This window comes from Etheostoma spectabile, chromosome 16, assembly GCF_008692095.1.
Source record: "Etheostoma spectabile isolate EspeVRDwgs_2016 chromosome 16, UIUC_Espe_1.0, whole genome shotgun sequence".
In the NCBI taxonomy this organism is placed as follows: domain Eukaryota; kingdom Metazoa; phylum Chordata; class Actinopteri; order Perciformes; family Percidae; genus Etheostoma; species Etheostoma spectabile.
Window position 1 is genome coordinate 25,663,616 of NC_045748.1, and position 62,688 is coordinate 25,726,303.

At 43.2% G+C, this 62,688-nt stretch overlaps 3 protein-coding genes across 4 annotated transcripts in view; all 3 read left to right on the forward strand.

The window, feature by feature from the left end:
- The window catches only part of LOC116704610 (protein PRRC1), a 7,118-nt gene extending 1,211 nt beyond the window's left edge, over positions 1-5,907 (forward strand). Inside the window, exons 2-9 of one of the 2 annotated variants that reach the window (XM_032540209.1) lie at positions 273-408; positions 892-1,284; positions 1,872-2,017; positions 2,144-2,246; positions 2,327-2,487; positions 3,360-3,463; positions 4,028-4,130; positions 4,418-5,907. In XM_032540209.1, the coding sequence (XP_032396100.1) occupies positions 312-408; positions 892-1,284; positions 1,872-2,017; positions 2,144-2,246; positions 2,327-2,487; positions 3,360-3,463; positions 4,028-4,130; positions 4,418-4,627 (1,317 nt within the window). In that variant the 5' untranslated portion in view covers positions 273-311 and the 3' untranslated portion in view covers positions 4,628-5,907. Of the gene's footprint in view, positions 1-272; positions 447-891; positions 1,285-1,871; positions 2,018-2,143; positions 2,247-2,326; positions 2,488-3,359; positions 3,464-4,027; positions 4,131-4,417 lie in introns of those variants that run through there. The other variant, XM_032540210.1, reaches the window with a different exon arrangement.
- A 3,390-nt stretch (positions 5,908-9,297) lies between these two features.
- On the forward strand, positions 9,298-24,897 carry LOC116704604 (lamin-B1-like). Its single transcript, XM_032540200.1, is given in 12 exon segments — positions 9,298-9,842; positions 16,195-16,274; positions 16,277-16,350; positions 16,631-16,756; positions 17,254-17,424; positions 18,977-19,102; positions 20,936-21,156; positions 21,611-21,839; positions 21,940-22,044; positions 22,647-22,766; positions 23,173-23,277; positions 23,955-24,897. Coding segments are annotated over 12 exon segments (1,755 nt in total). The 5' UTR covers positions 9,298-9,486; the 3' UTR covers positions 23,997-24,897.
- Positions 24,898-33,105: 8,208 nt separating this feature from the next.
- Positions 33,106-53,750, forward strand: LOC116704615 (interferon-induced protein 44). Its single transcript, XM_032540226.1, has 9 exons — positions 33,106-33,169; positions 33,781-33,825; positions 33,926-33,959; positions 35,668-35,863; positions 36,036-36,194; positions 36,307-36,478; positions 53,110-53,210; positions 53,327-53,480; positions 53,680-53,750. Exons 2-9 carry the CDS (start codon positions 33,783-33,785, stop codon positions 53,748-53,750), a joined length of 930 nt encoding a protein of 309 aa, XP_032396117.1. The 5' UTR covers positions 33,106-33,169; positions 33,781-33,782.
- Positions 53,751-62,688: the final 8,938 nt, after the last annotated feature.

The following is a 62,688-nucleotide window of genomic DNA, read 5'->3' on the forward strand; positions in this document are numbered from 1 at the left end:
CTCCAATTTATAATCTGTAGCTCACTGTATGGAACTAATTGCAATCAAGGTAACATGATAGCAGGGATTACATATAAACACATTTATGCTGAATGAGTCATATCAACACATTTAATCTAAATGAGTCCTTGTTTGCCATCTGTGTTCAATACCTAATATCTGTTCACTCGGTCAAATAGAATGGGGCATCCTCAGTGTTTGGATGCAGACGTTAGGATTGATTGGCTTAACAGGATGAACACATGCTGATCAGTCACAACATCTTCCTACAGCTATATTCTGGGCTGAAGTGAAGGTTTAAGGTCAAGAAGATGATGGAAGAGAGTGGAATCGAGACTACGCCTCCTGCCAGCCCTACACCTCCTCTGACTGTGGCTGCCACAGTCAGCGCCCCGCCGATCACCATAGGTAAGACATGATCTGTCATAGCCCGCCGATCACCATAGGTAAGACATGATCTGTCATAGCACGCCAATCACCATGGGTAAGACATGATCTGTCATAGCACGCCAATCACCATAGGTAGACATGATCTGTCATAGCCGCCAATCACCATAGGTAAGACATGATCTGTCATAGCACGCCAATCACCATAGGTAAGACATGATCTGTCATAGCCCGCCAATCACCATAGGTAAGACATGATCTGTCATAGCACGCCAATCACCATAGGTAAGACATGATCTGTCATAGCCCGCCAATCACCATAGGTAAGACATGATCTGTCATAGCCCGCCAATCACCATAGGTAAGACATGATCTGTCATAGCCCGCCGATTATCATAGGTAAGACATGATCTGTCATTTGTGCAGCTGGTTGAAGCTAACAGTCTGCATAAGTTACGCGCTCAATGAAGCCAAAGCATAAGATGTAATATTCTTGTGTTTCAGGTCTGTCCAGCCCTCTGTCCCTCCCTGGCACCAGCTCCATCGGTTCACCCGCAGTCTCCACCGCTTTCTCCCCTGTTCCCTCCATCCCTGCTTTCAGCAGCCCTCTGGCCACACACCCCTCCCTGTCCTCCCCGTTCCCCCCTCCCTCCACGCTCGCCTCCCCGTTCAGCAGCGGCTCTCCGTTTCCGCCTCCCACCTCAGGCTCTTTTCCCCCTCTGGCCTCTCCCATGGGGCCACCTCCCCTTTCAGCTCCCGGCATGTCGGCCCCTCCCACAGGCCCGCCCGTATCCAGCTTCTCCATGAGTGCAGGATATGACATCACACGGGGTCATGCCGGTCGTACTCCGCAGACACCTCTGATGCCGACGTTCTCCAGTCCTGCCGCCGTGCCAGGTAAGAGCCACGCTGGTCTTCTCCTGTACACACACACGGGCAGATTCCCAGGTGTGTGTATTTCTCAGTATGGCTCTGTTCATAAGAATGTGTCAACCGCAGACTTTCTACTCACTCTTCTGAAGGGTCTGTTGTGTTTCTTTTAATCCTCCTTGTCTACTGTGTGGAGGAGGGGGTGGTGTATGATCACCGAAGGCTTGAATCATGTGGACGCTCCGACAGTGTTGTTGTCATTCATTAGAATTCCTCATGGGGGAGACAAAAACTACGTACTATAGCTTTAACATTAACCTTGTATAAGAACAAGGAGAGATGCATTGCACTGGGTTGTAGCACAATGGCTTTGTTTCGCCTGTAATCAACAAATAATCAAGATTCAAAAACTTTTTTTTCTGATATGTTGCCATGTTATTCAATGCAAGTGTAGTACAAAAAATCAAAATATACAGTTATACAATATATATAATGAGGTTGAGATAGATCTATAAATCAACCTCATCTTTATTCATCATGCAATTAATTGATTTATTGACTGTCACGCCAAGCTTTGTCACGTGGCTTTAAAAATGGTCAATGATACTTTCCAGGTGTGGGACCAAACCCCATGGTTCAGCAGCCAGCCATGACAGGAGGATTAGATGCTGGATCTCCCATCACTTTCCCAGAGGAGCAGGACGATCCCAGAGGACCTGGACACACCAACGCTGGTGGAGGCATCTGGGGCTTTTTTAAGGTAACACCGCTCTAATCAAATGAGCCTTGACGACATTTTAACACCCTTTCCTGATCATGCTTTAGCAGTCGAGCCCTGCCCAGTGATCTGACCTCCATGTCGTTTGTTATGTGTGCGTGTCTTCAGGGAGTAGCAGGTAACACTGTAGTAAAGACAGTCCTGGACAGAACCAAGCACTCTGTGGAGTCCATGATCACCACTCTGGATCCTGGCATGGCTCCATACATCAGTAAGTGGCCCCGCTGCCTGTCACTACATCAGCCCATCCTGATAGCAGCTGTCCTCCATTAATGTTCTTCTGCTCTCCAGAGTCTGGCGGGGACATTGACATCGTGGTGACTTCAGATGAGATGAACGTGGAGGCTGTCAGAGACGCCTTCCAGGAGGTTTTCGGGATGGCCATGGTCACTGGAGAACCCGGTCAGTCCAACATCGCCCCGCAGCCGGTGGGCTACGCAGCCGGAGTCAAGGTCAGTCCACTGCTGTTTCTCCAAACGGTTCTGTGTCAAAGTAGTCTCTCATAGCCAGACCTGCTGAGCAATCACGGAATTAACAGCAGACTATGGTGCAGGTGGATTATTTTCTGAAATATACTGACTTCATTCTTGTAATAACCAATTATAACTTTATTTTTCACAAAATATCATGACTCTACCAAACCTCAGAGAACACAGATATATTTTAAATGTGTGAATATTTTGAAATATTACTGTCCAGGGGTTTATTAATACATTAAAATGAATTAATGATTGTTGAGGTGTATAATTGTCTTATGCACATTTAAGGAGGTTACTCCCCCGACAAAAGATGCAAAAGAGGAGGGAAGTGTAAATGATGCCAAAGCCACATGTGTGCTGACTCAGTTATAATTCAAAAATATCGATCTACAGGAGAATACCAAGATGAAAGCAATACAGAATGCCTGAAAGCATTACTGCAAAATATTCCATTATGTCTTTACAATTGTATTGTATTCTGTTTCCCTTTTACATGAAGATTTTCCAGCATAAATAGATTCCGAAAAAGTTAGAAATACAGTAGGTGCATACAAATTCATCAGTGGGTGGGTATCCAAACATCCGCGTATACCTTTATAATGATAAGACATTTCTTTAGACTGTTGTGAGTCACTTTTAATCTCGCCCTGATTAATTTGTTTTAGGCATGAGGTCAGGTACTACATTTTGTTCACTTAACCCCTCAGCCTGGATGGATCCTTCAAGATACACAACACATGAAACCAAAGGAAGCATGCAGAAAATCAGTCTTTAGTCCACTTCCCAGCAGCAGGGAAGGGTCTTCCAGTCATTGTGTCTGTGTGTGTCTGTGTGTGTGTGTGTAGGGGGCTCAGGAACGCATTGACAGCCTGCGTCGAGCCGGTGTGATCCACGAGAAGCAGCCAGTGGTCTCTCTGGAAAACTTCATCGCTGAGCTGTTCCCCGACAAGTAAGGGAAGACCTCTGACACACACACACACACACACACACACACACTGACAAACCCAAACGGTTTTTAGTTAAACTATTTGCAGGCCTTTTTTTTATACACAAACACACACACACACACACCTTTACATCTTACACACTCAGTGATGGGAAGATTATGGAACCCAGTTCAGTAGCGCGCAGAGTAGTATTTGTATCTTATTCTATTTAGCCCGTTTTATTTTCTACCTCTGTCACTGTTTGATTGTTTTATGAAGACTCTTAAATTGAACGCTGTTGTGCCAGTCTGTCTCGGTGGAGACACTTTGTTTCTCTCACTACGCCTCTAGAGTTGGTACTCTCTCTGAAGCTAAACTCTCTCACACACACACACACACACACACACACACACACACACACACACACACACACACATGCCGGCCCTGCTATTCTGTTCCAGAGATTGACGCACACACCATGGCACAGTATAAACGTCAGGCTGCTTGAATAGCTACGGAGAAAACTCATTGTGGAGCCCAGGTGTGAGGTGTGGAAGGTCATGTCAGAATCCCTGTGTTGTCTCCAGGTGGTTTGACATCGGCTGTCTGATCCTGGAGGACCCCGGTCACAGCATCCACATTGAGGTCTTCACGCAGGCAACCCCTGTGGCCCTAGATCACGTCCAACAGGTACGCATCAGCAACTGTCAACTGCATGCCGGTTTATTACAATATTACAACACCCTATAGATATATGGTACATGGAAAAACTGAGATTTCTTGACAAAATGTCGCACCCGGTGGAAAATAGGTGTTAGCGGTACTACGTCTGTAGCCACTGCACTTTTCAACCTCAGTAGTTTGTCATAGACGGGGACAAATACCAGCTTCAGTCCTTAGAAACTTTATTCATCATCACGCCAGACAGAAAGCTCCAGCCACTCATCAAGCTGTGTGTATAACCTCCCCCCGTGCAGGCTCAGTCGCTGACCCCCCCGGACTACAGCCTGCGCTGGTCCGGGCTGATCGTCTCAGTGGGCGAGGTGCTGGAGCGCAGCCTGCCAAACGTCAGCCGGACAGACTGGCACCAGGCCATGACGGGCATGGCCCGGCGCCAGATGATCCAGAGCGCCGCCAAAGCCCTGGCTGGTATCTACAAACAGCAGCTCCCCCCCAGGACTGTGTGAGGTCTAATGCTTCCACTTCCTGTCCCAGACTGGGAGGAGGCGGAGACACGTCGGAGGAAAAAGTGGCTGATGGGACAGCAAGCTTCCCTCGTATCTCCCGTCCACCCGCCAGCCGTCTGTCCTCGCGGGGTGAAGCCAAATGCACATTTCTTTAAAACAGATGTTTACTGACACCCCAAGATATCAGCAGGCTTTAACTGAGGGCCCCCCCCATACCTAATCTATGTCAGGGGATAGGGAACATATTTAACATCAGCATACAACCTCCCCAGTGGATTACTTACATTAAGACAATTAGTTTTTTTAGGTTGTCTAATATTTTTAAATTTTAATTTAAAATAATGCAAATGAGGCATTATTTTATTAAAGTGTATTTCCAGAACAGAAATGTGAACATTAATAATATGAAGCCTGGTTCAAAGTTCTAGTTTTATTTTGTCGACATTCAAGTCAGTTTTCTACTGAGGGAATTAGGTTTAATTTGGATATTTTTTTGTCAGCCGCCACAAAAAGAAAATCCCTTTCCCCCATGTCTTTCTGAATAAATTGTGTGAATGAGGCTGTGAATGATATCTAAACTACGCCCTGTGTAAAAGGTCTACCGACATTTAACTAACAGATATCAGCCAGCGTAAAACTTCCCCAAATCATCACTGACATCATCTTTGTATTACAAGTTTTCTGAAATGTTTAAAGTGCCCATATTCTGCTCATTTTCATGTTCATAATTGTATGTTGAGGTTGTTCCAGAATAGGTTTCCATGGTTTCATTTTCAAAAACACCTTTTTTGTTGTTGTACTGCACATTGCTGCAGATCCTGTTTCCACCCTGTGTGTTTAGGTCTCTGTTTTAGCTCCAGAGTGAGACATCTCGCTAGTTTTAGCTCCAGAGTGAACATCTCGCTAGTTTTAGCTCCAGGAGTGAGACATCTCACTAGTTTTAGCTCCTGTATCACTGTATCTCACTCAGAACACATAATGGTGTGTATGCGTGTGGAAGCACCAGAGACACAAAATAACCCCCCACATTTTTTTCTCAATATGGGCACTTTAAATAGGCAAATGAGCCATTATCTAACACTAACTTTTGGTGAATTTAGAGAAGACGACAGACATAAATAGGCAACGTGTTGTCAAAAAATGTTTTCTTTCCAGATGTGATTATGGAAGCAAAATGGCCCAAAACACCCCAAATTTAAAAAATGTTTTTGCGTGTAGCGTCTCCCCTTAACTACTATGGGATCATCTCATTGTCCTCCATAAAAGATTATTACACATGATGTATATTAATATCAACAACCTTAACACATATTGTGCCAATAATGAGTTTTCTTGTTTGGGTTTTTTATGAATGCTTGTGGTTATTGTGCAGACTATTACACGACCTGTGTCCCAGTGGCATTCTGTTAGAGGTCCTCAGAGTTTCCTCAAACCTTACTGATTTTACATACATGTAAAATACAGAGAGACAAAGCCACGCTCTGACCCAGCTACACTAAGTAAGGGGTGTCAAACATACGGCCCGGGGGCCAGAACCGGCCCTCCAAAGGGTCCAATCAGGCCCACTTAATGACTTGTCTCTTGAAAATTGCAGAGAAGTAATTCAGTCCAACTCCAGATTTACCGCTTTAATCCCATAGAATATCTGAGTGTTTTCTCAGAATATCCCCCCTCCCTCCCTCCCGGGACCACAACATGATTTTCCCCCTACAATGGCCTTAGAAGCCGATGATAAAGTTTCTGATCCGTCTGAAGAGTTTTACTACTACATTAACTATAATGCGTTTGACCCCCCTGGACTAAACAATGTCTAATGTGGAGCTGGGTGAGGTCTGGGGTACTAGGGACTGAGTGGACCTGTGAAGTCCACCACTGCATACTGTAACACCGTTAATTCCACCACAGTTTGGAGGCTGCTATTAGTAGTCAACAACCGGACGTGCTCTTCATTAAGTAAACCCTTAAAACCTTAAGTAGCTGGGAAACCTTTTATCTAAGCGTCTTCATTTCAGGGAATATTTGAGTTTTCTGAGCTGCTCAAGCCATCGATCCTCCGTCCGCTTTGCTCTTCTTTTTTACCTTCTTTGTTTGACAATTTTTTGGAACTGTAAATAACTTTTTTTTTTTTTTAAACTGTTCCTCAAACACGGCTGAATGAGCTTTCCTTTACTCACCCTCGCTATTAACGGTATTCCTAAACTCAATTGAATTCAAACTACTTCATTTATCTTTAAGGGCAAAATTCAATTGCCCTCTAGAGATGAATAAATGTATTGCTTGTAGGAAATTAATAATAATTTGCTGTGCGGTAATAGATTAACCAAATGAATTTGTTATGTACTGTATTTTATGAAATAAAGTTATTAGCAGTAGATTTTGACACAGGGCCTTAAGATGAGGTAACAGCTGAGAGCCTTTATAGTGTCAGCTGATCTGCTGGAGTGCGACATATTCCCTGAGTTTGAGATCAAGTTACCGGGTTTTTGAATGACCATAAATTGCAGTGAGCGTGGGGCCTTAGAGGGGCCCCTATGAAGCAAATGTGCAATAATGGTTTATTTATTAGTTATTAGTCATTGCATAGGCAATAATCAAAACTGGCCAGTGCCGACCAAATATCTTAAAATAAATTCTTTACATATTTAAAGACATTTGCACCATACATTGATGCAGGAAAAATCACCAGAATACAGAAAATGAAGCAAGAAAATTTCTCAAGATCTCAATTTTCAAATCAAATTATTGCTTCAATCACTGACATTTACCATCAACACTGATTGGTAATCCACGTAAAAGGTGGCGATGCACTAAACCCACTTAGAACCCGTATGTAGTGTGCAACTGGGACACAGCTGAAAATGTCTGATGGGCCAAGTGATGTCATGTTTTAGATATGTATTCGTTTGGAAAATCACATATTGAAATTCTTTGATTTTTGCTTGTTTTACTGCAACATCTTTGCATATTGTTGTGCTGTATGTATTTAAACCCACGAGTACGGTAACCTGCGATGGGATAAGAAGGAACTTAATTTATTTTCTGCTTCTTCAGGCAGTTGGGACACTGTTGGAAACAGAAGTTCGTCATACAGCACGCTACGCACCGTTTGGGAGGTTGTAGTGGAGCGATCCCACTGCACCGTCATGTGTCCCCCACATGTGCCTTTAAAACAAATTAATAAATCCCTTTTTCATGCAGGTCTGTATCGATGCTACATGTTTTTCCTACATTAACTTGACATTTAAGTTATCTGTTAAGTTATCATGAGGGAGAGACCCCCCCCCCCCCCCAATAGACAGGGATGGATGCATAGACAGGCCAGGCAGGCAGACATATGGACAAACGTGCTGCTGTCCACATCAGAGATCTGTTTCTGTGACCGGATGGAGGAAGTTACAAATGCTACTGACAGTAATCATACAAATATTACGTCATATTAATGTAAAGTGGGACCATTTCACATCTGGAATCACCCTCACTGTTGTGACACATGTTTTGTATCTCATGTCTGTCCCATAAATAAAAATTTGTTCATTTGTAGGTTAATTAATGTTCTGCTTGGCATAAGAAAGGCTTGTTTGCAACAATAATTACATATCGTCTAAAGCCCTCTAGATAAAAATAAGTTTGGCTCATATGAGACGAACTGTCGCTTATTTATTTAATGTAGCTCCTCTTAAAAACACTGGGGCCTTTATTTGTAGAGGACAACAGAAGACATGAAAGGGGAGGGAGAGAGGGAACAACATGCAGCAAAGGGCCAAAGGTCGGAGTCGAACCTGCGGCCGCTGCGTCGAGGACTAAACCTCCATATACAACCTAGTGTCACGCCAGAGTGTAACACACCCGGTGGTCCGTTGGGTTTGGCGTGGCAGTGGATATGGACGCCTGCTCAGGGGGCACCGGAGAGAGAAACCATAGAAAATGCAAAAAATACATTCAAGAGCATGTGAAATCCAAACATGTCCCCCCCTGGAGGGTTCTTCTTTTTAGGGTGCCCTCATGAAGGATTTGGACCCCCCTGGGTCAACCTGGGAAAAGACAACGTGTAAAGGATGTTTGTAAGGACAACCTACAAACCGGGAAAACCCTTTCCCCAGAGGATTTTTGGTATGCTCACAGTGGTTTTTAAAACTTTTACCCCCCCCCTTCTAAAGTTGTTTGCAAAAATTGATCTTAATGCCTTAATTCAAAACAATTAGGAATATCCAACATTTTTAGGACACCAATTTTCTTTGTGAATGAATAATGTAAATAAATAAATGTGTTCCTTAAAATACAGGGGCATAAGATACAACCCCCCCCCCCCCCCCCCATGTTAAAATACAGGGGGCAAAAGTATGATACAGGAATGATACAATGAAATGAAGTACTACAGGGAGAAATGATACAATGAAATACTACAGAGAGGAATGATACAATGAATTCAAGTGCTACAGGGAGAAAAATGACACAATGAAATGATTTCAGGCTCGGCGGTTTGAAGAAAATTCAGGCAGCGCTTGTTATTTACACCGGGACGCTCGGGGTCAGGTCTACGATAGAATGCACTTAGCAAAATTAGACTCCGCCTCCGCGGTACAGTCACGGCATGGGTCGGTCACCGTTACGAGTGAACCCATGTTCAAAGAACGCACTGCGTCCAGCTACGCCATTGGCTAGTAATAAACAACGTAAGATATTCAATGAGCCGCCATATTGGAAGCCAACCCCTCTTTCATTCGGGTAAGAAAAGACACTTGGAGGGTAGTTTTCGGGAGTGCTTATTGTTGATGTTGTTGAGAGTTTAACTATAAATCGTTAAACCGGCACAACTCGTATCTTGTTTCGGTTTGGTTGGGGTAATTTAGTCTTCTACCATGGCTACCGCGGCTGCGACTCCGACTGGTCAGAGAAGCACGTGCGGCGGCGGCACTCCGCTGAGCCCGACCAGGATCAGCAGGCTCCAGGAGAAGCAGCAGCTCCGGGACCTCAACGACCGCCTGGCCGTTTACATTGACAAAGTCCGTAGTCTGGAGGCTGAAAACAGCGTCCTCCACCTCCAAATTAACGAGAGGGAAGACACCCGGAGCCGGGAGGTCAGCGGACTGAAAGCCCTGTACGAGACCGAGCTAGCCGACGCCAGAAAGTGTCTGGACGAGTCGTCCAAGGAGCGGGCCTGGCTGCAGATCGAGCTGGGCAAGACCACGTCCGAGCATGAGCAGCTTCTACAGAAGTAAGTGCCTCACACACTCGAATCATGTTAAACGGTCCAATACGGACAGGGACCCCGGCCCGGGAGCTAAATGCTATTTGCTATAAGCCGACTTTGATTTTCGAGCCACTTTTGCAACATTACGCACGCGACGTTGGGACGCTGCTCTGGTCCGGGGAGCGCGGCGCTCAAACCCGGCTTAGAGAAGAAAGAGGATTTAACTGGCTCTTAGTCCGTCAGTCGCCACTCTTAGATGTGATTTAAGGCTACTTACAATCTTTGAGTTGAACTGGTAGAACTAATGAGCAGTATTTGGAAATGATTGACAGTGGGCTTTACGTCACCCGCCCACCATTGTCTGCTACTGAAAGAGAATAAATGTCAAACCGGCTTTAGAAAATGCCTCTTTTACCATGCTTAATGCTAAATTTTAGAAAAGAGATAAAGACTACAAATATTAAATACTTTATAGAAATCAATTAATAAGCCATGATAATGTTGTAGGTCTAGCTGTGGTTTAATTAGACAGAGACCAGTGGCAGTTTTTATTGTTTGAGGAAAACGTTTTTCGGTTTTTCTCTGATTGAAGTGGTACACAGACCGTGTTGAGGAAATGTGCATCAGACATGTATGACATTATTTTAATACCTCGGTTGTATTTTGTAGTCATTTGTATTGGCTACACAGCCCCCTTGTATTGATAGACAGGAAACATAAGTGTGTTGTGTGTATTCCCCTTCATCCCACAGGATTTGACAGCTGCAGCAGTTACTCACAGCTGTTGACCAAAAGTGCATGCCTGGACAATGGTGGGGGTGTCCCCTGTACTGGTTCAACTGTGTATTCAGAATTAAAGTCAACAGTCCTGCCTAATAAACACCAAGCGTTAGAAATCTCACTCCCTCACAGCTGTGTGTGATTCCATGTCCCCTTGGTTCTGTGTGAAACCGAATGAGCTGAAAACAACTTTGATTCCACCAGCGTGTGAAGTTCCACAGTCGGCTGTTACTAATCTAATGGAGCATTAGCTCTCTGTGAAAAGAGTACTGCATCCCAGCTGCACGTGGAGTCTGTGGAGTCAGGTGTGGAGCTGTTGCGTGTCCTTTAACAACAGAGGAATGGTTGTGTGTGTGTGTGGTGTTGTTTTGTGTGTGTGTGTGTGTGTGGTGTGTGTGTGGTGTGTGTGTGTGTGTGTGTGTGTGTGTGTGTGCGCTTACACACTGTGACAGCTGAACACAGCTGTCAGGGACAGCCTGTTTGAGTCTGGCCAGTTGACATTACCCATCAGTTCATTTAGTCTTTATTTAACACGTGTCTTGTGTCAGGATTGTGCATCATTTACTTTCCAGACTGTTGCGGCTGTTAGCAGGCCGGATGGATGGATGGATGGATAGATAGATAATACTTTATTCATCCCACAGTGGGGATCTTCCCTTATTACAGCTGCAGTGGTTTCCTACAGTAAAAACAAACAAGCAAACTCACAGACCATGAGCAGAAGGTATAGAATGAATGTGAAGGGCGTTAACTAAAAGGTATTGTAAAGTGCGGTTGCCATAGTACAAAAACAATATTGCAGTGTAAGTGACGTTAAAATTAAATAGAATTTGTATTTAAATAATATAGCAAAAGTAAGTAACCATAATATAAATTATATCGAGCTGTGACCATAAATAATAAGAGGTGTTGTCCATGATGGATGCTTGGCTAACATCCTCTTCTCCCCCACTTCCTCTATGGGATCCAGGACAGAGCTCGCTCTCCTGATCAGTCTATAGAGTCTACTCCTGTCCCGGTCCGAGCTGCCCCCCCTCCAGCAGACCACAGCATAAAGGATGGCAGAGGCCACCACAGATTCATAAAAACTCCTGAGGAGAGTTCTGCACACTCCAAAGGACCTGAGTCTCCTCAGCAGATGGAGGACTCTGGCCCTTCTTGTAGAGTGCTTGGGTGTTATCAGTCCAGTTCAGTTTATTGTTCAGGTGAACACCCAGGAACCTGTAGCTCTCCACTACCTCAATGTCCAATCCCTGGAGGCTCACCGGTGAGAAACGGGATGTTTTCCTCCTGAAATCAACGATTATCTCCTCCGTCTTGCTGGTGTTGAGCTGAAGCTGGTTGAGCTCACACCAGCTGACAAAGTCCCTGATACCCGACCTGGTCCAGGTCGTTCCCCTCAGAAACACAACCAACAACGGCTGTGTCATCGGAGAACTTCTGGATGTGGCAGTGGGTGGTGTTGTGTGTGAAGTCCGAGGTATAGAGGGTGAAAAGGAAGGGGGAGAGCACCGTACCTGAGGGGCACCTGTGCTGCAGTGCACCACGTCACCACTCTGAGCAGGGAAGGCTGGATGGTGTTGAAAGCACTGGAGAAGTCGAAAAACATGACTCTCACAGTGCTTTGCTGTCCTCCAGGTGGAGCAGCGATCTGTGCAGCAGGTAGATCACTGTGTTGTCCACCCCAAACCCAGGCTGGTAAGCAAACTGCAGGGGGTCCAGCTGTGTGGTTCTCTCCATGGTCTTCATCTGGTGAGAAGTCCAGGGCAACAGGCCTGAAGTGGTTTGGATTCCTGGGGCGCAGCGACTTTGGTACCGGGACTACACAGGAGGTCTTCCAGAGTGCTGGGACTTTCTCCGGGCTCAGGCTCAGGTTGAATAAGTGCCTGAACACACCAAAGAACTGGTAGAGAAAGAAAAAGAGGGTTTGGGGGGTGTGAAGAAGGTGAGGAGGCAGAGTCAAATCTGATAAACAGATTTGGCTCATCTGCCCAGTTCTGGTCTCTGCTAGCTTGGTTTCTCCCCCCACCTCTGCCGTGGCTTGAGATGTCCTGCAGCCCTCTCCAGATGTCCCTGGCGTTGTTCTGTTCCAGACTCTTTTCTAATTTCCTCCCGTAGATTATTTCCCCCTCCTGATCCTGAGCCGGAGTTCCTTCTGGACTCTGTGCAGCTCCTCTCTGTCCCCCTAAGGGTCCAAAATTATGTCAAATTGCAAAACATCAGACCCAAACCCTGCCAAATATGCGCAGCTCAGTCTTCCACAAACCTAGGGAAATGCTGCTCTGTTTATCCAGTTTCAATCATTTATTCCTCCACACCAAAAAACTAACAAACTAGAACAGCAGTTACCAAATGTAAAATGACCTTGTGATTCATATGAGTGCGGTCAACAGAAAGTGTTCGCTCCAAAGCCCAAAACCAGATTAACAGGTGGAGCAAACGGATATACTGTTATCACTTCCACCCAAACCCAGTGAACACAGCCACCACCTCCAGTATCCATGCAGTGAATAATTTAAATGAGACCATAAACTTACAGGAGAAACATGTGGCTCATGTGACCCACTGGCTCAGATCTGGAGTTGGTCCCCTGCTGTAATTGGATGGGTTAAATGCAACATGTGTGACATATATTGGTGATGTGATGTGTCTCTGGAATAGGCCCAGCATGCTGTTGGTCTGCAGCAGTGAGAGCCCGTTGGGTCAGTTGTTTTGCCTCCCAGCTAAGGTTTCTCAGTAAAAGGTGAAAAAGGAGACATACCATTGTACATTCCACTCATAGTTTGTCTGCCTAAGCTGCAGCCCCCCCGCTCATTGTAACCACGCATGAGGGAAAAGCTGGCCTCTGTCCCGGCAGAGCTCCTCCAACATACCATTTAACTGGGAAACCCATTGAAACACTTCTACTGGTGACTAGGGGTGAGGAAAATAATCAATTCATCAATGCATCGCGATTCTTTTTAGAATGTTTAAATGCTCGATTCTGATAAGTTAATGATTATTAAAAGTTTTAAAAAAAGTTTAAAGTTGATTGAAGTTTTTGATTTAGAAGTGCTGTCTCCAGACATGAAGACTGAAAGAGGATGGGACAATGGACAACAGCTTAGAGTTTAGGCAAGAATGCAGGGGAGGAAAAAACTCTTTATATACATATACGCACATGATCTAATAAGACATACAGAAAATAATTAGCTGAAACACATAAGCTGTTGATTTACTTTAATCACATGACATGTGACCACCTCATGTTTCATGTTCTTTAACCATGACTGAGCCTCTGACGTGGAAGATCACTGAGAGAGAAGGCTTAAGCATGGGAAGACTACACAATGAAAACCTCAGTACACAAAACATTTAAGTGTGTGTGTGACAAATACGGCATATATGAAAATCTAAAAAACTCAGATGTATATTCTTTTTAAATCACGCTTGGAAATGTACATAAAAAATGGTTGCATTGATAATGTGTTTAGAATCAAAGGGGGGTGTCCAGAGATCCCCCCCCCCCCTCTCTAATGACTTGGTTAACCCAGGATCAGAGCTGGAAAACAGATGGCCAACTGAGATATCTGGTGTGGCTTTTATTTATAAATCAAAGCACTTATTTTAAAGCCTAATCTAAACCTGAAACATTGACAAATAATGCAAAAGCACATAATGTATTTGCAGTGCGAACATGACATAAATGAACTTGTTTTCTGTTCTGAGCTGTTGTGGTCACCAGAGGACGTTTCTTCCTGGAGGTTGTCAATCTTCATTGATTGAGCAAAATATTAGTAACAACTCAACTTTAACCCTCTAAGCCTTCGAGTCTAAGACATTTTCCCGATATTTGTGTTGCCTGGTCTCCGTGTTTTTAATGCTTGTAGAACCTCAACCTGTAATTCACAATCAAGTTCTAGACATAGTATATTAAAGTTATAGGCTTATTGTTTCAGGACAAGCTGGGCTATCGGGATAGCTATGCTGCAGGGATGTCACATGAACCCTAACCCTGTCTGACTATATGACTGTTAATACAAAATAAAAACGGAAATTTAATGTTTCAGAAGGACCCACGCCATCTGAGGGTTGTTCCCCCCCCCCCTTAATACTTCAAGTAATTAAATAAGTTAAATTTAGAAACATTTTAAGAATTTTTTTTTTTAAATTAGTCAAGAACAAAAAAATGATGAATTTTCCCACAAGTTCACTATGTTACTATGACCAACTGTGCAACAGTGTGGTATGGGAGCTGTTCTGTGGCAGAGCGCAAGGCACTGCAGCGGGTGGAGAAAACCGCCCAGCGCATCACCGGGACTCCACTGCCCGCCATCGAGCACATCCAGAGGAAACGCTGTCTGCATCGAGCTCGCAGCATCCTGAAGGACTCCTCTCCACCCAGCCCACAGACTGTTTTCTCTCCTGCCCTCCGGCAGGCGTTTCAGGGTCCTCGGACCAGGACCAGCAGACTAAAGAACAGTTTTTCCCCCAGAGCTGTCTCTTTATTGACTCCGTCCTCATTGATCCCACTCCTCTCATATACTGATAGACTCTCCTCTCTCTCCTCACACCTGGCCTCCATTTGCTTATCTGCAACATTATAATGTTCACCTGCACTGCTGACTGTTACTATAGTAACGACTGTTTACATCGGCATCTTTTTGCACTACTTACATTTCAATTTGCACCGCTGACTGTTTATTTACAGTACCAATTGTTTACATTTACATCTGCACTACCGTACTTTAACTGTAATATGCAATTACTTTCCACCGCACTTTAATTCGGATAGTTTCTGCCCAAACTTTACTTTATCTGTACCACCTTTAAATCATTGTTATACTGCTCATTTTAGCCTAACTTATTATAGCTATCTGTAAAAATTCTGTCTATAATATAACTAGCTGCCTGTGTATGTTATATATATATATATATATATATATATATATATATATATATAATATATATATTTATATTTATTTAGTACATACTCACCTGTAAAATCTGTAAACCTTTAGTATGTTATGCTATTTGCACATATCTGTAAAAATTTGCAATTATAGTAATATCACCACAAATTCCTAGCTGTAAATCTTGCTCACAATACTGTTATCTATATTTTATATTCATAGGACAAACCCATCTGTAAAACTCTGTTTATAATAGTATCTTTTCTATATTTATTCATTACATATCCATGTCTTGCACTTACGGAACCATTGTATATCCTGCACTTACTGCTATTGCACTTCTGGTTAGACCCAAACTGCATTTCGTTGCCTTGTACCTGTACATGTGTAATGACAATAAAGTTGAATCTAATCTAATGTTATCAGGTATAAAGTTACTTAGCTTGTTTGGTAGCTTGTTGAATAGTTAGCTAATGTTAGCTTGCAAGTTCTGAGAGTGTGTGACTGACACATTAACTTGTTAAACTTCTAGGAGGCTCAGTTCTTCATCTGTATTAGAGAAAAGAATCCCTCCTTGTGATGTTTAAAGTGAATAAAACAGCTTTGACAGCCTGCGGACTGGACATAGTAGTAGCGTGTTAGATGAGCTTTACGCCCATGTGTTGTCCCCCTGCACTCACCGTGCCTTGGCATTCTCCTTCCAGCTACAACAAGAAGGACTCTGAGGCCGCCGGCGCCCAGGCCAGGCTGAAGGACTTGGAGGCTCAGCTGAACTCTAAAGAGGCCTGCTGGCTACAGCGCTGTCTGAGAACGATGGCCTGGGGGCCACGCTGGCCGACCTGCGAGAACAGCTGCAGGAGGTAATGCCCTGCTGCAACATCAGCATGATCGGCCTCAAACAGTTCCCCTTCCTTTGACCATTGAATGGAGGGATGCAGAGAGATCTGATTTGTAAATATAATGTGCTTTCATTTCTGAATCTTTTACTTCTAAAGATGTTATTTCTGATTGTCTCTCATGTTCTTTGTGGTGTGGCTGCTTTTCTTTTGAGAGCTGTTCTAGACTCTTAACTTGATAACCCTTTTCCATTTATCAGGGCTTTTTTTCCCCGAAGCACTACCTGTTCTTGTGCGTTTTCAGATGGATACAGGTCTCACTCAGGCCAAGAAGCAACTTGGAGACGAGATGCTGCTGCGCGTTGATTTGGAAAACCGCTGCCAGAGCATGACAGAGGAGATGGCCTTCCGCAAGAGCATGCTAGAGGAGGTCAGAATCTTTCCATTTTATCAGATTTCTATCAAATAAAGCCAACAGAACACAAAATGAGCAGAATAAAGAATATACATCTGACAGAATAGAGAAGCAAAAGACAAGTAAAGTTTAAAAAAATAAATAGTTGAAATGCCTGCCAGTGTATAGTTTAATTTCCTTTTAAAGCGCAGTAATTTCCACAAAGCTGGTGTGGGGGTGGGTGGGTTTTAACAATGAAGCTGAGCAGGGAAGGAAAACAGATTTACTGACAGTAAGAGAAATGTAGTTTTAAGTGATTTGGCTTCTTTCAGACTAGTCTAAAATCAATCAGCAGAGCACGATGAGCTCAAGTTTCAGCAGGGCTGCATGATAATCGTCCTAATGTTTTGTATTAAATGTGTGAATCCTTTTCTTTCCGTTTGATTTGTTAACTGTGGAACCTAACCAGCGTGACTTGAGTGAATCAGGACAGGATCCGAGTGTGTGAATGCTGCCTGTGTGCTGTGCTACAGGAAGTAAAGGAGGCGCGGCAGCGGTACGAGTCCCGGCTGGTGGAGGTGGACTCTGGGCGGAAGGAGGAGTACGAATATAAACTGACCCAGGCCCTGACTGACATGAGGGCTCAGAACGAAGAGCAGATCAAGATGTACAAGGACAACATGGAGAGCACTTACGTGGCCAAAGTATGTCGGCACATGCACAGTCTTGGTATTCTCCATTCACATAATCATAATAATCCTTTCCATGAGAACGAGCTGACTGAAATTAACGTCTTCTGTCTGTACCTGCTGTGACGGCGAGGATTCTGTCTTTCTCTCTCACTCAGAATTTCTCACTAGCCTTGAGACACACATGCATGAAGTGTCACAATAGATTTTATCAGACAACAGCCAACCAATCAGATGAGTCATTTCTGTGGCCATGATATAATGTGTGACTGTAAGAGTGCAAAACTACATATGTACAAAGTATGTGTATGGTCAAACAATACAGCCATTAGTGGTACATTACATGTCCTTTAGCTGGTGCTTTAATCCAAAGCAACCTCCAAGTAATTGAGAGGGATTGGTGACACTTTAATGCCTGCCTTGCTCTCTGAGGCTATGGATGGATGTTAAAGGCAACAAAAGCCTCGCTGCATGGGACGCTAATTAACGTAACACGGTGGATTAAACACGTTTCTAATGCTGACCGCTGAACAGTGGGACTGTACTTCACTGGAGAGGGTTCCAACAGCGGGACGTCCTGCAGCTGCTGCAACACAGATGGACCACTGGTGCGTTCGCCTCCCCGGCCTCGTGGTGCATTCAAAGTTATTGTAAAATGCCCTTTTCCCATCTGGGGGGTGTCATAGTTGTTTAACAGCAAATTACTGGTGAAATGAGTTATTGTTTCGAGTTATTACAGTTTTAATAAATTTTATTTTGACCATATGGCCTTTGCCGTAAAAAAGCCAAATATTCTCTCTCTCTATCTATCTATCTATCTATCTATCTATCTATCTATCTATCTAACGGCCAAAAGTGTGGAGTCACTTACGTATTTCATGTTGTTCCACAGCAGACAGGAAACCATTTCTTGATGGAGCTGGCTTTGTGGGTGGGGTTGCTGCCATGTTGAAACAGGAAAGGGCCAAACAAGCTGTTGCTACAAAGTTGGACAAACTGTTGTCTGAATTATTATATGCTGGAGCATTACGATACACAATTGTATGTTGACATGGGTATCAACTCAACTTAAAATAGTATTCATACAGGACAGATTTTTTTAGACTACTGCCGACTGGGGTGGCAATTTTTAATTTTCCAACAGCTGTGTTTACGTGGTTTGCACATTAACACAAGTGCAGATTTTATCTAAGCACCTAAATATTTTGATGCATTAAGATCCATTAATACTTGTACTTATCATTGTATCCTACTCTGAATTGGAATCCAATAGTTGCTTAGAGATTCACACCCCTAACTGACACTATGATAAATTATAAAAGGTGAATGCCAAAATACACTGAAGCCTTCTGCAGACGTTGACGGAGCAGTTTAAATCATCCTCCTACACAATCTGCAACTAAGCAACAATCTAGTTTACCATCAAGTGAAGCTGTAAGTTACATACCAAACAAGACATTACCAAAGCTTCCTGCATGTCAGGAAGTGACTGTCACTGCTCAGTTCCTCTTTGTGTGATGAAGAGAAAAAGGTGTTGATGTTGCTGTGTTGTTGTGTTTGCCTCCAGCTGGACGACCTGCGGCGGCTGGCTGAGATGAACGGAGCATCGGCCAACATGAGCCGAGAGGAGCTGAGAGAGTCCAGCCTGAGGATGGAGAGCCTCAGCACCCAGCTGGCAGCCATGCAGAAGGAGGTTGGCATTCTGGTTACATTCACCTTTTTTGTTCTTGATAGAATTAGAATTGGTTTCCTAAAACATTCAACACAATCTGAAGCCAACCACACTTGTCTCAGTGCTGAATCTAATATTCTACCTTTACCAACACCTGTAAAGATAAAAATACCTTATCAGATTAGTCCTGTTGGGAGAGTTTCCAGATACTTTTAGCTTTGCTTTTTCTCCAGTAAAACACGAAATTCAGTTTAAAGCAGGCTGAAAATCACATTTATGCAGTTGAACCAAGTTTGTTTCAAGTGCAGCTGATATTTCAGTGTGTTTATTCCGTTTATCCCAGTCTCCTCACAATCAGAGACTCACGCAGGTTAAACTGGCCTTCCTATCTATAAATATATAAATACATTTTTAGAGCAGACAAAGACTCTAAACCGTCTCTGTGAAAACTACCTCATCTGGTTTTCAAGTATATCTGAAATATGTCGAGTACCAATCTTTCAACAAAGATCAGGGACTCGGTGTGTTGGCAACATGTCGATCCATCCTGCGGTGTGCTGTGGACAGCTAGCGTCAGTTGCCGCCATGAACTTCTCTAAATTTTAGTTTATCATCTATTATTGTTGCTAGAGCACATAATATAGTGCAGAAGTGTCAAACTCAATTTCTCTAAGGGCCACACTGGAAAATGAGAATCAACTCGAGGGGCTGGACATGTAGAGTTTATAGACATGCTCTTATTTTATGGAAAAAGTCAAATAGGTTTGAAAGTATTTATGCATGTCTCATAAAGCCCTGAGAAAGTAATGGAAAAAGTTCCCTAGCCATCATGAAATTTAGTTTGAAAAACAATTAATATATTTTTAAAAGCTGCGACCACACAGCCGCTTCACAGCCTGAATATGAAAACTCTGCTTCTGGGGGACCGAGTAGACCAGTCTGGCTCAGCCAGCTTTGGGTGTTGCAGAGTTACAGGGTGAAAATCCGTTCCCTGCAGCCAGCTCAGTCTGCGTGGGCTTTTGAAAACCGTACACCGCTTTATCAGCATTGTTATCCCCGTTAAAACTTGAATGCGTTACTAAGGGGGTGCACGGTCACGGAAGGCTTGTATCATGTGGACGCGGCGACAGAGACTAGGCACTGTAGCTTTAACCCCCCCAATAATGGAGTGAACTATGACGGTTATACTGTGCAATTAATCCGCGGATCACATGCGTGCCAAACAGTAGGGGCAATCCGTTACATCACTGCTAGATAGACTATTCAACATCATTGACAATATTGTAAATCAATAGAAAATGTATTTCAAAATAGCAAACCTTCCAGTTCATGTTTTGTATTGGATTCAGTGGGACATTTAAAACTTTTTCTAAAATACCTTAATATTCTTGTGCTGCGTTACAAAGAAACTAATAGACCCTAAGGGACTCACACATATGCTGTTCAATGACAACCAATGAACTGTAACCATATACACTTTAAAGCATAACTAATTACAAAATGATCAAATCAATACAATTTGAAGCCGAATTAAATGCCTAGTGTACTTTTTCTATTTAAATATTTTTTTTCTTATAATTGTCTGCTCATATTCCCTTTCTTAAAGAAAATAATATTATTTGATATGTTTTTACTGTATTCCAAATTATTATGCAAATTGGAATATAAATAAACATAGATCATAAATAAAATAAATAATAAACAAAATATTTAGTTTTTGAATCAAACTCATGCATGGTATTGTGTCTCTGGATCTCTGAAATATTTATCTCTTATTGAAGCTTTTTAGATGACGTATGATAAGTGTTTTTGCATCATGCCCCCCCCCCCCCCTCCCCCTCCGTCTGTATGCAGACTCGCGGTTGGCGTGACCGTATCGTGGAGCTGGAGGACGCCTTGGCTCAGGAGAAGGACCGGAGCCGCAAGCTGCTGGCAGACAAAGAGCGCGAGGTCCGCGAGGTGCAGGCCAGGATGCAGCAGCAGCTCAACGACTACGAACAGCTGCTGGATGTCAAGCTGGCGCTGGACATGGAGATCAACGCCTACCGCAAGCTCCTGGAGGGAGAGGAGGAGAGGTGAGGACAGAAGGTTCACCGGTGCTGATGCTCATGGTTTCCAACCCAGCCGCCGGTCTTCTAGCACTCGAGATTGGGGTTGGGGATCGTGTGGGGTTTTTCTGATACAGTGTTAAAGTGATATTTTCATAACGGTGCTGCTGCCTGAACCCAAAAAAAGCAGGCCAAAAAAACTTAATTTTTTATTGTAAGGCCAATCATCTTGGGTTACCAGTTTCAAATGAACACACTGTCTGGGTGGCCTGGGTGGTCAGCAGAAGACCTGTAGGACGTCCCTCTCCAGGGAAATCCAGTTACACTTTTTACCCCCCGCCCGCCTTAACACACACACTCCAAGGAAAGTGAATGGCAGTCCTGGTCTTGACTCTGTCTCTGTACACTCTGGTCTTGGTAGTAACTTGGTTTAGGTGGTCTGGACTACAAGCCTGACCTCACTGTGCTGCCTCCCCCCCAGACTGAAGCTGTCTCCCAGTCCTTCCTCCCGTGTGACGGTGTCTCGAGCCTCCTCCAGCAGCCGCAGCGTGCACACCACTCAGGGGAAGAGGAAGCGCGTGGATGTGGAGGAACAGGAAGCCAGCAGCTCGGTGTCGATCGCTCACTCTGCCTCGGCCACAGGACCGATCTGCATCAACGAGATCGACACGGACGGAAAGTTCATCTGCCTCCACAACACCGGAGAGGAGGTGAGCTCCTGGCTTCTTACATGTTGGCTGCTCTTAGTTCCTTCATGTGGCGATCTGGTATGAACGTTGTATCTGATTTCTGTATTGTCATGATTGACAGGACCAGGCGATGGTCGGTTATGAGATGGTTAAGACAATTGGAAATGCTGCAGCTACCTACAAGTTCACACCCAAATATGTCCTGAAGGCTGGCCAGAAGGTCACGGTAGGTGTTTCTTTAGTTGGATTCTATTCATTACTGTTGAACCTGCTGTCTAGAAACACGTCATTAAGGGTTTTAAGGAAGAAGAGAAGAGTCTTTGGATACAACATGTATGTTAGGTTCGTGCTCCTGACCAGAGACCTGGAACCGGTCCCCGGGCTGATGCAGTGGGCAGGAGGTTTAAGGAAGAGGACAAATGTGTGGCAGTGCTGAGAAATGGCAACAAAGGAACCTTTAATTACAGCTGAGTCAGCAGTAGTACAGAAACACAATGTCATCAGACCAGTTGGCATCTAAACCAGCTAGCGCTGTTTAATAAGAAGATCTGAGCATGCCTTCCTTTGTTTTCATACAGATTATCTATCAGAAAAGCCATAGGCATGACCGGGGGAGACTGTCTTCAGTGTCCCAGAAAGACAGTCAACCATTACCCCTGTTGTAAAGCCTCTTCGCTGGTACTTTTTATGGGAACCTTGTGGTATTGCCAGTGAAGCACTTAGTATCTTATGTCTGTGAACGGGGCTTTAGCCTGAGTTCCTGTGTAGCAGCAGAGCCGCTGAGCTGAGTTGTTGGACCGGGTCCTGAGAGTGACGCTTGTGTTGCAGGTTTGGGCGTCTGATGCTGGTGTGGGCTCCAAACCTCCAACAGACCTGCTGTGGAAGAACCAGTCGTCCTGGGGGTCAGGGCTGGATGTGCATGTGGTGCTGATCAACCCTCAGGGAGAGGTGAGAACACACACATAAACACACTCTAATTGTAATCACAAGCATGATTTTGGCTTCCCACTATCAAATTTGATATTTTAAGTGAATCATTTTGTTCATGGAAGGCTCTGTTTGTGTTATTTGTTTTTGAAAACCCATCTACCGCTAAATCCCTAAACCACTGTCTGACCATGAGCCTGTCAGAGATGTAAAGTTATAAATAGCCTATTGGCTAATTATAACTGCCTAACAATCTCTCTCTCTCTCTCTCTCTCTCTCTCTCTCTCTCTCTCTCTCTCTCTCTCTCAATCTCTCTCTCAATCTCTCTCTCTCTCTCTCTCTCTCTCTCAGACTCACACATGCTCTGTTGTACTCTCACAAATTCTCTCTCTCTCGTGATCTTGATACTTTGTGTGTGTGTTTTCAGGAGGTGGCAAAGAGAACCACAGCGTACAACACGGCCCTGGAAGAGCAGGATGAGGAAGACGATAACGGAGTGGAGGCCAGTGAGGAAGCCCACTTCCACCTGCAGGTGAGACTAAACGCCACGCAGCGCCTCACGTGTGTGGGTGGGTGGGTGTTGTGTTGGGTTCAGAGAGGAGGCAGAAGTCCCACAGTTTTCAGATTAAGACGTGACATATTGAGGGGGTATTCTGATTTAAGAGGCATTCTTTAAACATGTATACAGCAAATGTAGAATCAGCAGCTGAACCAGGGTTTTTACTGCAGTTTGTCACAGTTTACAGCCTCTCGCCTGTTCATGGCTCACGGTCAGCTCTGTGCGTTGCTATGGTTACTGTGTACAAACCAAGCCGCCGACAGTTTGCAGGGCTGCAGTAGAGATGCACGGCTGAAAGAAAAGCTGGAGAAACGCATGAACTTTTAAACATGATCAGAGACGTGGATATCAATAACAGGTTATAGATATGAGGTGAGCTTCTCTAGAAGCTGGGTGAAGGAATGAGAGAGAGAGAGACGCAGTGTTCACACGCTCCATCATGTCCTCCACCGCTGGAACGGAGACATTACTCCCTTTCATCAGCCATGGAAATGGCTGAGACGGAACATTGTCTTCTTGGAATAACAATAACGGGAATATTATGGGCATGGCAGCGTAGTCGCTGTTCTAGACTTTGGGTTGTGTGTTTTGAATGCTACTCTGTGTGTGTGTGTGTGTGTGTGTGTGTGTGTGTGTGTGTGTGTGTGCAGGAGGACCCTCGCACGGCGAAGAGAGGCTGCTCCATCATGTGATCCCTCTGCACCAACCAGCCGCTCCGCTGCCAACTGTAATACTACAACTATTTTTCTATCTTTTGTAGTGTATTTCCATACAAAGAAGGGTTTACTTTCTCATAAAAATGCAACGCTGGGCAGATATATTTTCATCTGAAGTTAAACCACGTGGTGCTGAAACAGTTTTTATTTTGTAGATCAGAAACCTTTTTATTTTCTAAAAACATGCAACAAGTAGCTAAACTCCAGACCGACTGTGTCTTTTAAGAAATTGAGTGATGTGCTATGTTATTTTAAAATATTTTCCTTTTATATTTTATAGTGTAATTTTATTAATGCTCTATTTTAAGCTACAACAGAAGCCGCAGGATTAGGTCGGGCTGGTTTAGACCAGTTTTGCTCAAAATCTACTGTATTATTTAAGAAAATAAGAAAATACGCACTGAAAGGACAAGTACACTAAATCCACTCGGCAGCACGAGGAGTTGTGAAGGAGTCTGGACCTGGACGATATGGAACCTCTGTTTAATAGCATTCTTTAGAAAAAGAACTACTGTGATTGTTTGATTGTATTCATAAAGACGTCGGAGGACATTTGAAGTGTGTTAGCAGTTGTTACTTCCCTTAAGCCCCCGTGTGTAAGCTTTGAAACTGGCCCAGCGCCTCCTCGTGGCAGAAGGAAAGATAACCTGGGGACAGAAGATGGACTGAAAGCAGGAGCCGGCCCCAGTCTTCACAGGGGCTCTGATATCAAATCTGGACGTTTCTCTCCGCTGACTTTAAATAAGCTTTTCACCACTAATTGAGAAGTGTTGATTGTATTCTTAACTTTTGATATTTGAAGTACTTTTTGTGTTAGTCTGTTTCTATGCATGCTGTGGCTGAATCATAGTTAAATGATTAAACATGTTCTCTTGTACGTTGTTGTTGTCCCTGTTTCATCATTCTAATGGTTCTATGTAGAAAAGAGGATTAGGAGAAATAGATATTAGAAAAGATTAAAACATACAAACAAGCATGGCAGAAAAAAAAAGCAATATCAATGATTATGTTAAATAACAAGTAAATAGGATTTACTTGGCATCATTAGACGTTACACTCATTTATTACAGTGTTCAAAACAATGACAACAGCAAAGTCCTAACAGGGATCAGCGTCTTTACTTTAGAGAAAGGATTCAACGCTTAGAGAAATGCAGCCCGACGTCTGTGTTGCTTTGCTTAGACTTTATAATAAGCAGACGAGGCGTATTTGCTGGTTGAACATACTTTACTCAACAGCTTTCATCGAACAACGCTGCTGTGCTACCCGCATGGCTACTACTGTTTTTTCACACCCTGCCTCCGGCTTCCACTACCGTGGCATGCTGGGTAATGGAGTTCTTAACCCAATGTATCCATAACATCACATCTTTCCCCCTTTAATAAAACAATCTTTACCTCTATAACTAAATAACATTTACCCCCGTAGAAACATAGCCATCTTCAAGTTCTTAACTATACATGTAAACAAATGTTTCAGTTTAAACTTTTTTTTTTTTTTTTTTTTTTTTTTTTTTTTTTTCATCTTAAAAGGTCCATGTTGCATTTTGCTCCTCCAAATAAACTAAATAAACTTTAGCAACTTTCAATCAACCGTTTAGGTGGCTGAACATGTCTCTTAGGTCTAGCCTGTACTCCAGCAGCTGGCAATTTCGACAGTTTGGAAGGTGTCTCAACAGCTGGTGGTGCAGACGCTGCTGTGAGACCACTGTCAGTTAGCTCCATAGATTCAGCCGTGTCCCGCTGAACTGTCTCCTGAGCTGTAGTGTCCTTCTCAGTCAGCTGTAGTTGAAGATCCGTGCGGTTCCTCCTCAGAAACACTCCATTCTCCGTCTGGATCCTGTAGGAGCGTGGAGCAACTTCCTCCTCCACCTGTCCCTTTAGTCTCCATGTGCCTGTAGAGATGTCCCTGAGACGCACCATGTCTCCAGGCTTCAGCATCGGTAATTGATTTGCCGTTCGATCAAACCAATGTTTTTGTTTCGCTTTCTGTTCCTCCTTTACTTTTCTGACTTTATGAGCACTTTTTGGCGTCAGCAGGTCTTCATTTATTGGTAGGTTAGAGCGAATGCGTCTACCCATCAGCTTTGGGCTGGTGTAGCCCGTTCTGTAGAGGTGCACCCCTAAGATCGAAAACTTTTCTGAAAGTCATCTCGGTCCTGTGCTTTTTTCTCATGCTTTTCACTGTTTTCACTGAGCTTTCTGCAAGCCTGGACTTGGGATAGGGGGACCGATTAGAGTTTTTGAAACCCCCCATTCTTTGGAAAAGGGCAGCAAACTCGCTGCTGGAAAATGGGGCCCCATTGTCCGAAAACACTTCCTGGGACACCATGTCTGGCGAAGACAGTTTTGGGAGGTACTGATGAGGGCCTTGCTTGATATTGACCTGCAGCGCTCCAACTTTGGATAATTTGAAAAGAAAGTCAGGACCACTATGTAACTCTTTCCATTACAGTCAAATAGGTCAGTTCCAACCTTGTAGTAAGGTCTGTGGGGCACCGGATGAGTTCATTCAGCTGTTGTTTTTGGGCCTGTGGATGCGAAAAAGTTCACATACGCTATTGTCTGGCTGATATTTTGGTTTTATTCTCGGCCAGTACTTTACTTCTCTTGCCCGTCGTTTACACTTGACTTCTCCGAGGTGGCCTTCGTGTATTTTTTGGGAGCATTTGTTTACGTAGTGACGATGGAATAACAAACTGCTCCCCTTCAACACTAAGTCATCTACCACAGTGAACTCGGCTCTGCAGTTCCAGTAGTCTTTTATGTTCAGGGGCAACCTTTTTGTTTTTCGGGCCACCCTTTTCAGTATCGCACGCTTGAGTTCTTTCATAGTTCGTCATCATTTGTCTCTCTCCTTATCTGTTCTGTTCTGTCAGCTGTTACTGGCAGATTTGTCACAATCATGTCCACGTATGCCTGTTTTCTGCATTGCTCTCGCTGTCCGTACGTTCCCCTTTATCCACTGCTCTAGACAAGTGTTGGCGGTGTACATGTTTCCCTTGTGTATATATCAGTGCACGTCTATTTTTGCAGCCTGATTAGCATGCGTTGTATCCGCACAGACAGTCATTCAGAGGTTTGGACATGATGGACAACCAGGGGGTTTATGGTCAGTTTCTACTTCAAAAGCTTGCCTAGACATTGGTGAAGCTCACATGCATACATGCTGCTAATAGCTCCTTCCAATTTGAGCGTACCGGGACTCCGCGCTTGCAAGGCTCTGGACGCATAGGCGACAGGTAGCCACTGCTCGTCGTATTGCTGCAGCAGCACCGCCAGGCCGTACTGTGACGCATCGCTGAATTCTTGTTCTCTTTTCTGGGTCATAAAACTTTAACACGGGCTCTTGTGTCAAGTCTCTTTCAGTTTCACAAAACTTTTTCTCCGCCATGAGACCAGACCCATTCTTCTTCTGTTCAAGAAAAACTCCGGAGGTGCTGACTGCGCTGACAACTGGGGACGAACTTGGCCAGATAGGGACCTTTCCCCAGAAAAACGTCTGACCTCATCTTTGTTGTTTGGTTTTTCCATGTTGTTGATTGCTGACTTTTTCTCGGGTCAGGGTTCACTCCCTCTTCACTGACAACATCTCCCCAAAAGGTAAGTGTTTTCACTCCAAACCACATTTGTCTTGTTAAGTTTCAGATTCCCCTTCCCTTGTCTTGTCTAAAACTTGTCTCAGTCTTTCGTCATGTTCTTCCGATTCGACCCCCAGACTATGATGTCATCCTCATTGTCCCACTTTCCCGGTATGTGCCGAAGATATGTGTATAGTCTTATGGTAGACTTTAGGTGCTGACAAAATACCAATACGGCAAAACGAAGAAACCTGTACCTGCCCTCAGGTGTATTGAATGTGCCCCAGTTTCGAACTCTCCCCCGTCCACCTCAGCTGCCAGAACCCTGACGAAGCGTCTAGTTTATGAACCATTTAGCTCCCGCAAACTGTGCCAAAGATTTCTTCTCTGGTTGGTAACTTAAAGTGTTCCCTTTTTATCGCTTTGTTCAAGTCCCTTGGGTCCAGCACGTTCTCAGAGCACCTGTTTTCTTTTGCAAAACAACCAGCGAGCGACCCCTTCAGTTGGTTCTCTATTTCTTGATGACCCCCAATTTTTCCATGCGCGCTAGCTCCTCTTTCAGTTTACTACGCAGCGCAAAAGGAATTTTTCCCGCAAGGATGCAACAGGAGGCACACTTTTATCCACACGTAATTTTGTGTTCTCCAGGTAGACATCCAAGTCCTTCGAAACAGTCTTTACTCCTCCATGAGTGGTCATGGTCATTTGCAGTGATCTGATGTCACAACAACACTCTTTAACCAGATTGAGCTTTTACAGTCTTGAGTCCCAGAATTGGGTTTTGCACTGTATCCACGTCAGCAGCCCAAAGCTCTTATCTGCTGGCCTCTGGTTTTAAAGGTTGCGGGTGCATCCGCCTTTAACAGGAACCCGTTCTCCAGTGTATCCTTCACTTTTTTTTATAGGAGATTTTACTTTCACTGTCAATTTTTATAGTCTTCAAAGATAACAGGTTTACTGGGCACCTGTATCTAAATTGAACGGTATTATCGTTCATTCACCTCTATTGGCACAATCCATTCCTCTTTTTCCTGTTTTATGGCAGTACCACATCTACGTTAACTCATCATCCTCTCTTCTCCTCACCAACTGCGTGACGTTCTGTTTAAAAGCTGACTTGCACATCTTGCATAGTGATTGCTCTTTCCACTTTGTTACAGGATTTTCCATAGGCGGACATGATTTTGGCTTGTGGCGCCTCCCATTTACCCACTTTGAATTCTTCAGATTTCTCTTCTGATCTTTTGTTTGAAATGTTGTCTTTTTCCTCAGCTCTTTATGTACTGCATGCACTGTGTTTTCACCTCTCCGAAGCTCTTTTGCTTGTGCCGAGTGGTTTCCCCTGCTCTGCACATAGTGACACACTTTTTCTAGTGTAAGTCCAGTCTCTCTGAGCAGTCTTTCTCTAAGTGCTTATCCCCTGTGCCACAACAATCCTGTCTCTCACTAGTGAATCTCTCAGGGTGCCAAATCACAATGTTTTGCTTGTATGTGAAGCTCTGCTAAGTACTGGTCAAAAGGTATTCCTTGCTTTTGATCAAAGGGTTTAAAAACCTTTATACCTCTCAAATGTCATTACTGACTAGGCACGAAGTACTCTTCAAACTTCGTCATTAGATTGCTAAAGTCAGATTGCTTCATCCACTGAAAGCTATTATATATGTCCAAAGCATCTTCTCCCATAACATGCAAAAGGATGTGAGCTTTCATTTTTTGTCCTAAACCCCCTGCTCCGCTTGCTGCTAAATATATATTAAATCTTTGCTTTTAAAACGCTTCCAATTATCAGCAAGATTACCAGTCAGTGGGATGGAAGTGGGTGGACTTAGCCTCTCCATTACTGAACGTCGGGGTATCAGGACTTCCCCAGCCCTCTCTTGTTGCTGGATGTCCTCCAATTCGGGCACAAGATCCTCTTCTACTTGTTCGATCTGTCCCTCGTCCCCCGCTTCACTTCCACTGCCACTTGTAGCCATCGCACGCCGTAGCAAACTCTCCTAGCATGTTGCTGTTCATCACCTTTACGCGACCGGAGACTTTTCTTTCTTTTCCGTCTTTCACCCGCGACAAATCTTCCTTCCGTAGCTGCTCGCGGCCACTTCTGACACCATGTGTTGCTTTGCTTAGACTTTATAATAAGCAGACGAGGCGTATTTGCTGGTTGAACATACTTTACTCAACAGCTTTCATCGAACAACGCTGCTGTGCTACCCGCATGGCTACTACTGTTTTTCACACCCTGCCTCCGGCTTCCACTACCGTGGCATGCTGGGTAATGGAGTTCTTAACCCAATGTATCCATAACATCACAACGTCCCCCTCTGTGTTGGTGCTCTAACCTGCGGTGGATTTCTGAGGACTATGGTTACCTGGTGCTCAGATCTCTGCAGGGTAAATCCAGACAGCTAGCTAGACTATCTGTCCAATCTGAGGACTATGGTTACCTGGTCCTCAGATCTCTGCAGGGTAAATCCAGACAGCTAGCTACACTATCTGTCCAATCTGAGGACTATGGTTACCTGGTCCTCAGGTCTCTGCAGGGTAAATCCAGACAGCTAGCTAGACTATCTGTCCAATCTGAGGACTATGGTTACCTGGTCCTCAGGTCTCTGCAGGGTAAATCCAGACAGCTAGCTAGACTATCTGTCCAATCTGAGGACTATGGTTACCTGGTCCTCAGATCTCTGCAGGGTAAATCCAGACAGCTAGCTAGACTATCTGTCCAATCTGAGGACTATGGTTACCTGGTCCTCAGATCTCTGCAGGGTAAATCCAGACAGCTAGCTAGACTATCTGTCCAATCAGTTTTCTGTTGACAACTAAAACTACTTCTTTGTACACAAAAACCACAAAAACAAGTTCTTCCTGAGACTGTTTAGCAGAGGCACCGTGGCTCCATCCGGAGCTTAGCCCCGCCCAAGATGATAATGATTGTTTTAAAGAAATGCCGATAAACTTTTACTCCCATCTAGGAATGCTGAGGGGACTAGCAGACCTCCCTTTGCAACGCTGTAGAGGAAGGTCTGGCAATCCGAGACTACCAATCATGAAACTGGGTCTCAGACTCATCCTTCTGGTCTGAGGCGGTGTGAGAGTCCCGTACAGGAAACGGTACATCACACAACCGAGAACACTCTGAGGGCATTTGAGTGAGGAGCAGTTTCCTGCTCCAGCAGAGAGCCCAGTCCCTCTGTCTCTTGTCTTTCTCCAGGAAATGACGCTGGTAAAGTCTGTAGGCGGGTCGTAGCTCCATCTACAAACGGATCAATTTGGGTTAGGGACTTTGTGTGTGTGAGAACAGAGTGTAATCAACTCGGGATCAATAAACAGTATATATTATCCCGCCCTCCCCAAATGTGCAAATAATAATAGAAAAGAAATTATCTAAAAAAAATACAAATAACACAAACTATAATCATATAAATAACCGTTTACCAGAGTCCAACGTTAGCTATGCTGTCAGACCGGGGGCCTGTTGCACGAAACCAGGATAAGGGATTAAGCCGGGATATTCAAGTTATCCTGGATGAATTTAGCTTGGACTCGGTTGCACGAAACCATATTGAATTAAGCCCCGCCCAGTAACCATGGAGATTTATTCTTTGCAGCTAGCCTGGTCCAGAGCAGGCTAACAGCCGGGCTAAGATTAATCCTGGAGTCTCGTGTCAAATCAGCTGCCGTCTGATCTGACGTAAACGTGTTTAAGTTATTCTGTTGTCTTCTGCGTGTGTTCTGATTTATTTGGATTAACATGCATTACTTGTCACTATTGTTGCGTCGCATCAGTGTCCACTCTCTCAGTGTTTTCTCAGATTTCCAGCCGTATTGCATATTAAATGCTTCCCCTCCTCGATACTTTCCATATTATATTCTTCCCCTCCTCGTTCCTTTCCATCAGAAGCTGCTGCTCATTGGGTGAAACATTTGGCGCATGCGTCTTCTCATCTATGCATCAGTAAATCTGGGATTGATACCGTGGTCTATTTAAGAAAGTCGTGAACGTACACTTATCCCGGCTATCTCCACCTGGCTGGACATAGCTCCACCTGTTCATCCTGGTTATCTCCACCTGGCTGGACATAGCTCCACCTGTTCATCCTGGTTATCTCCACCTGGCTGGACATAGCTCCACCTGTTCATCCTGGTTATCTCCACCCGGCTGGACATAGCTCCACCTGTTCATCCTGGTTATCTCCACCCGGCTGGACATAGCTCCACCTTCATATCCTGGCTCGGCAAACGTGCAACCGATTTAAATAGGTATTTTAAATCAGCCAATCAGCAGACAGTACGTGTTCTACTGTCCAATTAAACATGACAGACTGAAAGAGTCTAAAGAAGCTGACGACAGTGAAACACACACACACACACACACACATTCTCACCTGTTTAACTTCACTCACCTTACAGATTTAGTTGATTTTGTGTCGAGGTAACACTGGGAGAGAAGAAGCCTCTCATTTCCTCTTCATCGGTCCTGATGTTGGCGTGCATCTGATCCGTAGACACAGCACACCTTTACAACTTCACTGCATGTCTAAAAAACATCTTGACGTCAACACCAAAGGGTGCTAAATGTCAGCCAATCAGGGCGTGCTGGTCTGGACATGCTGGTCTTACAGGGAGGTGTGTTCAGGTGCATTCTGGGCGTGCTGGTCTTACAGGGAGGTGTGTTCAGGTGCATTCTGGGCGTGCTGGTCTTACAGGGAGGTGTGTTCAGGGGCATTCTGGGCGTGCTGGTCTTACAGGGAGGTGTGTTCAGGTGCATTCTGGGCGTGCTGGTCTTACAGGGAGGTGTGTTCAGGTGCATTCTGGGCGTGCTGGTCTTACAGGGAGGTGTGTTCAGGGGCATTCTGGGCGTGCTGGTCTTACAGGGAGGTGTGTTCAGGGCATTCTGGGCGTGCTGGTCTTACAGGGAGGTGTGTTCAGGTGCATTCTGGGCGTGCTGGTCTTACAGGGAGGTGTGTTCAGGTGCATTCTGGGCGTGCTGGTCTTACAGGGAGGTGTGTTCAGGTGCATTCTGGGCGTGCTGGTCTTACAGGGAGGTGTGTTCAGGGGCATTCTGGGTGTGCTGGTCTTACAGGGAGGTGTGTTCAGGTGCATTCTGGGCGTGCTGGTCTTACAGGGAGGTGTGTTCAGGGGCATTCTGGGCGTGCTGGTCTTACAGGGAGGTGTGTTCAGGACAGCCACAAACTGGTTTAAAAATGCTATAGGGTTAATGTTCATGCTAAAATGGTATGTTGGTGTATTATATTATTATTATATTATTTGGATGTGATTTTTGGCTAAGCTAACTAGCTAATGCTAGTGTTATGCTGCCGTGATGTCTTGTAACAAACTGTTCATCTGTCTGGGGAGATACGTTCCCTTATTTGTCTAAGACAACATCGTTCAGTTTTGACAGCTGGGGGTGTGCCGTTGCTATCCCAGCTCCGTCCTCCAATCACACCGAGACAGACGGGTGGGGGGGGGGTGTCTTGCAGGTGAAAGTGAAAGTGCGGTTGTATATAATATTGCACTTGATAAACCCTAAACTCACACTCTGCCCGGGACTTTCTTCCAGTTAACAGTACGTATGAGTTTTACTTCTTTTATGTTTAAATAGTAATTTGTGTTTTCTGCATTGATGACTTTTACAGGATAATATTGGGAAAATATAAGGTTGCTGTTATGAGTTACATTTCTAGTTATGTTTGGTTTTATTTCAGGTAAATCCTGTTTTTATAATAGTTTTATGTTTTATAGTTCATTATATTGTGTTGGGTCGGCTATGTTCACACATGGGATTGTTGCGTTTGTCGGACCAAGAGAAAGGAGAGGCTTGGTCTGATGAAGATATAACAAAAAGATTTATGACAAAATGGCATGACAAAAGGTGGAAAATGTTTTCATTTGTGCTAATAGTTTTTAGAAAGTTGTCAAATGTTAAATATTATTTGGGTTATCTTTAAATCTGCTCCGTCCAATCAACTTCAACACATTTAAGAGGAATTCTTTTAAAAAACTTTTGAAAAGTGAAAGTAAAATAATGAATGTGACGCTGTATTGTAATACATATATATATATATATATATATATATATATATATATATACAATATATTGTAATAATATACAATATATATTTAGTCACCCTGACAATTTGTTCCAATTGGAGCTCATTAATTTCTTCTACTCCACAGCCATGGGAGGATCATCCAGCTCTCCTGCCCCTCCCCCCTCTCCTCGTAAGATCATTTATGAAAATGATTTCTCTTTCATACACAGTTAAACAACTGTTGGAAGATTGAGTTTTAACATGTATTGTACTCTTTTTTTTTTTTTAAGTTCTCAGTGTACCTTGGAGGACCATAACCTGGGCGTAAGTATGCACCTAAAACTGAACTTTGTATGAATTACTAATGCATGCTTGCTTAATACTTATTAATGCTCTAGAATTTCTCATTTTTGTGCAATTACTTATTTTTGCTCTTAATTAAGCAATTCCTGCTCCTGAATTAAATAATTTCCACTGCCCTGTTGACCACTAGCAAACCTACTGACAGAGTACAAAAGTACTCAAGTAGATTTTTCAGATATTTTTACTCTACTATTTATTTTTGTGGAGACTTTTCACTTTAACTCCTTACATTCTAACACGAATATCAGTACTTTCCCCTCCTTACATTTGACCAAACTGACTGTTACTTTAGTTTTGTACTGAAGGTCGTCTATCAGGTGTGACTGGGAGTGCATGTCGGAGAATAGTGAGCGGGCGCACACGCCACATGGAGAAAAAGTGAAAGAAAAGAAAGTAAAAGAAAAGAAAAAGAAAGTAAAAGAAAAAAAAAAGAACCTAGTCCCGAGGTTAATCAGCTGAGATCGAGTGAGTCATGAAACTCATGTTGTCACTTCAATAAGCCTGTTGTATTGGTTAAAAGTTAGCTTGTTTGTGTTCTTCACCTGTTACCTAGGTTACAGCTGTTACCTAGGTTACACCTGTTACCTAGGTTACCCCTGGCTGTTGATTTGATATAATGGCGGTTGTTAAACGTCCTTGCTCATTAAGATAATGTAATTAATAGTGGGTTTATTGTTATTATTTACTAACATATATGATTTCTATGCATTGTGTATGGTAGCCTTTGCAATGCTATTTATTTCTTTTATTAACACACACACACAGCCATAGCAGAGCTACCCCCCCCCATGTTTACACCGATGCTTGATTGGAAACCAGAATCAGCTTTAAATCCAGTCCTGATCTAGTCCTCACTAAGTTTCTAATAATTTCACTGGAGTTAGTTATTATTTTTGCGTCATCAATACCAAATTGAATCTAATTACATGTGAATATACACAGACTTCTCACAAAATCACAACTGAATTCATATCTTGCTACTCGGTCAGAATCTTATTAACCTGGAGTCCCAGTCTCTGTCACAATAAATAAGCTATTTGTTTTATATATGTTTTATATATGTTTTATATATGTTTTATATATGTTAGGCCTATTGGCAGACAGCCATTTAAAATGAAGCAAACGGCATATAAAGAATAAAGAGTCTTTTGTCCATGTCCCCTGTAGTGTCTCAGCGTCTCTCTAGTAACGTCTCTCTGGTCCAGGTAGCTTTATCATTCTAAGGCTACTTTTACTTTTATGTACAGGAAGTGAGTACTTTTGCCATCTCTGCCTACTGCCAGTCTATCCAGTTTTAATGACCCTGCTCTGCCAGAGTGTAAACTGCTCCATAAAAAAGGGAAAGCATGGTCACTGTGAGACCGTTGAGCAACGTGACATCATGACTTACAAAACTTACATGCCACTTTCTTATCTGCACGCATTTTGATCTATATGCGTGGATTTAGGGAAAAAAACAACGGGACGCGGGACAACAACGGCACGGCTGAGTTTAGGAAAGGTGACACGTGGGACATGTGGAAGTCCTGTGTTGTTTTACCCATTACTTAACAGTAAAATAACTATTAACTTAAGTTTAATTAACAATCGATTTAACAGCGATGGTTATTATAAAGTGTTAAATGCAGCCGTGCAGTATTACACTGTGTAATGTATGTTTCCTGAGCAGAGACAAGCAGAGTGACCTGCAGCATGTGAAGAACTACAAACCCCAGACCGACGGCCAGCAGCTCCGGATTCTTCTTTATGGATCAGTTGGAGCCGGGAAGTCCAGTTTCATCAACTCTGTCACAAGTGTCATAAAAGGCCAAATGTCCAAAAGGGCTGGGACGGCCAACGTCTCCGGCAGCTCTTATACCAAAAAGGTAAAGAGAAAGTATAAAGTTAGAGTATTGCTAGTGAGCATGATATGAACCCTTTAAGTCTTTACAGGTGAAATATACAGTCAAAAACTGTCATTAATCCGGGTCATAAGATTTCTGGGGTAAGGTGTACACATAATTAATAACTGCACTTTTCTCTATATGTGGTTCACAGTACACAACCTACAGGATCCAAAAGGACGGACAGAACACCTTTCACCCCGTGGTTCTCAGTGACACCATGGGGATGGAATGCAGCACCAACAGACGCAGGAAGGTCTACGTGAAAGACATGAAACGGGCGATGAAGGGACATGTGAGAGACGGCTACACGGTACCTTTTAAACTGCATTTTTTCAACTAACATTATTTAAGTTAAAAAAAAAAAAAAACTGTTTAACATCAAATTAATCTTGGTAATTGTCATCCTTGACTTTGATTTCCAGTTCAACCCTGAGTGTAAGATATTAAAGGACGACCAGCGCTACATCCCAGCTCCAACTGCCAACGACAGAGCCCACGTTCTGGTGTGTGTCGTTGATGCCAGGACGGTGTCTCAGATGAGTGAGAAAGCTATAGAAACACTGCAGGACATCAGGGACGAGGCCTCTGACCTGAGTGAGAGCAGAAATCAGGATTATTATTTTCCCTTTAGGATTGATGTAGGCCACTTTGGTGCAGGGAAGAAATGAGAGTGAAGCTAATGGCTTGATGTTAAAACTTTCTGTTCTCCTTGCAGATATTCCTCAAGTGGCCATTCTGACCAAAATTGACATGATCTGTCCGGAGATTAAAAAGGATTTAAGGAATGTCTACAAAAGCAAGATACTAAAGCGAAAGGTATTATGTTAATTGTCTTTTATTGAGTTTGCACAGAGAAGAAACATAATTTTTTACTGTCAAAACATTTTCAGTGTTTAAGCAGAAAGCTCTCCTTGGTTGTGAGATGTGACTGTTTTGAACCCAGATGGAGGAGTTCAGTGCAGAGGTGGGCATTCCCGTAGACTGCATCTTCCCTGTGAAGAACTACCATGACGATAACACCTTCAACAACGACGCTGACACTCTGATCCTGAGCGCCCTGAAGAACTTCATCAACTATGGAGACGAATTCATCTCGGGTCAGGCTTAATGTTGAGACCTATTTTAAAACACAGCATAAATATTGCATTATGTCAAAATAACAATCTGTGGCATTAATTCGTCATTCATTCATTTTTCCTGATGGCACCATGTTGATGTGTCTTACTTTAAAGTCTCTGGGACTCCTACGTTCATTAGATGATGGTTGAAAATTCCCATTTCTCATTAAACTGTCCCCAGGGTCTCCCTCTGAGAACAGGGATTCCAGAGAGTATCCTCCAGACATTAACAATGAACCCCCACCTATATAAGCAAAGTAAGATTCTCTCAATGTGATCTCATGAAAAACGTATGAATAACCAACTCATCACATACAGGCTTTTATGAAACCCTTGACATTACTTTCATGTTTAGGCAACAAAAATACTTGTTTCAGGTTAAAATACGAGCACTTGATCATTATGTAACTTACTGTACATACGTAAGTAATGCTCACAAAGTAACCAAAACCAACAGTTAAGTTAAAAATATATTGTTGTGTTGAACAAAGGTTCAGTTTAGAACCCAAGAAACCCAAAGCTAAAAATATATTTACTGTTTGAAGTGTGCTATGTAACTCACAGCTAAAATATGTACTGCTTAAAAGTGTGCTATGTAACCCATGATATATATTGTTTTGATGTATGTATGAACTAAATATGAGAAACAGCTAAAACTATATAATAGGTGTTTGGTGTGGTAAGGTCACACTTACTGTAACAGTAGAACTTGTCTGAACACGTCTTCTGCTGTGGCCACCTGTATGATTACGTAGTGGTGGAAATACCCTGATTTCTAGAAGGGGGGGTGGTTTAGTCTTGGCTTTGACTATAAATATGAGTTGATGTGGACTCTCTCTTCGGCACAAGTATACCCACTTATCGTTTTTTTCCCCCCATTCTCTGATTTTGATACTCTTTGTTTTTAGGGCAAAAAGGGAAAAGATTATTTCTGTATTTTGTATTCACTAAATAATAAAACTACCTGAGCTTGTGGTGAGCTAGGGGACCAAAAGACTTGTATTCCTTGATTTTAGTCATTTAACTTCTCTCTCTCACACCTCTGCTTTCTGAGGGCAGAGGTTTCCCTCCCGTGAGGGCAGTTAAGACTCCTTTTTAACCACCTGGGCGAGTTGCTGCCCGGCGGGGATCGACGTTGACAGTCAGACCTCCTGTTATCTCCTAGTGGGGGGGCATCTCCCCATCCGCTCTGCCGGTCAGAGCCACCGAGTCTTAGCCTCTCTCGGACCGGCGACCAACGAAGGCTAGCGGACGTCCTTGAGAAAGAGGGGGACCGCCAGTGACCCTGGGAGGAACGGTTCCTAACCGTGAGTACTGAAGAAAAATCATTGGTTGTAAAGATCCCCTCGGGCCGTGCTTAAAATATACAGGGGGACAAGAGCCCGTCAGTTGGGGAGGTCTGGGGTAAAATCAGAAAAGGCCTCTTGCCTCGCCTCCGGTTTCCCTGATCTGTGCGGGGGCCCTTTCAACTTAGCAAGGGTGTGTGTGTCTCTAGTAAAAAAAAAAAAAAAAACGAATTATTACTAAATATAATAATTACTAATTAATTCTAAAGTGTTAAATTAGCAAATCACTGTGTTTGGATCGAATATCTAGCATATAGACAATCAGGGAAGTATCAAAGTAACTCCTTTTAATATAGGCCTAACCATCCGCCCCGCTGATAGTAACGGGTGTTATTATACGGCAGAAGCGGGCATAGTAGGGACGGGGGTTACTGAGGGGAAGGTATAAAATGAGTTAGCCCTCAACCAAACGAGAGCAATACGACGCCTCAGTAACTGTCACACCGTTCAACATGGCGCCCAATTAACGCAAAGTTAAAGTGATTAACTAGAAGTGGCAAAACACTGTCAATACTGCCCAGAGACTCGAACCCACTGCCATGGATAGTGCGTTCAAAACGCTTTAGAACTTGAGATTGAAGTAGCGCGCCACGCAACTACACTGAATAACTTGGCAAAGCGCCATAGGTGTAGAAGCTACAGCGCCTAGGAACGGACCGGCTTTCTACGTACCGGCTTAAATAGATCGATCACGGGGTGCCCTACTAATTACGACAGGGTTAGGTGAAGTAGTTAAACCAAGACGAAAACAACGTGAACAATCGATAGTAACAAAGTAGGACTCAAATAAGACGGTAGGGGAATTTTGTTGAAAGGGAAATCCAAAAGAGCAAAGTACCGAATAAGCCCCCCGAGTATGGCAGCTGCAGACGCCTACGCCGCTTCTGTATTTGAGGACACAGATCATGAGGAAAATGGGACCCAAATAGACCATAATCTAAGATCCAACCCAGGCATGTCAGAAAGTTTAATAAACCTAGGTAGTGGAACACTAAGATACTTTCATGGTGATATTAGAAAGTGTGACCCATACCCAGGAAAATTAAGAATGATTTCATGGTTCAACCTAGCGAATAAGTTACTGGACCATGCAGGAGGAGTAGCAGCGGCGTTAATGAAATAAATAAATTCCCTAAGTCATGTGACTGGGAACCCTCTGTGCCACTGCCAGATGGAACAATAGTTCAACAAACTCATGAGGACTACGGAGTCTATGGGGAGGTGACACACTGCTGTTTTAGTGGAAAGAATGACGCAAGCAGGTTAGTGTCCGCCTTCTATGATAAGAATGATAAAGTATACCTCTTTAGAATATATTACATGAGGGAGTAATAAAAGCCAAACACTCATACATGATTACCCTGTTTGGTGATGGGATTTTCAAGTACTCATCACGAGACACTTGTCACTTTGAATGATGGCGTCAGAGCTGATGAATTAAATGTCTTCTTTTTAAGATATGATGCACAGAACGACTGTTCTCTAGGGAAGGTGGAGCTTTAGACTCCTTTAATGCCACTTCAGGTCATATGAAAATTGACACTTTGCAGGTACAGTTATGCTATCTGAGGCGTGGTGCCCTATCTTTCAGCTGTCTTTTGATAGTCATACTGTTCCAGATCTCTGGAAGAAGTCTATAATAATCCCTGTACCAAAATTTCCTGTCCTAAAGCGAATAAGGATTTTAGACCTGTTGCCCTTACATGCGAGGTAATGAAGTGTTTTGAGAGAGTAATGCTGAACTTACTTAGACAGGAAGTAACTCTTTGTGTTGATCCCTTCCAGTATGCATATAGGGAAGAACGTAGTACTGTGGTTGCCATCATTACAGTGTCTCATTTAATAAGGAAGCACTTAGAAGATTCCGATGCTTACACACGTGTTTTATTTTCTGATTTTAGTTCTGCTTTTGATACGGTCCGCCCTCATTTGCTGGTACAGAGGCTTGTGGACATGAAAGTCAATCCTTTAATTATCAAATGGTTTTATTCTCTTTTAACAAATAGGTCACAACAAGTGAGGGTAAATGCTACACTCTCTAAGATAAAACACTGTAGTACAGGGGTGCCTCAAGGAGCTGTTAGCTCACCTTTCTTGTTCACACTTTATACCAACGAGTGCAGACATAGTGAGTCCAACAACTATGTCATAAAATTTTCTGATGACACAATTATTTTAAGTTTATTGCATGCTGGTGACTGCCCTTCTACTTATTATAGGGAGATTGACCTCAGGGCCGGCCTGTGGCTTAGGCAGTATAGGCAAATGCTAAGGGCGCAAACCACCAGGGGGCGCCCGGTCTGTGCTGTACCTATAACGTAGGGTGACCAGACGTCCCCGGTTTCCGGGGACAGTCCCTTATTTTGGCTACCTGTCCCCGGCTGGATCTGTCCCCGGAAATGTCCCCGGTTTTCACTGTGACTGAAAGACCCGAAATTGGAATGAAAGAAAGAAAAAACGTAGCCGATAATTGCACACCCAACACAGACTCCAGACCGCCAGAGCCAGCGGTGCTCAGAGATGTTCTAGAAGCCGTGTGTTACGATGCTAAAATCACTGATTATTTACATGGAGTCTGGTGCGTTTAGCAAACACAATTTCGCGGACTTTTATGTTTTAAAAAGGATCTTAATCTTTAACAGAAAGGTCGACCTCCTTAGAAATCCTTCCCATAATGTTGTCAGACACTTAGAATATTAATCTGAGTCTGTTAGCAGCAAAACAAGCACTTTTATGAACGTAAATACAAGCTGGACAATTATCCTATTAACTTACATTGCAGAGATCTCGTTTAATATGCATCACTGTCAAAGGAAAATATGTCCTCAGTAGTTTTTGTTGTATCTGATTTTCAAGGAGCTGTTGCAGAAACAAGCCTTGAGCAGTAAAGCAAAAGCTGTCAGTAGTTCAGTAAACATTACAACATTATGAAATATTGAGACTTTCTATCTTGAAATATTAAGACTTTCTCTCTTGAAATATTAGGACTATTAGGACTTTATATTTTGAAATATTAGGACTTTCTATCTTGAAATATTAGGACTTTTAATCTTGAAGTATAAGGATGGATTTTTTATCTTGAAATATTAGGACTTTCTATCTTGAGGTGTAGTGGAGTGGAGTAGGAAGTAGCAGCAGGGGTGGGTCTAGGATCATACCTGGGGGGGGGGGCTCAGCCCCTAATAAGAACAGCTCTAGGTCTAGTGTCCCCGTTTTAAGTTTTACAAACATAAAAACATTACTTGTTTTTGAAAATGTCCCCGGATTTTGTCTAAGAAATCTGGTCACCTTACTATAACGTCACCTTAATTAAAAAAAACAAGCCCGACTTCTTTTACCTGCATCTAAATCTCATAATGTCAAAGCGTCCTAAACTGTCTGGTGCCCAGGGGAGGAAAAAAAGAAAGAAAAAGGAGGGAAAAAAACTTGACAAAGACAGAGGTAATGTTACAGTAAAGATGATGATGATAATGATATTATTTTGCTGTTGCAGAAAAATGATCGATAATAGCTTTAGCCGTTAGCATGACATAGTTGGCTAATCACTAAATAGCGAGCTCTATCTTTTAGTTTTAACATCAGTTAACTGTACAGTGATGCCAAGGGGGCGCCACCTAAAATCTTGCCTAGGGCACCAAAATTTGTTTAGGGCACGGCCTGCTTCCCATCCTGGTTGGCGCCCGTACCATCCAGTGCAATCAAAATTTGAGAAACTAATAAAAACAGCAATGAAGGTTATGGGAAAGAAAGAGTATACTTCGCTTCAGACCATCTTTGAAAAAACAGTTGTCACCCAGGCTCAGAAAATCCTGAAGGACCCTTCACATATTTTGCACTCAGAATATAATGTTTTACCTTCGGGGTTGGGGGGTCCTTAGAGCTAGCAGATGGAAAAGTAATCGCTATGGGCTGTCTTTCGTTCCAACTTCCATAGCGCTCCTAAATAAACAATCGGCTCGGAACAAAATAGCTTGAAGCACTTACGGCACTTTATTTAGTTATTTTTAATCATAGTCTAATTAGTTTAGTTCAATTTTTACTATCTGATCTTATGTGATATTGTTATATAGTATTGTGGCGGTTGTATTTTGTTTCTATCATATTGTTTTCTTTTAGATGTGCTCTAGTGCAATTTATACAGAATTATCTGTTTTATCATTCTGGTTTTATTGACTTGGTAATCAATTGACAGGGAAGGTCATTGATACTTGTGCATTGTCTGCGATGTAGGGTGGATTGTATGTTGTATGTGTGTAAAGTCTCTGTGTTTAATGATGTTTACAGCAGCATAATGTAGTACTGATGCCCAAGACAAATTTCCCTCAGGGGACAATAAAGTTATCTTGATCTTGATCTTGATTGAGACAGTGTAGGAGCGCTTTCTAGGATATTAAAGAGGCACCGAAGCTGTGAATGGGTGGTCTGTTGTTCAAAACAGGCGATGGGGAAAATAGAAAGGTCACTGTTGCAATCAGAGAACCTGTACCCTGATCTGTTTGTGTCTCTGGACCACATGGGTCACATGCCGAGGCCAGGAGTAATAGTTTATATACCACACTGTACCGGAGAGAAATGCGTCTCTGGCTACTCAGGGGAAGGACTGAGAAACACTAGAGAGGGAGAGGGTATCTCCAGGAGGTACTCTCTCTACCCGCATGTAGATATGGGAACTACTAGAGATTGGAATGCTTACGTTACCTCCAACACTCAGCTTTAGAGACCAGTCCACGCAGTCACCCATGTACACTCTCTTCCCACCTTGGAGTCATAGGAATACGGGAGTAAAAGACCCCAAAGAGGACGTCCGCCAAGAAACAGTTCAAAGATTTAGGCTGAATCCCATTCCTTCCCCTTACCCCTACCCCTTGGCCCTTACCCTACCCCTTGGCCCTTGAACCAAGGGTAGGGGTAAGGGGTGAAAACATACCCCTATGAATTGGGACACCACTTGGTGACATCACCATACAGTATTGATCACAAACCTCCAAGATGCCGTCTAGGTCTGTTGATGTGTGGGTTTGGACAACAGTGTGTGTTATATATTTTATAGTTATTTTAGGTTCACTTTGGTAGTGCAGAGTACTTATCTGTGTAGTACTTAGGTCTGTTTGCAATACAAATGTGTATACACATGCATCATGTGTACATATACATACATATACACCCTGTATACATGTGTGTGTATATCTGTTTCAGTTATCACCGTTTTGAATGTCTTTGATGTTCACAAAAACATTTTGTTGACAAAAATCTGTCTTTATTGGTGATAAATTGAACATAACAGGCAAAAACGTTACATAAAATAATGTTACAGAACCATTGTCAACTATTAGAACCATAACTAACATGTCGCACACAATAAAAGGCACTCATATGTGTAAAACTAAAAAAATACACACAAGACCACAAACAAACTACACACACACTACACTGTTGTAACTACAGCTGCTCTGATATTCCAGACCAGTCTGGAGCCTTTTGGCCAGTAACCCCCCCCCCCCCCTCACATATCATCAGTGTCCCATATCAAAACCAACAACAATATACAAGTGCATGAACAATGAACAGGAATTAATTAAATATTACAATAATAGTAGGCTACCAATGCAAATGAATGGGTACAACATGAACATATGAATTAGGAAACGTCTGCTCGTTGCAGCCCCAACCTGGATCAGCTGCTGTGTCCTCCTGTGTCCTCCTGTGTGAGACAGGGCGGTATATGTTAAGCACGTAGCGATGTATCATAGACCGTTAATATATATCTAGCTATACAATCTATGCGATCTATACAGTCCATTCAAGGCAGAAATATGTGGGACTGTTCAACGTTAGCGTTAGCGTTAGCGATTAGCGTTAGCATTGCAAGCTAGCGATTTTTAAAAAGTTTCAGTTAGGAACATGGGTACACATGTACAGGACTGCATAGACCACAAAACAAGACTGTCGTAACTTTTTAATCAATTATTTAAAGCTGAAAGTACTTACATTCATGTGTCTCTCTGGTTGATGCAGCAGCCACACACTGCCTGTGTGTTTTCTAGTGAGGTCGCGTCCACACTAGATCCGTAGGGGTATACAGCCCTTGATCTATGCCCTACCCCTAGCTCGTATACGTATTGGACCGGCACTAGGTGCCGCGTGAACGCGCAAAAGGTAGGGAAGGGTAAGGGGAAGGAATGGGATTCAGCCTTAGCCCCTTTATTAACCCGCAAAGCAGTACACCAGCCACCCCTAGACCAAAAAGGAGCAAGGAACAATCCTTGCTCCTGCCAACTAGGCTAAAAAACCCACAGACAGGCGTGATAGGCCTCTCTAGGACCATAAGCGCGGTCATAGGGAGGGCTCTCCTGATGCAAATAGCACCTCACCTCCTATTGGTGCTCAAATGGCGTTTTTCCACTGCTGGTAACAGCTCGCCTCGGCTTGGCTCGGCTCGGCTCGGCCCATTATGCATCCGTTTTCCATTGCAGATTGAGTAAAGCCTCAGCGTGGCTGGTCACCATAGCAACGCGTGATGACGTCATTTTCAGCGCGACTCACAACAGCACGTCGGCTACTCGCCGCAGCCACAAGAAATGTTTTCTTTCAAAAGAAGCTGAAGGAAGCAACAAAAATCACCGCTAAAAAAACAGGAGTTTGGGAATTCTGACGGAGTTCAGACGTGGACATGACGGTTGTTCGCCGACACATAAGGGTAAGTTACGTTTCCTGGTAACGTTAGCTAACATTAGCATGTGTTCAGCATCGCAGTCAGTATTTACTATACGCTATATAAAGTACATGAACTTTAGCAACCATGATTACACACCAACATGTGTGCTGTGTACTGTTTGTGTTTCAGAGCATTCACGCTTTGCAAAATGGCCGCCGCAGACCGTCTGGTGGGCGATGTCCGACCGGTGAGATCTCTGGTTCTGACCTGCTGGGCTGTGTATAATCTTTATGAGAGTCACAGAGAGGCTTATGACAACGACCGGGATGCATCTGGGCCAGCAGAGCCGGCGGGGACACTGTCCCAGGGCGCAGAGGAAGAAGACCGGGAAGTTTGGGAGGGTTTGATGCGCTACTTGAAAAGCTAAATAAAAACTTTTGTTATATATATTGTCTTGTTTTTTAAAGTAACAGTGTGCAATATTGGAAACGACATGAAGCCGCTAGTAGCCCGAACAGTTTAAAAGTGAGAATAGTGCAGAGAGTGGATAATCTGTCGGTGTCGGCTAGATTTGTTTTAAATGTCCCGTTTGTTCTGGACACACACTCCGCACTCTGGTCTGCTAACAACGTAGTGATTAGTGATGATTCTCTCCGACCAACCAGCAGTCTGCAGGTTTCCACGTCACCTTTTGGTATCGCCTCGGCTCGCTTGGAACCTCGACTGAGGTAGTACTAATAAAAGTACCTGGTAGCGGGTCCCAGGGACTTTTTTTCGTAATGGAAAACCAAAAAAAACGAGTAGAGCCGAGGCGAGTCGAGTAGATACCACGCAGTGGAAAACCGCCATTAGTGTTACTCCTTAATATGTAGCCCTAATGTTTTTATTATATTATGTGATATTATAGCTTACTTTGGTTTCATAACCTTCTCAATAAGTCTCCCATTTCTGGACCAATAACGTGGCCAGTTGTGTTCAGGTGCATTCTGGGCATTCTTCCAGGGAGGTGTACGGATATAGTGGAGTTTACATTCATCACACCGGGAACACCACAATGCTTCATCTTTTTATTTTGATGCTGTCACTTGTTAGAAGAATAATAATATATTATATTATATTCTTCCCCTCCTCGTTACTGTCCATTAGAAGCTGCTGCTCATTGGGTGAAACATTTGGCGCATGCGTCTTCTCATCTCTGCATCAGTAAATCTTGGATCGATACCGTGGTTTATTTAAGAAAGTCGTGAACGTGCACTTATCCTGGCTATCTCCACCTGGCTGGACATAGCTCCACCTGTTCATCCTGGTTATCTCCACCTGGCTGGACATAGCTCCACCTTCTTATCCTGGTTATCTCCACCTGGCTGGACATAGCTCCACCTGTTCATCCTGGTTATCTCCACCTGGCTGGACATAGCTCCACCTGTTCATCCTGGTTATCTCCACCTGGCTGGACATAGCTCCACCTGTTCATCCTGGTTATCTCCACCTGGCTGGACATAGCTTCACCTGTTCATCCTGGTTATCTCCACCTGGCTGGACATAGCTCCACCTGTTCATCCTGGTTATCTCCACCTGGCTGGACATAGCTCCACCTGTTCATCCTGGTTATCTCCACCTGGCTGGACATAGCTCCACCTTCTTATCCTGGTTATCTCCACCTGGCTGGACATAGCTTCACCTGTTCATCCTGGTTATCTCCACCTGGCTGGACATAGCTCCACCTGTTCATCCTGGTTATCTCCACCTGGCTGGACATAGCTCCACCTGTTCATCCTGGTTATCTCCACCTGGCTGGACATAGCTCCACCTGTTCATCCTGGTTATCTCCACCTGGCTGGACATAGCTCCACCTGTTCATCCTGGTTATCTCCACCTGGCTGGACATAGCTCCACCTGTTCATCCTGGTTATCTCCACCTGGCTGGACATAGCTTCACCTTCTCATCCTGGTTATCTACACCTGGCTGGACATAGCTCCACCTGTTCATCCTGGTTATCTCCACCTGGCTGGACATAGCTCCACCTGTTCATCCTGGTTATCTCCACCTGGCTGGACATAGCTCCACCTGTTCATCCTGGTTATCCCACCTGGCTGGACATAGCTCCACCTTCTTATCCTGGTTATCTACACCTGCTGGACATAGCTTCACCTTCTCATGCTGGTTATCTCCACCTGGCTGACATAGCTTCACCTTCTCATCCTGGTTATCTACACCTGGCTGGACATAGCTCCACCTGTTCATCCTGGTTATCTCCACCTGGCTGGACATAGCTCCACCGGTTCATCCTGGTTATCTCCACCTGGCTGGACATAGCTCCACCTGTTCATCCCGGCTCGGCAAACATGCAACCGATTTAAATAAATATTTTAAATCAGCCAATCAGCAGGCAGTACAGGTTCTACTGTCCAATTAAACAGGACAGACTGAAAGAGTCCAAAGAATCTGACCATGGTGAAACACGCACGCACACACAACCACACAGACAACCGCACGCATGCACACACACACACACACACATTGTCACCTGTTTAACTCCACTTACCTTACAGATTTAGTTGATTTTGTGTTGAGGAAACGCTGGGAGAGAAGAAGCCTCTCATTTCCTCTTCATCGGTCCTGATGTTGGCGTGCATCAGATCCGTAGACACAGCACACCTTTACAACTTCCCTGCATGTCTAAAAAACATCTTGACGTCAACACCAACAGGTGGTAGATGTCAGCCAATCAGGGCGTGCTGGTCTTCCAGGGAGGTGTGTTCAGGTGCATTCTGGGCGTGCTGGTCTTACAGGGAGGTGCGTTCAGGTGCATTCTGGGCGTGCTGGTCTTACAGGGAGGTGTGTTCAGGTGCATTCTGGGTGTGCTGGTCTTACAGTGAGGTGTGGTTCAGGTGCATTCTGGGCGTGCTGATCTTACAGGGAGTGTGTTCAGGTGCATTCTGGGTGTGCTGGTCTTACAGGGAGGTGTGTTCAGGTGCATTCTGGGCGTGTTGGTCTTCCAGGGAGGTGTGTTCAGGTGCATTCTGGGCGTGCTGGTCTTACAGGGAGGTGCGTTCAGGTGCATTCTGGGCGTGCTGGTCTTCCAGGGAGGTGTGTTCAGGTGCATTCTGGGCGTGCTGGTCTTACAGGGAGGTGTGTTCAGGTGCATTCTGGGCGTGCAGGGTCTTACAAGGACTTGTGGTTCAGGTGCATTCCGGGCGTGCTGGTCTTACAGGGAGGTGAGTTGAGTTTATTTGAACATTTAAAGTTTTTGAACATACAAAAAAAAAAACATTATTAAAATAAAAGATTTATATACATGCATTCCTGCATGCATATAATTAAAATGACAGATAAATAAGGTCATGTACTTATATATCTTTCAAATTTGAAAGTCATTCAAAAAGGAACAAAAATGTTCCATGTTCAAAAGGAGTAGGAAGAAGTTGATAAACAACTTATCAAGTCCGACCCCCTTTCTCTACTTTTATCCTTTAGTAAATCTTATTCTTCAGTTATTTAAACATTCTTATTTACACATCATAGACACAGATGCATACATACACAAACACTTATAAACCCTCTTTTTTTTTTTTCTTTTTTTAAATAACACAGCCATACTAGACTTAGTATATAGACATGCTAGTATGTAGATACACTAGCATATGGACACACCAGCATATAAACATACCAGTATATAGACGTACGTATATAATATATTAATATATAGACATACCAGCATATAATGCCAAGAAACCATACAGTTACTACAATACCATCACTTTAAGTCCTTTTCGTATCCCTTTAATATATTCATTTTAAATAATCTCTTGAAATTGCTCATTGTTATAGATGATTCATCTCTTCACTGCAGTTGTTCCATAAAGTAACTCCTTTAGTTGAGATGCAGTGATATTTAGCATTTGTTCTTATAGGTTTTCGTTTTATATACAAATGTGTGTTCAGGACAGCCGCAAACTGGTTTGAAATCCTATAGGGTTATGTTCATGCTAAAATGGGTAGTCGTTGGTGTATTATATTAAGGTTTTCCAACTTTTGGATGTTTTTTGTGGCTAACCTAACTAGCTAATGTTAGTGCTACTGGGGATGTGTCAAACATGTCTTTTAACAAACGTGGGTTTCATTAGTCTGGGGAGATACGATTAGATTTGAAAGCTGGGGGTGTGCCGTTGCTATCCCAGCTCCGTCCTCCAATCACACGAGACAGACGGGGGGGGGGGGGGGGGGGGGGGGGGGGTTTCTTGCAGGTGAAAGTGAAAGTGCCTTTGTCTATAAATTGCTCTTGATAGTCTCTGAACTCCCATTCTGCTGGGACTTTCTTCCTGTATCATTACGTTCGAGTTTTTCTTCTCTTATGTTTAAATGTTGAATTGTGTTTTTCTGTATTGATGACTTTTACAGAATAGTATTGGGAAAATATAAGGATGCCTGTGTGAGTTACATTTCTAGTTATGTTTGGTTTCATTTCAGGTAAACCCTGTTTTTCTTATAGTTTTATATTTTATAGTTCATTATATTGTGTTAGGTTGAGTTCCATTCATGAAATATGGCTCTGTTCACACATGGGATTGTTGCGTTTGTCGGACCAAGAGAAAGGAGAGGCTTGGTCCGATGAAGACTTAACAAAAAGATGTATGACAAAATGGCATGACAAGACTAAAAGGTGGAAAATGTTTTAATTTGTGCTAATAGTTTTTAGAAAGTTGTCAAATGTTAAATATTATTTGGGTTATCTTTAAATCTGCTCCGTCCAATCAATTTCAACACATTTAAGAGGAATTCTTCCAACAAAACAATTAAAAAACTTTTAAGAAGTGTGAAAGTTAAATAATGAATGTGACGCTGTATTGTAATTTACCACCAACATATTCATATACATTCTGACTTTTCCACCAAGATGTTTATTCACTTTGACAATTTGTTCCAATTGGAGCTCATTAATTTCTTCTACTCCACAGCCATGGGAGGATCATCCAGCTCTCCTGCCCCTCCCCCCTCTCCTCGTAAGATCATTTATGAAAATGATTTCTCATTCATTCACAGTTAAACAACTGTTGGAAGATTTAGTTTTAACATGTATTGTACTCTTTTTTTTTTTTTAAAGTTCTCAGAAAACCTTGGAGGACCATAACCTGGGCGTAAGTATGCACCTAAAACTGACCTTTGTTCCAGTTACTAATGCTTGCTTATGCAAGCTTGTGCAACTTATTTGTGCTCTTAATTAAACAATTCAAGCTCCTGAATGAAATACTTTCCACTGTCCTGCTGACCACTAGCAAACCTACTGCTAGTTCACTCCAGTTTTAATGACCCTGCTCTGCCAGGGTTTAAACTGCTCCATAAAAAATGGAAAGCATGGTTACTGTGAGACTGTTGAGCAACGTGACATCATGACTTTACAAAACTTACATGCCACTTTCTAATCTGCACGCATTTTGATCTATCTCCATGGATTTAGGGAAAAAACAACGGGACGCGGGACAACAACGGCAGGGCTGAGTTTAGGAAACAAGACACGTGGGACACGACCCCTGGTCTCCTGGGTGGAAGTCCTGTGTTGTTTTACCCATTAGTTAACAGTAAAATAACTATTGACTTAAGTTTAATTAACAATCGATTTAACAGCGATGGTTATTATAACGTGTTATAAATGCAGCCGTGCAGTAATTTACCCTGTGTAATGTGTGTTTCCTGAGCAGAGACAAGCAGAGTAACCTGCAGCATGTGAAGAACTACAAACCCCAGACCGACGGCCAGCAGCTCCGGATTCTTCTTTATGGATCAGTTGGAGCCGGGAAGTCCAGTTTCATCAACTCTGTCACAAGTGTCATAAAAGGCCAAATGTCCAAAAGGGCTGGGACGGCCAACGTCTCGGGCAGCTCTCATACCAAAAAGGTAAAGAGAAAGTTTAAAGTTTGAGTACTGATGTGTCTCTTGTAGAGGTGTCATGAGAACCGATACTTTTGATTCTGAAATGACAAAACACCGACGATGCTACATGTTACATTCAGAAGTAAGAGTTCATGAACAAGTGGACCTGCACATGGCACAGAGAGCCAAAGTCCTGTTTCAAGTACGGTACATGGAATCTTAGAAAATCTTCTTTTTTTTTTACTGTGGTATTGAAATTGGTAAATTTTAAGAGGGTGGAGCTGGGGAGGATGGTGCGGTCAAGCCAACGCCAATGGTTGATGGTTTCATGGCGCTGCTCTACGCTAAAAAGGAAAAGTTGCCGATTTTTAACCCTGTGGTGTGAGTCATCTAGCAATAACAATAACAGCTTGTCTTGATTTAGACAAGTGACCTTATTGATAACATATCGCTGACAGTCCGTTCCACGTAACTGGGTCATAAAGGGGTTCTAATCTGCACGCTTTAATGACACAGGAGCACGTTCACTGCCCTCTGCCCAGTTAAACCACTGCCACGTACCAGTTTTAGAATAGCCTACTAATGTTGCCCCTGCTACTATTATTATATTTTAACTATATATATAAGTACTACATATTAATATATATATATATATATATATATATATATAATATACGTTAAATATACTCACACTTGGATCTCCACATTCCTCTCAAAGAAATCTCTTTATTATACAGTTAAGTTGACTATATTATACCAAAAGAAAATGCATACTATGTTGATATAAATAGATTAGGTGGAAATTGATTCTTTTTTCATTTTAAAGTGCCCATATAATGAAAGAAATCATCTTTTCCTGGGATTTGGGGGGTTATTTTGTGTCTCTGGTGCTTCCACATGCATACACACTTGGAAAACAACTATCCATGGTGTTCTGAGTGGGATCTGGTTTCTGAATGTCCTCTGATCCGGTTTCTAAATGTCCTCTGATCCGGTTTCTGAATGTCCTCTGATCCGGTTTCTGAATGTCCTCTGATCCGGTTTCTAAATGTCCTCTGATCTGGTTTCTGAATGTCCTCTGTCTTCAGTCTCTGGGTGAGCTGTCCAACATCTGCACGGCTTTCTACGTCACTAGAGACGAGGTGGCTAACCGTAGCATGCTAGCTCGTTCACAATGGCTGAACACGGCTCCAACAGCCACTAGTTGACCAGAATCTCCAAAAGAACTACTTCCTGTCCCTGTTCTACTTCCTGTCCCTGTTGTGCAGGTATTCCACAAGTGTCCCTGGTCTAGAAGAAGTCTCCCAGCTGATCCTGCCTTGGACTGACCAAAGCTGGAGAAAGAGTTATCAGCTGATGGATCTTACCGAGCTACTGAGCATGTGCAGCTCCCAACAAAGATAGTATAGAAGGGAGATGTCTCACTCTGGAGCTAAAACAGAGACCTAAACACACAGGGTGGAAACAGGATCTGCAGCAATGTGCAGTACAACAAAAATATGGTGTTTTTGAAAATGAAACCATGGAAACCTATTCTGGTACAACCTCAACATGCAATTATGAACCTGAAAATGACCATAACATGAACCCTTTAAGTCTTAACAGGTGAAATATGCAGTCAAAAACTGTAATTTAACATGGTGTACACATAATTAATAACTGCACTTTTCTCTATATGTGGTTCACAGTACGAAACCTACAGGATCCAAAAGGATGGACAGAACACCTTTCACCCCGTGGTTCTCAGTGACACCATGGGGCTGGAATGCAGCACCAACCGACGCAGGAAGGTCTACGTGAAAGACATAAAACGGGCAATGAAGGGACATGTGAAAGACGGCTACACGGTACCTTTTAAACTGCAGTTTTTCAACTAACATTATTTAAGTTAAAAAAAACAAAAAACTGTTTAACATCAAATTAATTTTGGTAATTGTCCTCCTTGATTTCACTTTGATTTCCAGTTCAACCCTGAGTGTAAGATATTAAAGGACGACCAGCGCTACATCCCAGCTCCAACTGCCAACGACAGAGCCCACGTTCTGGTGTGTGTCGTTGATGCCAGCACGGTGTCTCACATGCGTGAGAAAGTTATAGAAACACTGCAGGACATTGGAGACGAGGCCTCTGACCTGAGTGAGAGCAGAAATCAGGATTATTATTATGCAGGGAAGAAATGAGAGTGAAGCTAATGGGTTCAGGTTATTAATTAAAGCTTTCTGTTATCCTTGCAGATATTCCTCAAGTGGCCATTCTGACCAAAATTGACTTGATCTGTCCGGAGATTCAAAAGGATTTAAGGAATGTCTACAAGAGCAAGATACTAAAGCAAAAGGTATTATATTATTTGTCATTTATTGAGTTTGCACAGAGAAGAAATATGATTTTATAATGTTAGTATTTTAGCAGAAAGCTCTCCTTGGTTGTGAGATGTGACTGTTCTAAACCCAGATGGAGGAGTTCAGTGCAGAGGTGGGCATTCCCGTAGACTGCATCTTCCCTGTGAAGAACTACCATGACGATAACACCCCCGACAACGACGCTGACACTCTGATCCTGAGCGCCCTGAGGAGCTTCATCAACTTGGGAGACGACTTCATCTCGGGTCAGGCTTAATGTTGAGACCTATTTTAAAACACAGCATAAATATTGCATTATGTCAAAATAACAATCTGTGGCATTAATTTGTCATTCATTCATTTTTCCTGATGCCACCATGTTGATGTGTCTTACTTTAAAGTCTCTGGGACTCCTATGTTCATTAGATGGTTGAATAAACCCATTTCTCATTAAACTGTCTCCAGGGTCTCCCTCTAAGGACAGGGATTTCAGAGAGCATCCTCCAGACTTTAACAATGAACCTACACCTATATAAGCAAAGTAAGATTCTCACATCACTTTCATGTTTAGGCAACAAAAATACGTATTTCCGGTAAAAATCAGAGCACCTCTTCATTATGTAACTTACTGTACATACGTAAGTAATGCACGCAAAGTAACTAAAACCAACAGTTAAGTTCAAATATGTTTTTGCACATGAAAAACAAACACTGGTCTTCTGGGCACGTTAATTGGATCCATAAATGGACTTTCTTCGTCTTTATACTACATCTCACTTCTGGAGCTGTTCCTCTGAGCATCTAATAAGCTTTTGCAAAAAAGCACAAAGAACATAGTGATAACACAAAAAAGGACTTGATAAATTGGAGTTATTCATGCAATATTTTCATTGCGACACCAGGCTGGCCTCGTGCTTAGTTTATGATACTATTTAGTAATCCATGTTGATATTGTATGACCGTTGGATACACTGGTGAATTATTGACAAGACATGGCAGTTTGTCTCTTAGGATACATAAATTCCTATATTCCTTCATTACAGGTTGTATAACGGTTAAGTTTTCCTGATGGCACCATGTTTATGTGTCTTACTCTAAAGCCCCTGTGACTCTGTGTTTATTAGATTATGGTTGAAAATACCCATTTCTCATTAAACTGTCCCCAGTGATTCCAGACTTCAGTATTAAACCTACACCCCTATATTCAAAGTAAGAAGATTCTGTTGTTGTTTTAAGAGTCGTACGGTATATCGGTTCAAGGTACAGCTTAATTGCACAATAAAACACAAATTATTAAATGGAGCAGTATGAAACAACAAAATAGTACAAAGTACATGGAAGGAGCACTGAAGGAAAAAATGAAAGAAACCTAATTATTTTTAAAAGGGAAAGTACGTTGAAAGACAAAAAACTATTTGTTTAATAAAAAACACCATTTTTTTCTTTGTCTTTTTTCCTAGAGGCTGTGAATAGGCTTCCTGAGCCCCACCGGGAGTTAGTTATAAAATACTAAACTAAAAGGACCTATAATTTTTTTTTGTCTATCCACAAATGTAATTAAAAACCCATTTAAATGTGTGTGTATATTTTTGGGGGGCAATCCTCCCCTTTGTTTCTTGGAAGGGGGGGTTCAAGTCTAGGGGATAAAAAACGAAATCCCAGGGAAATTCCAGAGGACGGGTTAAAGAAAATTATGCACCAGCTCCCCTAATTTGTCTCATCTTTTCCCTTTGCAATCTTATGTGCCGGGGGCATTCTTTCTCCCAGTGACTGTTTGTGCGCTGTTTTTGTTCAAAAGGGTTAGTGCCAACGAGTTTGGCCTGCAAAAATAGATAAAGGTCTCAGATCTACTGGAGGGACTTCCCCCCCAAACACAGTACGTCCAAACCCCCCATTCCCCGCTTTTCAAAATTTAGATCACCGGGAGCTAGGGGGGGCCATTTTGTACCAAAACCCTTATAAAAGGTCACAGTAAATTTTAAAACTATCCAAATGAAATAGAAATTTGTATGTTTTTGCTCTTTAGCTCAAATAAAATAATTTTAACAAAAAAGTTATATAATGCACTCGTTTTAAAATGATTTTATGCAACAGTATGAAATTTTTAAATCCCAACAACCCCCCTTTTGGGGGCCCCGGGACCATTTTGGGGGATACCTATTCAGTGTCAGAAAAAAATGACAAGCGCCCGGAATTTAAATATAGGCACCCCAGGAACTTTAAGAATTTTTTCCACCCCCCCCTTTTGATCTTTTTTAAAAGATCATCTTAGAAACCCCTATAAACGACCCCGGAAAATTTCCTACACAAAACAGAAACAGAAAATAAACAAAATTTTTACAAATAACAATGAAAAAACCGTTTCTTTGGGAAAGGAAAATTTCATCTTGACGTTGAGGGGATACCTTTAACCAGATTCAAAACCTCAACCTGGGCTTTTCAACCTTCCTCTTCGTAACCCGGCCCACTTCTTTTTCAACCAGGGTTTGGAAAATCCCGGATTTGGGTTGGGGGGGGATTTTTCGCCCCTTGCTGCCCCTTTGCTTTTTTCCCCCTTTCCCTTTGTCCAAAGGGATGCGGCGCCTCCTTTCCAGTGGGCTTGCATTCCCTCATGCCGTCCGGTTTCCCCCGTTTTGGGGGCATGACTCCAATGATTCCTGTTCCCCCTTTTGGTAGTTTCATGATGGGGTGCTTAGTCACCTCGAAGGGGCCGGTCCACCGGGGTTGGTTTCCCATTCCTTTTTTACTCTCTGAGGCTGACCCAGGCACCGGGGGGAGTTGGGTGGATTTCATTTTTTGTTTGGAGAACCGGAACAAATATTTGTAAATCAAAAAATAGGCTTTGGGAAATCTTTTATTTACTTTTTTTGGGCCCATAGCCGCCAGCCCGGGAAATTTTCTGCCTTTTTTTCAGCTAAAAGGGGGGTGAACAAGGGGAACTGTTCACAAAAAAAAACAAATTGCATAGGCAATAGGCAAACATAAACCCAAGATCCCATCCACTGAGATTTTGCTCATTTTCGCTTTATGTTTGGTCTTTCTACTTTCCTGGACTGTGGGGGTATATGTCCCAAAATTATGGGGCCCCCATTTGTTCACGTATTGGGGTTAAATTCTTAAAGGGGGAAAATTTGTGGGCCTTTATCTAGGGGGGAACCATGAGTGGGAGAAATGGTTGTTAAATTTACCCTTTTTTTGCGTTTTTCCCTTTTTGCGGGCCAGGCTTCGGGCCCACCTGAAAAAAGTTTATCCCACCAAGGTTTTGGGCCCCCCCTTGTGACTGCCCCAATCATAAATTCAATGATTACCCACCCTTGTTCCCGGGCGGGGAATGCCCCCCATTCGGGTTTTTCCTTTTGGGTTTTTGGGTTTCACCCGTGTCGGCATTCTCCCCCCCGTTTTTTGCATGTCTTTAGTTGGATGCCCCAGTGACATAGCGCTCTGCCAGTGGTTGATCCACTGTCCAATCTATTTTTAGTCAAATGGTTGGTAATGCAAGAGGTAACATACTTCCTTCGGCCCGCGCCAATTCGTACCTCTCTAGCTTTGTTTTCCCTTGTTTTCTTTTTGGGATAGCTTCAAATGTATTCTTTTAGGGGTTGGTGTGCTTTTGTGGTTTATTTGGTCTCACACTATTGTCTCATAAACGGGGGGGTTTTCCCTGCCCCCTTTTAGCTGTTCATTGCCATTCTTTTTCCTTTCTGCCTTTTGTTTCCCCTGTCATGCCCCTACTTCAATCACTGCCCCCCTGCTTTCCTGTAAGTGATGCACTACCTTTAATTCCCGTTCAGTCTAATTGGCTTCCCTGTGCGGTTAAAAAACCCGTTTTTCCCCTGGGGGTTTTTAAGGACAAGCCCCCCACATATGTGAGTCGTCAAGTTACCTTCGCGCCTTACGTCAACGGGAACAGAAAAACATCCCCCAAAAAAATGATGTAAAATTTTTTGTGTGGGAAAACAAATTTTAAAGGCCAATAGGTTTTGGAAGGGGGCACTGGTGTTTCCCAGATTAGCTTTCTTTCCAAAAGTCGTGCACATGGCCTTGATTGTGGAGAAATCCTCATCCCCCCCCGGGTTTTAATGGGTACTGGGGCGTCTATCGGTAGAAAGTTTTCATTTCAAATGTGACAGGTTTCCAATGCCCCAACCCCTACATCTGTGGAGCCAGTACCCCTGGATTCAGGAATGGGGGCACGGGAGCCGCGTGGGTGATCATCATTTTTACAATGTGCCGGGAAAGAGACGTTCCCCAAAAAAAAGCAGTTCATCCCACTTGGGGGGAAAAAAGTGGAGGGAGTAGTGCAGTGCGGGGTGAGTAGAAAACAACGTCATTTTGAGTGCGTAAAAATTTTTAGCAGTACTGCGTTTTTAAACCCCTTGGCCTAATTTCCCTTTAGCTTGATTTTGGGGGGGTTTATTCCCCAGAGAAAATGGGGGAACAGATTCACCAAATTTTGTAAGGTTTTTTTTTGGGGGTGAGTTCTACCCACAGCAACACCTTGGGGACCTGCATAGTCTATGGTTTTAAATCCACTGTTTACCAAATATTTTATCGGAAAATCTTTAATAGAAAAGGGCCCTTTTCTCGTCTAAGGGAGGGTGGGGTTGGGGGGTCGGGGGGGTGGTAAAGGACGGAGGCGCAACCGGGTTTCCATTGTTTTAGGCAGACGGTGCCAGTGTGAGTGGGTGTCTCAGTGAACAGAAGGGGGAGAAAAAGGCAGTTTCTGTTTTTTCCCAGAGAAGCCTACAACAGTACAAACTTTCGGGAAGAGGTGCATTATTTGTGCTTTCAAAGTGGAGTAGGACATTAACCACAAAAAAAAGGGATAGTCTTTCCCCCACTTCCCCTGCAAGGAAGGGTCGCCAAAGCCCTTCCGTAGCTTCCCCTGGGCCCCCTCAGAATACCTATCTCGGGGGCCTGGGCCCTTTTGTCAGGGGATACTGGCCTGGGGTCCGAGCTGGGGCAATGGGGGGATTTGGGGGTGGTGTCCCCCTTTTTGTCCTTGCCTGCCTCCGCCTTGGGGAGCATGTGGGGGGGAAAATTCCCGGGCCATGGACCGCCAAGAAGCACCACTCTGTCGAATTGGGGGGGGGTCTGTTGAAACGAGTTTCAGCCCCCCCCGTATGTACCCCGAATGACCTCTGGGGGGGAAAAAAAATCCCCGGGGGGTGGAAAGCAGGAGGGTGGCTTGCTTAGGAGAGGAAAAAGGGAGGAGGGACTGGGGGGAAAGGTCACAGGGAAAAGGGGAGGGGTTTTACTGGAGGGGGGGGGTAGGGTTGAACAGGGGCTTTTTACAAACATTTGTTTTAAATCCTTTTATTAATTTTGCCCTTTTCTTTGTAATTGAGTTTTAAAATCTGTGCTGCAGCTTGTGGTTTCACTCCCCCCTTTTTTCGCCTCGTTTAGCAATGTCAAGAGTCAACGTTCCCCCAAACCCAGGGCACAAAAATCATTAAAAGGATTTTTCCCAATTTTACACACCCTCGTGGGAGCCCTGCAAACACCGCCTTTCCCAACCCCCAAAAGATTTTCCCTTTTTTTGGATTTTTCCTCCTTATTTTTCTCGCGCCCTTCCCCCCAAGGTCCCCTCCGTTGTGGCCCCTTGTTACTCTGTTTTTTTGATTCCCCCTGTTCAAGTCATTCTCGGGTAATGGGCTTCTCATAAATTTCCTTGCTCCTAAAGGGGGCGTTCCGTTCACAGAAGGAAGGAGCGGGGGGGAGGGGTCGGGGGCGCGGGCTCTGTCTGTCTGGTTGGTGTCCCGGGCAAAGGGAAAAAGTAACTGTGCCCCTTTTCACTCTAATTTGGCATAGTCCGGGGGGTGGGCCTTTAGTTCGTCAGGAGGGGTTTTTACAACAAAGATTGGGGAGTTTTGGGGTTTTGATTCGTCTTTCTGAAAGTAGGATCTTGGTCCCGGGGGTCCTTCGTTTTTTTTTTTTCAGTTTTATCTGGAGAGAGACTCCCCCTTTTTCCCCCTTTAAAGCTAATTTTATAATTTTTGACCCTGGGCCTCAAACTTTTTCCCTTTTTTTGAGTTTTGATCGCGGTATCAAAGCCTTTTAGTCAATTTTTTCTTTTCCCTTTTTAAAAACCCCTCTTTTTCTATTTTTGACTTTCCCCAAATGTGCCAAAAATTTGTTGTGGTGTCCCCTGCGTTATCCAAAGGAGGCCCCAACACTGCTTTTTTTTCTTTTTTTAAACCCTTTTCCCGGGCTTTTTTGCTGTCATCGCCTTCCGGATTCAAATTCTTTTGTTTTTTTCCCGGTTTTTTAGGCCGCAGCCTACGCGGGGAATTTTATGTCTTTGGGCCCATTACTCCCAAAATTATGATTATTTTTAGTTTATTATTTTTTATTTATTTTTTTCAAGAATTACTTAAATTTAGATCCCCTTTTTCACAAAAAGCAAGTTTGCACCTTCTGCCACCTCGTGTCATACCTTTTACGCTTATTTTAGAGATGTTACTTTTCGCCCCGACCTTTTTCCATAATTTAGCCCAAAAGTGTGCCCCTTTAGTTTACTTTGACATACCCCCTTCCCCTTTTCTTTAAAAGGGTACCCTTGGGCGGGTTCCTTTTTTTTTTTTTTAAACTTGAGATACCTTTCCCTAAATAGTAATGTTGTGCTCCCTCAGATACTCTGTCATACCTTCCGACTTTTTTAGAGACGTACCCTTTCGTCTCGATCTTTTCCCCCAAATTTAACAATTTGTGTTTATGTCTACTTCAAAATTCCATTCACACTTTTCTTTAAATGCACCCCTTGAGTTGACTTTTTTTATATTATCCAAAAAATTAGTCCAATATGGTTTCCTAGATCCAACCTTATTTTGATGCCGATTAATCAAAATACCTTTCTAAATTGTCAACCAAACCCAAAGGGCCCACCCCTTCAATTTTGTTTTCTCCCAAAAATAGCAATTTTATAAAACAGGTTCTGCTTCCCCTTTTTGGGCCCCCCTTGGTGAATGATTAGAGGTCCGGTTTGGTTGTTTTTTCAATAGAACTCTTCCCCCTGGCTAGCTCCCAAAATGTTGGGGCGAATCCGCCCTTTGATTTTTTCAGGAAGAAGGGTTTAAATCGTAGGGTTGGGTGAAAGAACCTTTAATACCCGGGAAAATTCCCGAGACAAAGGGTTAAAGAGAATTATGACCATGCCCCCCTAAGTTTTGTCCATCTTTTCCCCTTTTTGGATCTTTTGTGACAGGGGCATTTATTTTCACCAACGTAATGTTTTTGCGCTGTGTTTTTTCTTCAGAAGGTTAGGGGAAAACGAGTTGGCCTGCAAAAAAAGAAACAGGTCTCAATTCTACTGGAGGGGACCCTTTACCCAAACAAGACGGGGCCCTAACCACCCCTTTGGGCCCCCCTTTTTAGATTGACCACTGGGGAGAGCTTGGTTTGGAACATTGTCATAACAACTTTTAAAAAAGGGCACAGAAACTTTTTTGAACTAAACACTGAAAAATAGCAGATTTGGTTAATGCTTTTGCTTTTAGCTCAAAAAAAATAATGAATTTAAACAAATATTAAAAATGCCTACAGATTTTATGATGTTTGAACATGATAGAAATATTTAAACCCAAAATATTACAATTTCATTTTTGACTTTCATTCTCTGCGCTTCACCCTGTGGAAAAAATAAAAAGCGTTCATTTCCACAAGAAAAATTTTTTACGATTATTTTGGGCCCGGAACTGAGTTGGCAAACTTTTAATTTTTTGTTAATAAAAATGGGGGTTTTTCTATTTAGGGGGGGATGCGTGCACTCGGAGCCCATTTAAAGAGGGTCTGAGTTTAAATTTAAAAAAAATAAATTAAATTTTAAGGTCTTTTGGTCTGAAAAGAGCGGGGCGGTCATAACTCAATAGTCTTGTTTTGGCGACCCTTTCCCGCAAAACGCTTGGAGGAAATCTTTTTTTTTTCTCGACAAAAAAGTGTTAATCAAAAAAAAAACCAACCCAAACAATAAAAACTTCTTCATGTGAAAATTTTTTTGGTTTTTTGTACTGTTTTTTCTGTGTGTCTAGGGATGGATAAAATTTTTTGGGAAAATTAAATGTCAAAAAAAGGGGAAAAAAATGTGGGCGGTTTTCCAAAAAAGGGCCCAAAGACATCCTAAATGTTTTTTTCTGTCACAGCTCAAAGATATTTAGTTTCCCGCCCAGAGGGGAAAGAAACTAAAGATTTCACTTTTTAAGATGACACAACAAGTTTTCGTTTTTTTCATAAAAATTATCAAAAGATTATCAAGTTTCCAAATTTTAAAAGTTTAAATAATTTAATAGTCTTTGCAGAGCTAGTGATGGGACAGAAGGGAGAATATAAAGGGGTTTAAAAAACCCAAATTTAAAAAAAGGGAATTTAATGTTTTTCTGCAACTACTGCTATGGGAAACAAACCCGGGAGGGCTAAAATTTGAGTTTAAACCCCTGGTCACATCACAAAATCCGTCAAAATTGATTAAAATTATTTTTTTATCCCCAGAGGGGAAATCGTTGTTAAAAAATACAGCAAGCAGAACACAAAAAAAAAAACAAAAAAATAACACACAAAAAAAGTGCAGAAAAATACAAGGGAAGAATACAGGCAAAGAATGAAAAAGGAAAAAGGGGAGACTTAAGTAAAGCCGCAAACAAAAGGGAAAATTTTAAAGGCGGGGTTTCCCGTAGAGAAAAAAATATTTCGGTGTAAGTACGTAAAAATTAAATTGAATGTGTAAATTTAAACAAAAGAAGAGTTTGGGGGGCAAATTTAAATTTATAAAACCCGAGACCCTAAAAATTTAAAAGTAATTGTAAAAAAAAATAAAATACCAATATTAAAAAAAACAAAAGTGTTTTTGGGTGTAGGGGGAGAAAAAAAGGAACAGAAATAAAAACTATAGGTAGAGAGGGTTTAGACGGGAAAGGGCCGGGGGAAGGACCCGCGGGACTCTCCCTTTTACCGTGGGGGGACGTTGTGTGAAGGGACGCTGGGGACCCCGTGTTTGGGAAGGGGGGGGGAGGGGGGTCCTGATGGATGTCGCTGGAAAATCCCCCCTTCCCCCCTTCCTATGGGGTCCCGAGGACAGTCCAGGGCAAGGCTCGCCTCCGGGAAATCTATTGATTTGTCCCGTCCCGGTCCGGCTGCCCCCCCGAACCACAGCGTGGGTGGCAGAGGCCACCCCCAATCTTAAGGTCCAGGGAGAGTCCTGCACACTCCAAGGACCCATCTTCAGGATGGGGCTTGGCCCTTTTTGTAGAGGTCAGGGTTTTTGGCATCCATTCAGTTTTTGTTCAGGGGAAAACCCCGGAAACTGGAGCCTTTCCCCTACACAAGTCCCAAACCCTGGGGCACGGGGGAAAGGGGGTGTTTTCCTTTGGTGATATCATCTCCCTTTTCTTGTGGGTTGAGCGAAGTGGTTTTAGCTACACAGTGACAAAATCCTTTATAAAACCCCGTATTCCCTGTTCCCCTTTTCCCCCAAAAAAATGG

Coding starts and splice junctions, on each gene's coding strand:
- LOC116704615 (XM_032540226.1), top strand. CDS start 33,783: ATGGGAGGATCATCCAGCTCTCCTGCCCCTCCCCCCTCTCCTC. Junction 33,960..35,667: donor TGGAGGACCATAACCTGGGC/GTAAGTATGCAC, acceptor TTTCCTGAGCAG/AGACAAGCAGAGTGACCTGC. Junction 36,479..53,109: donor GGACGAGGCCTCTGACCTGA/GTGAGAGCAGAA, acceptor TTATCCTTGCAG/ATATTCCTCAAGTGGCCATT.